Here is a 69443-nt window from a genome sequence, read left to right as displayed (position 1 = left end):
AGCGCCCCCTGCAGGCCGCGCTGAGGGAGCGGCCGAGCCCCGGGGCCCGGAGGGGACAGCGCGACACTCGCACGGCCCTGGCCGGGCACGGCCGGCACCGCGCCGGAGGTAACCCCGGGAGGCTTCACGGCGACAGAGCCCTGCTGTCACCCTCTGCCCGTCGGTGGCGCTGAGCGCCGTGTGCCGCACTCGGGTGTCGCACATGGGAGTGAGGAATGGTTTGGGTTGGAAGGGACCTTGAAGATCAGCTGGTTCCCCCCTGCCATGGCAGGGACACCTTCCACCATCCCAGGCTGCTCCAAGCCCTGTCCAGCCTGGCCTCGGACACTTCAGGGATCCAGGGGCAGCCACAGCTGCTCTGGGTACCCTGTGCCAGGGCCTTCCACCCTCCCAGGGAATGATTCCTTCCCAATAACCAAACCTGAATTTCCTCTCTTTCAGTGTGAAGCCATTCCCCCTTGTCCTGTCACTCCAGTTCCTGATCCCGAGTCCCTCTCCTGCTTCCCTGCAGCCCCTTCAGACACTGGAAGGTGCTGTGGGGTCTGCACACAGCCTTCTCCAGGCTCACATCCCTAATTTTCTGCTCCTGTCCCTATAGAGAAGGTTTCCCAATCCCTTTTTCAGCTTCCTGGCCCTCAGTGGCTGTCTCCGGAGCCCGCTCAGACACCTGACAGGAGGCTGGAGCCAGCTTCACTTCTCCCAGCTAACCAGAACAGAGGCAGCAGCCTCAGCTTGCACCAAGACAGGTTTTAGACTGGATATTAGGAAGGATTTCTTCACTGAAAGGTCAGGGAGAGGCTGCTCAGGGCAGCAGTGGAATCACCATCCCTGGAAGTGTTCAAAAACCACATAGATGTGGTATTTACAGTTTAGCAGTGCTGAGTTAATGGTTGGACTCAATGATCTTGGAGGTCTTTTCCAGCCCTAGGGATTCTGTGATTCTGTGATTCTGAAATGCTGGGAGGGCAGGGCAGGACCACAGCCACCATCCCCTACAGCAGGAGCCTGAGCACTCCTGTTGGAGACACAGGATACTTTGGGATGACTTCAGCCTGATTTGTTTATAAATTTAGAATTTGCCTCCAGAGCTCGCAACTTGGCATTTTTCACGAGACCTAAATATATTCCTTGAAGGCGTGAACTATTTCCATAATAAAGCCTTTTAGAATTGACTTGTGAAAACTCATTTAAAGCTGCATTTTGGCAGAGTGAGGGGAAGTGCTGACTGCAGTGGTAGAGCTTGTTCACAGTACAGAGGGAAGAGCTGAGAGGAAAGGAGTAGAGAAGGGCAGCTAAATCTTCCTTCTACTAATATCACCTTACAGGGCCCATTAAAGTTCCTGTTTCCAAGAGTTACACCACTTTTTCATGCTTAGGTTGGGATTTCCTCTATCACATTTCTAGATCAGGCCAAACTTCTACAGTAAATTTTACCCAAGATTTTTTTTTCTGGGTTTAAGAATAAAGTTGTGCTACAGATACAACTTAACCTTGAGCAACTTTTGCTTGGGTGTGTTACAAATTTTTGGCAGGTAGTTTTTTGACATTCTCAGAATATGTGGGGAAAAAAAAATCAATCACATCAGAAGGTTTGAAGGAGAATTCACGAAATTCAGGAAAGATTTCTTAAGCAGATCCATGAGAGATCTCTGATCCATGAGAGGTGTGTTTAGTTCAAGGCTGAACAAGATTTCCACTGAAATTACAACTGCAGGCTGCTGCAGACCAGACCAGGGAGAGATACCTACAAAGAAAGCTGGCAGGCTGCATCCCACAGATAAGGGAAAATGTAGGATTTAGGCTCTGTAGGTCTGAGGAAGCGCATAAAAAACCCATTCACTAAATATTATTGATTCAGTTACTACAATATAATGTTTAAATATTGCAGGAACACCAGAAATCAACCATCCATGCCCAGCTGGGACAGGATCCGTGCAGAGATACAGTAAATTATACACCCTGCAAAGTCCTTTCCTCACGTCCCTGTCCTGGTTTGGCCCAGGATGATCATTAGGAAGTTCAAGATGTGGGGGCTGTAAGAAAATCCAAGATCACACACTTTGCAGGTGCTGCCAGGAGCCAGGTCTCACCACAGACCCTGAGCCAAAGCCCCAGAGGCTCCTCGGAGCATTTGGTGTCCAGCATCAACGAGGCTGCAAGGAGCCCTGGAGCCCTGAGGCAGCGACTGCAAGGGAAGGATGCTCAGGGCTGTTTCCAGCTGGGCTTTGGATTAATTCTTGTGGGTGGATGTTGCTGTTGGACACAAAGAGTGTGGATTCAATGCCACAGGCAGAGAGGATGATCAGGAGGGTTTTATTTCTGAACTTTTCAGCTTTTTTATAGGGTGTTACGATACAGGTTCAACATGATTGGTAAGGGGGACACCACCTCTCTTGTCCCAGTGGTGGAACAAGAGAAAAACACACTCAGCACAGCTGTACAGAATTGTTTTGAGAAAAATGAAGTTATTTACAAAACTGGTCCTTGAGAGAAATGTTCTCAAGAGATTTCCCCTTGGGAACAGATCAGCCACTGACAGGCTGGGAACTCTCTCAAACTCAGAAAATCAGGTCCACAGGTGGAGACACAAACACACTGGGAAACCTGTTCCAGTGTTTAGTCATCCTTACAGTAAAATAGATTTTCTTGTGTTTAAACGAAATTTCCTGTGTTTCAGTTTGGGCCCTTTGTCCCTTTTCCTGTCACTGGGCACAGCTGAGAAGAGGCTTCTCCAGCCTGAGCAATCCCAACTCCATCAGCCTCTCCCAGAGGGGCAGATGTTCCACCCAAGACAGTGCAATTACAGCAGTTTTTCCCCCAAATTCCAGTATATTACATTATAGGATAAGAAGTGATTTGACCATCCACAAAAATTAACAGATCTATACTTACCTCCCACTGAACATATGGGTTTGAACTACTCTAGCTCCTCTGTCAGCAAAATGGCTGTTTTTAATGGAGGCAATAGGAAATATCATGAAATATTGCAAAGGAAACATTGCATTGCAACTCCATGAAAATGGCATTGGGGTTTTCCACCTTATCTGGTAATTACCAACTTGAGGGCTGTGTTGAAAAGCAAAGTGATGTCTTTCATAGCCTTCAAATGCATCCTGTGATCTAAAAACCAAATAATTTTCATCCACATCAACACTGGCAATGAATATCCTGCTTAGCCAAAATATTACATTAATGACACCTAAGCTGATGCTCTGACTTCAGACAGGTCTTAAGCAACACTTCACAAACACAGTGATGTGAAATCTCCAGAGTCACCTGTGCAAACCCATGGGAACTGGGGTTGCATCATGAAAAAATAAGGTTGCAGATAAGGCTACCTGCTTGTTCCACACCTCTACTCAGTTCAACTCAGAGAGTTTAATATATTAACTTTTTTGGGGTATGCCTGAACACTCTTCATGGTAACAAACCTGAGGGGTAAGGAGGGGAACCCTCTTCCTTCTTGTGCATTGCTCCCACTGTAGAACACCTTTCCTGTGGCTGCAAATCTCTCGGTACTAACCAGAGCTCAGCTCTGCTGGAGATATTCCATGTGACCCAGAGAACCCAGCTCAGCACGGCCAGCACTCCAGCACTGGCACCAGGAACCACTTTCCCCCCAAAAGCCTTCTAGTTCTGAGTGCCAGCAGCAAGAACCTGTGAAAAATGAGCAGATGCTGCTTTTACCTTTTGCCTCTTCAGGGTGGAAGCACATTTTAAGCAACGTTTTTCAGTGGCACCATCTGAGAATTTTGGCAGTGATGGAGAGAGATGAGCAGAGAGATATCCAAAGCCTCCCTTGGAATTACATCCAGTAACTTCCATTTCCTCCACAAGACTGAACCAACCCTGTGACTACTTGGGGTCAGTGTGGTCCATTTCAGTTTGAAAATACCTTTTTGCGAAGTCCCTCTTTCACAAACAAACAAACAAAGAGACTACCAGGACTAAATTTACTTTGCAGAATGCTTCATGGAAAAAATAGATGTCTGAAGTTGCCAGCAAGATCCCAAAAGTGAACATTCTGCAGGGACAACATTAAAGCAAGCCCAAGTGAGTATGAGAAATCAGAGTAACACACAGATTTTCTTACAGAGCCAATTCAGAGCCTGACATTTCCGCCCACACAGCACAGCTCAGTGACAGGCAATAAGACACAGCAGCAATATGAGCAACATGAGACTCCAGAGGAATAAACAATATATTTCTTCTGTCAACAAAAATATATGCCTCTCTTTATTCCTTTCATAAGTCTCACACAATTATTAATGCACTGGGTTTGTGTGGCAGGGTGGCTGCAGGGGTGGCTTCCGTGAGAAGCTGCTGGAAGTTTCCCCCATGTCCTACAGAGCCGCTCCAAGGGGGTCACACCTCTGGAAAACGGATTTAAGAATGGGGGTAAAACTGCACAGCTGCAGGCAGGAGAGAGGAGTGAGAATATGTGAGAGGAACAGCTCTGCAGACAGCCAGGATGGGGGAGAAGGAGGGGAAGGAGATGTTCCAGGTGCCAGAGCTGAGATTCCTCTGAAGCCCAAGGTGAAGTCTAAGTAAAGCTGAGCATAGGAAGAAAGGAGGGTAACAGGTCTTGAGTATAAACATTTCACGGTATTGCAAATTCTGCAGCTTGTAAACAAAACATCAGTCACAGCACAGTTCAGCCTCTCCCCACTTCAAGCCTGAACACATAAATCAACTTCTCTTCAATGTTAATGAATATTATTCTACTCACTTGCTCCTTGATCTATGAAACACTTATTGTCTCACTTCATAAAATACATTTCCTGCACACCAAGCATTTTTCTCTGTAACGTTCCTGCTCATTAGTATAAGAACAGTATTTTATCTGTTTTCATGTATTGAAAATCTGGGACCAGGCTTTCAATGAAAGCACTGGAAAATGTGTGAACGGGAAGTAGGGGTTACTAAAAAGAGAAACAACAAAAACTGAGGGTTTTATTTTAGGACAAAGTTTCAGGAAGTCACAACAGTCATGACAGGGCAATGCTAGGAGTAACATCATCCACCTCAGACAGTTCTACCATAATATCATGTTTGTTTCTCAAACATTCACCTGAGTTCCTGTCAAAATTAGTCCAATACAGCAGTGAAAACCAGTACAGTGTTCTTTTCCTTGGGAGATAACAGACAACTTAGCACCATACCCAAAATTGTTTACCCTTTCCATAGCTGAGGGAATTTTAATACAAGGAGGTGTAAAAAGTGACCATGTCTCTTCTAAGCTGGGTTTAACTACTCGCAGTCACTGCTGGGAGGAGTTCATCCATTCCAGAGTTCCTGTCACACACAGTAGGAACCAGAAAACAATCATACAGCAGAACAGGGAAAAAACTAAAAGCCGTGTTAGTTTATTATTCACTTCAAAATACAGGAGATTACAAAGATTCTGGAAGAGAGGGAACATTTGTCAGTGTCATCCTGAGCCTTCCTGCACAGCTCTTTCAATCTGCCTCTGTTCCCCCTCAAACAGAACTGCCAGGAGTGCAATAAATCTCTCACATTCCCAGCTTGGAGGGATCCTGTCATGACCTCTGGGAGATGACACAAATCAGATTTGTTCACAGCCCAACCCAGCAACATCCACAGCTCAGCTGAGCCCCTTGGGTGAGACACAAATGTGGAGTCCAAATTTAGAGAAAGAAGAAGAGATCCTCTCTTAATCTGCTCCACATATTGAGCACAAGAAATGTGATAAAAGAGGTGCCACAGTCACTGGGAGGTCAAAGCACTCAGCATCTTCCTGGATCAAGGCATATTCATTTTTTCCTTAGGGGCCTGCATAACTTTTCTCCCAACAAAATGAAACTGCAGCTACCCACATTAATTTTCCCTAGGCTGAAGCTTTCAAATGTGAATTTTTCAGCCTCAGATCAGAGGGTCCTGATGCTGTCACTAACGAGTGAGAAACTTCCTGTGAATATTTATTAAAAATCCACCGTGGCTTAATATACTTCAATAAAACTTGCTCTTTTCCTCCTAAAGTAAAATTCCTCTTAAACCATAAGTTCTCCTGCTCCTTCAGTTTGCTGGAAAGTCCATGATGTTAAACCCATCCATGGCTGCTTTGGTTTTTATGCAAATTCCAGCCATCAGAGTTATATAAAGGCTTATGCAATGAAAAGAAATATAATACACCAACCTGCCCATGTCACTGAGAGTTATTTACAAGAGCTATAATCCAAAGTTCTGGTTTGCTTTATATTTAAGGGCCTACTGCACAGGCAAAATGTCATATATGCCCAAAATTTGCTTTCAGTCACTTTCCCCTCCCAAAGAAAACTACAATTCAGCTGCCTGCTGAAGGCTATTCCTTAGTCAGAGTCCATGCAAAATTGTATTAGAAGCTTTGAAGTTAAAACATGAACATTGACTACCAGGGAGGGCCCTAAAGACAAAGACATTTACTGGATGTAAATGTTCAGTGAAGACAAAGGTCACCTTCTACTTTCCCAAAACCAAACCATGTTGGAAACTCCACATCCTGCTTTCAAGTTTTGCTTCAGAGCTGAAATCTTTTCATGGAAGGAATCAGCAGTGAAATATTATTAACCTTGGTGATTGATTATGTTGTAATGGCCAAGTTATGATAACCTCAGAGGCCATGGGACTGCAGAGCCTCAGCTGGTGGGACACAGGAATCTGATTCATCCCAGCTCCAGAGCAGATGGGGCACGAGCAGAGGAGCTGCTGGGCAAGCCAAGTCCTCACCCTGCAGGAAATGAGGTTTTATCTCAATTGGTGGCTTTGGACCAAATCAAGCAGGAAACAAACCCTTTTGAAAATGCCCACAAACTGGAAATTCCCAGAAAGATCACTTCAGAAACATCAAAAAACTTCCAGAACAGCATTCCCAAGTTCCCAAGGCTGCAGCTGATCAGTGACATCGTCTCTGGCAGCAGCAGCAGCAGCATCTGCACACAGCAGCTCCACACAGTAGCTGTGGGAGCTGCCGAAGCTCCCTGGCTCCTGTGCAGAGGATGCTGAGGACACCCTGGGAATGCTGCCCAGAGCCACAGCTCCACTGCAGGGACTGCAGGAGCTCCAGCAGCCCGGCCTCAGCCAAGCTCTCAGTGCTTCCAGACACAGAAATCACTGTGCAGTTCAGGCTCCCAGCACTTCTCTGCTTTCAGCTTTAGAAGGGGTAGCCAAGGCCACCAGCTGGAGTTTGGAGCCCCCAAGCCCTGGACAGAGAGCTCCAAGGCAGAGTTACCTGGGTTGAGCTGCTCCAGGAACCAGGCAAGAACTCTTCAAATGGGGTAACTTCAACCTAAACATGTCAGGATGTGCCATTTCCAGCTCAACTTTGATCAATTAATCTCCAGCTAGCATGGAACAGTGATACAAACCCCAAAGGCTTTACTCTCCACTGCTTACCTTCATCCAAAGTCATTTGTATTTATGACAGGGAAAAGAGTTTATCCAGACCAGCTTTTGGATCATGAGATAAGCATCTGACAGCATTATTTACAGATACAAGAAATTCAGCAGCAGTGCCTTTGGCTACTCTCTGTGCCCTGGCTGCTCCCTTCCACCTCTGTACCACAAGGAGCCTCCTCAGATCTCCTGGCAACTGTTCACAGCTGAGATGAAGAAATGTCAAACTTTGAGAATAAGCTGGAGTTTGTGTTCAGTATAGAAAAGTAAATTATCTACTGAGGGCAAGGCAAAGACAAAGTGTGACCTCTGTATTTGCACATCTGCTTCAGTTCACACTCCAAGGGAGATTTGTTATTAAATCTTCAGGTAACTGATCCACATTTTGAAGAATGTGAAGGAAAAGCTGCCCAGGAGCCACAGCAGGAGAGTGAGACACTTGCTCTTGGTTCTGCAGTGAAGATTAAGGTCTTCAGAGAAGCATCAGTTCTTTTCTGCATTTCTACTCTGTCATCCAGTGCCCTGAAGGTCCCTTATTAACTTCTCACTCCTTTTAACAGAGGGTTTCAATGAAGTTTTTCATGTTTCTCCAACCTTTTTTCTCCTTGCTGAGCACATTACTTACTTGGAACACGTGAGATATTTTAATGCAACACTGCAATTACATTTCTTTTGCATTTTACACTTAAATGGTCACATGAATTAAAAAAGGAATGCACACAGGTCTGAGTGGATGGGGATGGTGCTCTGGTTTGCAGAGCTTGAGCTGGGGTCTTCTCCAGGCCTTTTTTTCAGCAGTTTCACTGCTCTGGTGACCCTTGTTCCCAACTGTACCTTTGAAATCTGGTCACTACAGCAGAAAGCCAAACTTCATTACCCACAAAGTCAAAAATTGAACCTGAATAAGAATTTTTTCCCCACTGCAACAGCTGTTCTGGCCCAGAGTGATTTGAAAAATGTAAAAGCCTTTCAAAGTACTGCCAAATGAAAGTTCTTGATTAGTAGATCCCAACCAATTAATTATCCCATCATTACCACACAGATCCTTTAGACTGAAGGAGGTACATAGGGATGATTTAGGGCCATACTTACCTTTTATAATTCATTTTAAAACAGTCTCACAGACAGAGGTCTGTATTTATCCAAAGAATCTTAATGTGTTGGCTTAACTTAATGAAGAGATTTAGGTTAATGCACCTCATCTATCCTGTTAAAGTAGCAATTATGCATCTGGAAGAAAAGTGTTTCCAGGGCCCCTGAAGTCCGTGCCAGTAAAGCACCAACTGCAGCTGCAGTTTACGAGAAAAGAAGAACAACAACTCTACAATTTACAAATCAGGTTTATTGACTAAATATTCCCAATGCAGACATTTCATTGATAGAACTGTGGAGACAGGGAGATCATCTCATTTAGTAAAAAAAAAACCTCAACCACCCCAAAATCTCACATGTGTCTCTAAACACGTGTTTTGAAAATACCAAAGAACTGTGACATTTTTGCTCTGCCAGAAAAATGATCACATCTTGATTGAATACTTTTCCTTCCCATTTCCTTTTCCAAGCTGAAATGTCAACTATTTTAAGTAAAATCCGAATATTACCCAACCACAAAGCAGAAGAGAACCTTGATGCCGCAGCTGTCCCTGAAAAGGCACATTCCAGTTCCACACTTGCAGTTTTACCAGGAAGAAAACAGAGATGAAACCTTTCCAAGTGCTTTGCTGTCTAATGACACAATCACCAGCATGTTATTAAAGCTCAACACCCTGACACTGCAGTCATTATATCTGCAAACACCAAGACATTATGGCAGGAGAAAACAATCCTTTTATTGAAAGCAAAGACGTCTCTTTGTGACAGGTGAATGTTTTACTCCTGAGATGAACCCCGTATACATAACTATTTCTATGCAGTTTTCATGTTCCATTTACACAATTTGCTGGCTAAAATGGCTTTAACAGTCAATCAAGGGTTCAAGTATTAAGCTGCAGAACAGAAGAAAATTATATTGTGTTATTGAAGTCAGGTAGATAAACAACAACTCCCGATTGTGATGATACCATTATGAACCTCAGGATGAACAGGAGAGAGAAAACATTCACTTGGTTTCATATTCTAAATACTTGCTGAGATTCATGTATAAATGGATGAAAAAACAGAGAGGGTTATTGTGTAATATTTTAATATCATAAAGCCAAATTTATTCAAACCAGGAAAAAAGGAAAGTGGGCTTTATGTCTTGTGTGGAGTACTGCCTTACTGAATTTGTGTTTATTATTCTGACAAGCTACAAAAATAAAAGATATAAATACAGAGACAACAGTAAATGTGTATCTCTTCTTTTGCAAGCAAACTGTCACAATATTATGCTCATTAAAAAGCTTTCTAAAACTAATAGCTCAGTGAAACACCAGACTTAATGGTTTGAGATAAATATCTTGCAACAGAGCTGTTTAAGCCACTGTAAAAACAAACCTCTTAAACAGCAGAAGCACAAACACCAAGTAAACAACAGAGAACCTGTGTTCCCTGAAGTCACTTTGCAGCTTTGCACTGACTCCAGGAAGAACTAGATCAAAATAAAAGCTTTCACTTTGTTTATATTTCCTTTGGGGCTGAATCTTCCTTTCTTTTCTTGCTAAACCCAGCCAAAGATGGACTCATCCTAGAGAAAAAAAAAGTGATAAAATTGAATTGCTCCATTCCCATTAATATAAAGAAAAAAGTCTCTGTATCAAGTGGGACAAATAAAGACTGTTCAGATTATTCAGATTGTACTTTAGACCATCAGGGAAGGATTTAGCTCAAGCAGAAGGCAAAATCCACCTCCCTTTGCCTTGGCAAAGCACAGAGCCCTCCCTGTGAGGATGGAGCTGCTCTGGTCCCCAAATCACTGAAATCTTGAAAAAAATTGAGCTCAGTGTCAGTAATACTTTAGAATATAACTGGCACTTATTAAAATAACATTAAACAAGATCAGTGCATGATTTTAATATTATTAATTTGCTTATTTTAAGGTTTTTTGGCCTTTAATGGACTGTCTACATACCCTGTCCAGGTATGCCCCATTCTGTGACCTCTGGATCGTGTCAGAGCCTGCAGGAGAACATCAGGTGGAGGAAAATCATCATTTGCAGTCACATGGAATCTAATCTTAATTGCAACATTCCAAGGAGTAAATAGGCAGCATTAAAATTCAAGTAGACTTTTGTTCTCTAAAAAAAATCTCTATTTATAGAGGTAATAAAATGCAGCATTAATTTTCCAAATTTATTAATCTAGGGAAAAAAAAAAAAAAAAGAAGATAAAAATAAACCCAGTTTATTCAGAGTTGTTGATCCCTATCTAAATATCTTCTAGAATTATTCCATTTGCTTCTTGATTAATGAAAAATTCAGATCAATAGGAGACTTATTTCCTAGATTTGATGTTGGGCAAAATCTGCTAATTAGAAAGAAGGTATTAGAGTTGATGGTTTTCACTAAAATACAGCTTAATAGGAGATTCTCAGTTAAAGCTCTTGAGAAAGGGGTAAAATTACAATTAAGGCTAGAGTAAGCAGGGAGGAGGAGGGATTGCTTGGCTGGTGAGGTTTTTCAAGTCACTGGAAATTATATATAAAGAGAATTATCTTTCTCTAAAAGAAATGAAAAGGGCTGAAAAGGGAACAAGCCCTGTCCATAAATCCAAGGTGAAAAGCACATGGTGATCCATAACAAACAGAAAATCAGCCATTATGGGAAGATGGCAAATCCACCCAGGAAACCCTATATAAGCAGGATTTGGGGCTTTTTTCTTACAATAACTTGAAATTTAATAATCTATTAAAGATTTCTCCTTCTTTTTTCTTCTTCTTTCTCTTGAGATCAAGCAAACATAAATCCAGGGAGATTTTTATTTTTAAAATTCACTGTCCTACACATCCATGGATGTGTGTGTCTTACACATATATATAACATGTATATCTTAATGTATATCCAACATATGCATGAATAGCTTTGCACAAACACTTCTGCAGTGATCTCAGTTGTGGGAGAAAGCACATGGAACAGCTTCCATGGGAGGAGAGATTTATTAGATTGGAACTTCTTAGCACAGAAATATGACAGAGACCAATGGAATCTTGAATATGAATATGAATAGCACATAATGAATAATTAATGTCATGTCATAACTCCAGAATTAATCAGGAATCGGGTTTCAAACCAACAGATTACACACAATGCAGAATATTTGCACAATAATTGTGGAGGAAGTTGTTGAAGCGTATTTCAGTGGAATTTCTTCTCCTGTTCAGGAACATCCACTGGAGTAGAAATCTCTCTTCTGAACCAGAATTGAACTGCTTTTGTTCTCATGAAGAAGATTTTTTAGGGAGTACTTTCTTGTCATGTGTGTGGAAATCTAATCCAGCATTTTACAAAATAAGGCACTGGCAGGAGTGGTCCTACATTTGAGATACACCCCAACATGTGGAAAACTTCCATCAGCACCAATGCAAGGGAAGAAAAAGTGCTGTGGGTGAAAGTGGCATTTTTTAACTTGCCTGGTAGCTCTTCATGGATTAGTGTATTCTTTTTCCTAATAATTCATCCAACTGTGAGGCCAGAAATTCCAATTCCATTTGTAAGCATACACTGTATTATCTTAAATTGTGCAGCAGCTACAATGCCTCTAATTGAAATTGGCTGAATGCAGAGCACCAGTTTTAATTCCCAAGTCATTTTCCAGTAATGAAAGAGCTGCATTCAGGGCACAGAGTGAGAACATGTTCGATGGTTTTGTTAAATTGTGTTACAGCAACCTTTGGGGAGCATGTAATTTATTTATTGTATGTATGAAATCAACCACTATTTTCCTACTTGAAAAAATAAATTATTATTCATACTACTGCCTTGGACCCATCTGTGAATAAGTTTAATTACATATTTCACATGTTCAGAAAAACTTGCAGATGTTTTATGTGCATGTCTTTAATGTCAGGCTGTAGCAAACACTTCCACCATCCTTCCATCAAATTAACACATACAAGACCCTCCATGAAACAAAAGGGTTTTTTCCTAAAATCTGGTGGTGCCTAGAGCATGGAATGAATTCCATTTGTGAGCTGTAAAACCTACTACCTAAAACAAACAGCCAAATTGCCTTTAAACCTTGGGATCTTCACTTGTATTAACAATTTGTTTTCTCTAGTAAAATGAAACCTTATCAATTCATTTCCTACCTTCTCCATCAACCCGGCTGCAGGTCATCAGTCGACTTCTGAACCTTTCATTTTCCTCAAGCATTCTTGAAATCACTTTCCATACCTTGTGCCAGACTTTGGACTGAAAGATAAAATGTGAAGCATATTAAAAGTTTGCATTAAAACATCTATAAGGCAGAACTTTGAATTCCCTACAATTACTATGAAATCCAGCTGGGGTTTTTTTGTTGAAGACTAGGGAAGAAGGGAAGAAGGGAGAGATATATATGCGGGATATATGGAAGAATCACCTCTATTTAAAAGTCAGAAACATAAATTCCTCCATGATTTTTCACATGAGATCTCCACCTCCTTTCTTGCCTAGAATTATTGTGTTTATCCAGGACTAGAGAAGTGCCCTTCCAGATAAGCAAAGCTCATGAAAACGTGTGCAGAGCCACTATTCTCTCTTCAAAGTCATCCAAAACAGGGGGAGAAAAATAAATTGTGTAGTTTTCCAAGAGCAAAAAGTTTCCCATGTGGTCCCTCAGCAGCAGCATAACTGAGGCCCCAAATTCAGATTCCAGAATAGCAATGCTCTTGCCTATTTAGTATTAAATCCACATTAATTTGTTTTATAGATGTTGAAAAGCTTTACTTTAGAGGCACAAAACTCTGTCCATAGTGGGCACATTCCAAAATTGTTCATCAAAAAGGTGAAATTGGAATTGTGGACAAAAGCATTCAGGCAGGGGTGGCCTAACAAATAGAAATGGCTGTTGACACACTGATGTTTGGACTTTTGCTGGACCCCATCTGAGAAGCTTGTTTAAATCTAAAGATAATTCCTTTCTCGAGGACATTTACTGCTAAAACGTTCTATATATTCCTCATTGTTTTTGAAGACTATTCAGTGCACAGGAGAGCCATAATCCAGGATGTTATTAACTGTTCCTCTACAGTTGGTAGCATTTTGCTGTTTTTAAATCAAGTATCTATGACATGACTCTGTTCTAGTCTAGCTGATTACTTGTACTTCACACATTACAGAATCTCATAATGAGTTACTGCTTAACAAATGTCCCCCTGAAAATTTCAAGCATTTGTTGAACTACTGAGGAGGAACAGAAACACATTTGTGAAGCAGAAGGTAATTCTGCATTGCTCCAAGGATGGCATTAATAGCTTGGGTTCCTGCCTTCGCTTATTTGTAACCTGTGGGATTTCTTTGTTTAAAACATGAGAGGAAGAGGAGCTGCAGAGCTTTTTCCTGCTGGGTTTCACCCCCAAGGTGTTCTGCACCCTGGCCCCAATCCAGCAAAGCATTTCAGTACAGGCTTTAAGTCAACAGCATACTCTCATTTTTCAAGGTAAGCACACACTTAAGTGCTTTATTGAATAAGAGCCAGAATTTTAAAGCCTCCAGAGAGGGAAGATAATACCATTTTTTCTTTTCTGTAAGTAAGGTTTTCAGTAACAGGCTAGCAATTCCATCTTTTAATCTCCCTCATGCTTTCACACACAGAGAACAAGCAGCTTTCTCAAATGCCAAGGCAGCTAATTGAGCTGCCACACTTTATACCTTTTTCTTCTTTCGTTTAATGACTTTATCAACGTTTCTTGAAGGGACAGGAAAGTCAAAAACGTCAGCCTTAGCCTCTTGAGGGTCACCTAGAAGGAGTTTAGAAAGCATTTTTTGAGTATTTACAATATGTTCCTAAGGAAGATGCTGATCACTGGCACAGGGTGCCCAGAGGAGCTGTGGCTGCCCCTGGATCCCTGGAAGTGTTCAAGAGAGGCTGGATGGAGTTCTGAACAGCCTGGTCTAGTGGAAAGTGCTCCTAGAAGGGAGTGGAACTGGATAACCCTTAAGGTCCCTCTGAACCCAAACCACTCTATAATTCCAGAGGGATCCTTATTTCTGGTCACCTTACAGGGTATCAATCCTTACACCCTGCAGCTTGTCCCCTTCTTCTTTACTCCAATACAACCATGGGGCAAATGAGTGTCTCTCAAATGCCACAAAACAGATTTCAAAACTACACAGCACCCACACATTAGACAACAGACTTTTGGGAGCTTTTAATTCCCTCTCTTTCCGAGAACTGGACACAGCAATCGAGGTGTGACCTCATCAGTGTCCAGAACTGGGGTAGAATCACCCCCCCGTGTTTTGCTGGCCATGCTATTCCTGGTACAGACAATCAAGACAATACTTGAGCCACCTCCAGCCCTCAGAGAGCCCGAAACACAGGGGCTGTCCCTGGGTCTCACGTACCGCTGCTGCTGCGGCTGCCGGCTCTGCCCTCGCCGCTCCCCGCTCGCCCCTCGGGGCTGGGCCCGGCCCGCGGCTCCGGGGCGGCCCTCGGGGCCCCAGCCCGGCCCGGGGAGCTCTGCCCGGGGCTCTGCCAGCGGCCCCGGCCCAGGTGGATCACGGCGCTGCTGCGGTGCGAACCGAAGCTGCTCACGTACACGAACTGCACGGGCGGGCGGGCGCGGCGAGCGCGCTCCCTCTGCGGCGGGGCCGCGGGCATGAGGGGAAGCGGGGCTGGGCGCTGTGAGGGTCGCCGGGGATTGAGGCTTAGTGAGGAGAAACGAGGGTCGGTGTGGGGAACCGGGCTGAGGGGAACCGGGGGCTGAGAGGAACCGCAGCTGCGGGGGCGGCGAGGGGAGCTGGGGACCGAGGGGCCGGTGAGGGGAGCCGGGGCTGAAGGGCGGGGAGGGGAATCGCGGGTCAGTGAGGGGGGTAGCTCGGTGAAAGGAGCCCAGGGTTGTGAGACCAGCCTGGACTGAGGGGAGCCGGGGATTGAGGGGAGCCAGGGGTCGGTGAAGGGAGCTGGGGACTGAGAGGCTGGATGTCCCCGTCCCTGGGCCAGTGCTAGAGTTTAGCACACATTGTGCTGCCCGAAGCCACGTATTGATAAATTTCATGCAAGTTATTGATCTGTTTGTACCAGTGGTAAGTGGACTCTGGGCTGAAGGTTGTTTGATGTCTTGTTTGTCTCTGCAGCAGGGGAACTGCTGGCATCCCTTTGGTGCGGGTGCTGCTGCAGTGCCTGCACTGATAGAAGGATTTCCTCTCCAAACGGTGCACCCGCTCCAGCCACACACTGAGCAATAATGAAACATCAAATACCTGTTTTGTCCTTCAGGCAGCGACAGATATGTGACACAGGATGCCTGGCGGGGTCAGTCTGGTACACGCAGCTCCTCATGGGTTTGTTGGATATGGATAGTGACAACTGGAATTCTCAAACCACTCAAGAGCTCAGGTCATAGAATCATGGAATGGTTTGGGTTGGAAGAGACCTTAAACACCATCCAGTTCCATTCCCTACCACGTGCAGGGACATCTATCCCAGGCTGCTCCCAGCCCGGTCCAACCTGGCCTTGGGCACTTCAGGGATCCAGGAGCAGCCACAGCAGCCCTGGTCACCTGTGCTCACAGAGAAGGATTTCAAATCCCACTGATGTTTTCTTTGTCACTAAAATACTGCTCCAGATTACTTCCCAGAGTTCAGTTTGTGCAAGGTTGGAAATTAGAAATAATAAATTCTATGGAAATACCGATTTTTCCTAATTGTTTCAGCAGCACTGGCAGCATGAATGGTGTTGCCTTCGGGAATTGGATCCAAAGAGACCATGAAGCAAACTGTGGTCATTCCAGAGAAGGGAATGGAGCTGGGGAAGGGGCTCAGCCTGGAGAAAAGGGGGATCAGGGGGGACCTTCTGGCTCCTGCCAGGAGGGGACAGCCAGGTGGGCTACCATGACAAGAGGGAACAGCCCCAGGCTGGGCCAGGGGAGGCTCAGGGTGGACAGCAGCAGGAATTTCCCCATGGAAATGGGGAATTCAGCAGGAATTTCCCCATGGAAAGGGAGCTCAGGCACTGGAGCTGCCCAGGGAGGGTTGGATCCCCATCCCTGGAGGTGGCACTCGGTGCTCTGGGCTGGGCTCGGTGGTGCCGGAGCCGTTTTCCCCTCAGCGCTTCCCGGGCCGGCGCAGTGCGGGCGGGCCCCGGCAGGTGGCGGCCGCTCCCGCCGAACCGGCGCTGCCCCGGCGCGGCCTGCCGAGCATCCGCGGATTGCCGCTATTGTACACACTGCCGGCAAAAGGCATGTCCCCTGTGCAGCCGCGAGCGAGGAAAAACAGCTCGCACAGACACAGCCTGTGACAGTTCGCCAGAGTAATTTGTTGTTTCCCAGTTATAAAAGGGCATCTCCTGCAGACTCCAAAGGGTGCGGACGAAAAAGGAGGTTGCAGGTGTGACACAATCTCTGAGCCTTGAGATCAACTGTGACCTCCCATATCAGGGAAAGGTTCTTCCCCCAGAGGGTTCTGGCACTGCCCAGGCTCCCCAGGGAATGGTCCCGGCCCCGAGGCTGCCAGAGCTCCAGGAGATCTTGGACAGCACTCCAGGGATGGAGCTGGGATTGTTGGGGGTCTGGGCAGGGCCAGGAGCTGGATCAATGACCTTTGTGGTTCTCTTCCACTCAGGATACTGTGGTTCTACAGTTCTCAATTCCACTCCTTCACAAACCCAAACTCCCTCCTCCTCTGTCAAAAGCTGCACTACCAACTGTACCAGTGAGGCTGCAGCCAGTGAGTTCAGTTTGGGGTACTAAACCCAAAAGCTTCATCAAAAAGGTCCTGGCCTACAAACTTCCCCAGGTCCATCCATCCCAAAGCCCTGGTAAAGAAATCCCTTCTTTAGCTGCAATGCTGCCCACACCACCACCCCCCAGTGAATCCTCACACACAAACCTAAAGAGCCCCGTGTTCATTCCATGACTGTCTCTGCATTGTGCAGAACACTCACTGCTGTATCTGCCAGGGCAGGAGCTGCCTGTGCCAGCTGGCAGCTGCTTCCTTCCTCCGGCCTCCTCGGGGCACCACGGCTGCCAAGGCAGTGGTTTCTCAGCACCTGTACTCACAGAAATGCTTCCACCCTGCTAATACAAACACACAGACCTCGTGGGGCACATTTTGTCCGCTTTTCCCAACAGCACATTTGCCAGTGCTTTGATCTCAAATGCAAATTCAGCTCAGATCCTTTTTAGGATCTGCTGCTACTCAGAAAAATCAATGCCACCTAAAATCTCTCTGCAGATCTGTCAAGTTCAGCTATTTTAGCTGCAGGCTGCTCTTCACCCACCTTTCCACATGTGTGAACTGACTACCAGCTGGCCACTATCTCTGTATGAATCACTCTGAGCAAACATCTCAGCTTTTCACCACAGCTGCAACTGTCTGGTTAAAACCAGCCCAGATTCCAGATTTCAGCCTGCACCTCATCGTGTGCTTGCTCTGTGCTCCAATGGCAGCTCCTCCATCTCACGACTTGAGATGGTTCCTGAATTCCATTGTTTCAGTTTTGCTTTGGCCAAGGATGTGTCATCATCCATGAGCTCTGACAGCCCTTTTAAAATGAGGCAGTTTCTGGTGCCTACAGCCGGTGCCAAGGAGAAGGAAGGAAGGAAGGAGCCATTGGGACATTGCTGCACGCATGGTTGGTGATTCCCTGCAAAAAACCACCCTTCTGCTGCTGGTGGAGATTTGGGTTTCTCTGAGTGTTCTTTGCAGTGGAACATACTCACATGATTCCACAGAATTCATGGAAACACAGAATGGGTTGGGTGGGACCTTTAAAGATCATCTCATTCTGCACCTGCCATGGCAGGGACACCTTCCACTGTCCCAGGCTGCTCCAAGCCCCATCCAACCTGGCCTGGGACACTTACAGGGATCCAGAGGGCAGCCTGTGCCAAGGCCTCCCCATCCTCACAGGGAGAAAATTATTACATGCATCTCACCTAAGCTTACCCTAAAATTCAACATACCCCAAGCAAGGCCATTGCTCATTAACTGTAACATTATCTTGATCAACTAGAAAGGGTGAACACATCTGAAGTAAGACTGTGACACTGTGAACAGGGAAAAGTGTGCTCATTCTGACAACAGCTGCACTCAAACCTTGTTAATTATACCCTCAGCAGTAGCACAAACAATTATTCTATCACCTTCATTTTCACAGAATATTTAATAAGTCACTGGAATGAGGGATTTCGTTAGTATGTGCTTACTGCACAAAAGACACTGGGGACCATTTATTAGTGTAACTAGGAATCATTACAAAAACAAAAGTCACGACTTCTGCTAAGTCAAAGCAATGAATTTGCCTTCAGCTTCTTCTTAGTTGTAAAATTTCATCATTTAGCCTGGCTAAATGGGGTAGCAGAGAGAGAAAATGGAACAGCACCTTCATTTCACAGCAGTGAACCTGCACAGCTCCCACTGCTTTACAAACCACACACATGGGAATCCCTTCCTCCACACCACTCATAAGGAGAAGCCAATTCTCCCATCTCTTCATGCTGTGCATAAAAATATTGAGCAGACTATAAACTGTGTTACATAAAAGCCTGAGCCTCCCCTAGAGAGATTCCCAAATCAGTGAGAAGATCCATAGGCTTTACAGCAAAACCCACGTCAAGGAGATCAAACCCTCTGGCTTAGCAGAACTTTGTGTTACAGCATTTCAACAGATTGCCAACTGGAAATAAAACTATGGGGAAAACTCAAGGAGACAAAATGAGCCCGAGATTACACCAGAATGACACAGCATGATTTCCAGGAAAGGCTGGTAGTCAAGTGGATGAAGCAGAAGGCAGGTGAGGATTTCACTTGCTCTGATTTCATTTTCCAAATGAAAAATGAACTAAATGTTCAAGTTACTGGTATTTGTTTCCAAATCGGAGACAGGGAAACTTTACCAAGCTTTAGGCTGCAGAGACTATGATATTAAAGATTAAAAGTCTCCTGTTCAGGGGAATGTGCAGTTAGATCCTGAGAGAACACACAGCTGAGGAAGTTCAGCCCTTCCTGCCATTACCCTCCAGATACTGAAAGAATCCTGGTCCATGCAGATTTAAAATGCAAAAATCCCCAAATCATCCCCAAATTCAGCATTAATGTAGATAACCCAAGATCAAGCACAGAAAGCTCACGATTTCTTACTTCTCCTCTGAGATCCAACAGGATCCCAGGCCTGGCTGCAGGAGTGCCCATCCCTCGAGGTGTCCCAGGAGGGGCTGGAGGTGGCACTCAGTGCTCTGGGCTGGGGACAAGATGGGCATTGGGCACAGCTTGGACCCCATGGATTCTGAGGTCTTTTCTGACCCAAAAGGTTCTGGGATTCTCAGCAGCAAGGCCACCCTATAATGGCACTGAGCATCCCCTCCTCCCTCCCCCAGAGACAGCAGTGACTGCTGCCAGGGGAGGAGCAGAGCAGGGCTCTGTCTCCATGGATTGCTCCCTCTGCAGAGAAAATGGCAGCAGTCACTGCTTTGTTCTGCCCTCACATTCCTCCACAGACACCCCCTGTGACAGCAACGCTTGAGCAAATTCCCTTTCCACTGACTGAAGAGCTGGGCTGGTTTTGCCAGTGTGTACAGAGCATCTGTCCATGCACAGCTGGCCCACTGCAGCAGAGCTGGGGGCTACTGCTGCTGCTTCCAGGAGAATGCCTCAGAAACTTAAGGGATCCCATTTAAACTCAGAAACACTCGGCATGAACGTGCTCCCAACCCAGCCCAGCACTCGGCGTCAGCTTAAAGCCACAAGCACTGCCTTGCAAAGTGACACTTGGCCAAACTGACAACTTAATGCACAGCAAGGCCTGAACAATCCCTGGGCAAACTGATCCTGCTCTGTGAGTCAGCAGCGATGTCAGATGGTGATTTACACTGAGCAAACATTTTTTTTCAAGGCTTGCATTGGAGAAGACTGGCAGAGGTGTTTTTTTTAATGCATTGCTCTCCTTCCGTGGATTTCAGATCTTGTCTGAGTTACTGAGGCACACAGTCTGTGTCCACTGCATTTACCCCATCACTGCCATTTAAAACCAATGTTCTTCACTCCCATGAAAAGCAAAGCAACTCATAGTTTTGGAATAAAAAAAATATTCCATGGCTAAGAGGAATAAAACTATATCACTTTTAAACATTAAGAATAATACAAACCCAAAAATGTGTCCTCACAGTCTTCCTTGACCTGTGCAGCGCCCAGAGGAGTTAATCTCAACTTTCATGACTCACCAAAATTAAATTTCAGGAGGAAGAATGCAATCAAACACTGACTTAATACATCTCTATATTTTATGTATAGCAGGAGGACTGAGAATTTTGGACCAGCAAATTTAGTGGAGGAACGTTAACGGAACACGGTCTCCCACGCTCCATAAACAAAGTGACTGAGGCAGCTTCCCTTAGGGAGAGATGCATTCAAATAAATCAGCATTTAGTATTAAATTGTCTCTCTGACAAGCCCTACAAGAAGTCAGGAAATTATAGTTCCTGTGCCATGAAAACAGGTGATATCTGATGGCATCAATCAGAGCATGGGGATGCAGGAAGACTTCAGTGATGTATTCAGAGCACTGATTCACCCCCTTCAGTTCCTCTGAGTGCACAGACAGCTGCGAGGATATTCTTATCCCACAGGCTGTTTTTCACTCTGACAAACTGAATCAGCTCATTTCACACAGGGAAAAGGATGGCAGCGCTTCTCCTCATCTCCCCTTTCCGAGGCTATGACTCGTCCCAGATTCCCTGGAGCCGCACGGAGCGTTTTGGAAGAGTCAGGACTGAGCAGAAAGTGTCCCAAAACAACCTGGCAGCTCAGAGCCCATCCCGGAGATCAGCTCAGCCTTGAAATCAGGGGGAGATTGCTTCCACCTCCTGCACCCGCCTGGAATGTGGCAGCTCCTTCAGGGCAAGTGGTACCCGAGAGAGCTCCGGGGAGTGTGATGGGGTCAGCTCCTGGTGGAAGGAAAAAGCTGGGATTCACACACGGTGGGAATTCGGGAATTCCACCCTGCAGGGCTTACCTCCATCTTCTGGAGGTAAAAAGCCTGCAGCTTTTACTTACAGCTTCAGTGCAAAGTGAAACCCAAAATGGATTTGTTGTGTCATCTGCCCAAGAAACCAGCAATTCAGAATCAGCCCATCACTCCCAATAGTGATTATTTGGAGTTTTGAATGATCCAGACCTTTCCCCTTATTGATTTCAATGTTTTAGGGTCTGCCTAGTAAAAAAACTTAAACATTCACCAAGTATTCTGTAATCTTCAGAACAGGAGAATTTTAGAATGAATATACACAGTCATCCCCAACTGTAAATCAGATGTTGGATCCTGAGAAACTCTCGTGAGTTTGCAGGACTTTGGAGTCGGGCAGGGAGTGCCCTGTTTGTGAAGGACATTGCTGATTCCACCACCACATCATCCAAAGCCTTAAACCTTCCATACTCCAGGACCAGATTTCAAGTCTGTCACACTTGTGAAAAAACATGAACATGTAAGAAAGCACATGTTGTCTAAAAGACCATTTGCATTTGAAAACAATGTCAAGAACTGTGGCTGTTTCCTAACAATCCCGGTGCAGGGAACAGAGGGATAAAGTTTCCCAGCCAAGTCACAAGCTGGAACTGGTCAAGGGTGTCTGGCTGGAATTCCTGACTCACTGGGCAGGCAATGCACCTCCAGCCACTCCTGACCCCAGGCATCCCAGCTTTCTGTTCTAACAGTCATGGCAAGGGAATTGGGAATATCTGCATGGTACCACCAGCAAAGCTTTGCATTCCTGTTAAAAACCAATTTCCAAAGGCAGGAGCTGCTCCACTGCAGCAGATGAAGGCAAAAGCAAGTGGAGTGATCAGCACTGGCAGAACTAATCCCATCAGAGCTGCAGGATCTGCGGAGCACCAACACAAAGGAATGACACTCACCATCCACTGAGCATTTGCACCACAATTCCTTCAGTGATGGCACTCGAGATTAGCGGCACAACTGGAGATTCCTTAAGCACCTGTAGAACAGCCCTTGAGGAGCACATCTGTAAGGTAGCAACACTTCACACGACTTTCCAGATATTACATAGATATTATGTAGATATTTTACGTTAAAGGCTGAAACAAGCAATTGTCTAAAATCTCAGATGCCTTCCCTCTGTTACTGTCACACCACAAGGGTGAGACAATTAAAAAGGATTCCTTGTCTGTCCCTGCCTCGCTGGGCTCTGCCCTGGCTCCGCTCTGGTTCTCTCTGTGTTCCACTGCTCCGTGGTCTCTGACAGGCTGAAGGAGCTGGGATTGTTCAGCCTGGAAAAGAGAAGGATTTGGGTTGACCCAGCTGTGGCCTTCCAGTAGCTGAAGGAAAGATGGAGAAAGACCCTTTTCCAAGGGATGAAGTGTCAGGACGCAGGGAATGGCTTCACACTGACAAAAAGCAGGGAGAAATGGGATACTGGCAAGAAATTCCTCCCTGTGAGGGTGGGCAGGCCCTGGCACAGGTGCCCAGAGAAGCTGTGGCTGCTCCTGGATCCCTGGAAGTGTCCAAGGCCAGGTTGGACAGGGCTTGGAGCAGCCTGGGATGGTGGAAGGTGTCCCTGCCATGGCAGGGAATGGCTCTGGATGATTTTTAAGGTCCCTTCCAGCCCAAACCGTTGTGGGCTTACCTGTGCCTCGGTGGTTCTCTCCTCACCTGCTCCATCTTCATCTCCCCAGGGAACTTCTGCTGCATCTGTGACCAGAACAGGGCAGCAGAACTTCCCCTAATGCCCTTTTCACCCCACAGTGCCCAACAAAATCCCCTCCCCAAGCCTCAGGAGCTTCGGCCACAAAGGTACGAGTTCCTACAGGAAGCTCAAAGTAAAAAGGTTAAGGAGAAACATTGAGTTAAAAGTTTTATTCATTCAACATCTCACATTACAAATATTTAAAAATTATATGCATACTGGTATAAATAGTCATTTGCAAACTATTTAATAACATTAATTTTCACTAGCACTTCAACAAATGAACTCTTTAAAAAAAGTAACTTGTGTTATATAACTTAGAGTAGAACATACAAAAATATGAACTTAAACGTGAAAATGACTTTAATAAAAAATGAATTACCCTTATTTAAAATGCTATAATAAATACTACAACCTCCCCATACACAGTAAAAACTATATGGAAATTCAGCCAAGTAGTACAATTAACTGACATACTTAAATAACTTTTCCTTCTGATAATATGAGCAATACATTGGGGGAAAAACATATTAGGGATTAGTAAAAACTAGACACCCACTTGCTAAAAGTTTCACTTCCAAAAAATATAACAAAAAAATCTGATGAAAATTATAAAAACTAATTATACTTTAAAATTTAAAAATATAAAAAATAAAACAGTTGAATACAATATTGTCCCAATTCTTACAACGCTATCACAGTAGCTTTAAAATAAGATAATAAAATAAAGCAAATGACCAAAACGTTTTATTCCATTTTTTTTTTAAAAATAATCTCAAATTTACATTAGTAGAAAGATTGATTTCTGATTCTTTTCTTTAGAAACACCAGCAAGAAAGAGGATTTACTAGAACAGTAGAAAATGACATTTTTAAATGTCTGCAATTAAAAACAAAGAATTACACTGCAAAGATCTTCCAGAAGTCTGAAATAGGTATTGCACATAACTTGAAGTTAACTTGCCACAATTCATCACATTCAAGTTTTAAATCACCTTTGAACAGAAGGTTTGAACTCTTCAAAAACACAAGGGGTGAATTATCAAGTCTTTCCAACAGCATCCTTATAAAACGCTAAATTCAGTCACTGCAAGGTTGAAATTTGCATTCTGCAGAGGTCTGTGTATGGAGAAGTAGAGACTATACCAAAAAAGCACGGGGCAGTGGGGTTCCTTTACATATAAAATAATCAGAAACACTTTATTTTACATTGCAAAAATAACCATGGAATTACTCTGTCACTCCCCCGGGCACGCCGCTGCTCATTAATGACACCCCCCCACCGGTAGCTAATTACACGTTAATGAGCCTGGGGCTACACGGTAACCCCAAAGAGCCCCGTGCAATCAGGAGGCTTGGCCAGCACTGCTGAAGCACAGAGTAATGGAGAGAATTGTTTATGCCCTGTAAATCGAAGTGTAACCAAAGGATCTGTAAACACGCTTGTCACACAATCACAAGTGAATATTAGTAGAATAACGATTTCTTACATTAGTCATGCATACTAACATTACATGCCTGCCACCTAGCAGGCTCTCTTTTATTCTTTAAATATAATTTAAAAGAGCAGACACGGTTCTGCATCAAACACCTAACATCGATTCTTTATTAATAATAAAAATGGCTAAACATTCACCAAAAACGTCTGCATTTGTGTATAATTTTTAAAAACTCAGTAAGAAGCGGTAGACAATTTTGATGGTTCTTGAACTTTTAAATTTCTACACTATATTTATGCATTTAAATTTCATGGGTCTAAAGACAAGTGTCATTTGTCACTTTCATGCTTTTTTCTTCTTTAATTCTCAACTTTACATATACTATTTCTTAAATTATATGTACACCAAATACCTGGTGCTGGGCTAAGATGTTTAAGCAACATGCTTTCTTTTCTCTGCAGATTCTAAAATAGCATTGCCAGTGCACAACATCCATAATTCAAAATGTATGCAGAGCACTGAAATGTATAAAAAGCAGAATATAAGAAAATAAAATTTATTAAAATTATTTATATTAAAAAATGAAGTATATGAAGATCTCTCAGTAATAAAAGTACAAAAAGCTACTCTTTGCAATATGAAAAATTGAGGTATTGCATAAAGAGATATCCCGTCAGTGAAAAGTGTGCCTAAAAATGCTCACTGTTGGAAAAACAAGATATACAAAAGTAGTGCATAACAAATATACATTATGTGCATGACAAAATAAGTTAGCTACAAAAACACTGTACCGAAATTCAGCAGGTCATGTACAAAGGGAAAAAATTATTATTCAAAGCTAGTTCTCAAACAGTGTTATTTTCTTGTAATGGAAACCCACCTCACCTGTTTGCTGGGTAGGATCGGCACAATAGCACACCCCAAGCCACCTACAAGCATTAAAAAAATGAAAGGAACATTCCAACTAGAATTATGTACTTCAGAGAAAAAAAAGGTCCCTGACAATCTACACAAGAGCACTCTGCATTTGCATTACTGTTGTCAATATTTTCAGGGATTTCAGTAAAAGCAGCTCCCTTGCTATACTTGACTAATAGACAGCAAATGTCTCCATTTTGACCTTTGGAACTTGGTAAGGTATCAGTTCATTAAAGCCTGTATTGAACAGAAAAACTGCTTCTCATAAAGATAATGGGGGCAGGGGGAAAGGGATGAGGGGGGCTTTGAAGGGAGCAGATGTTTTTTCCAAGCAGTGCCAGGGCAAATCTTTGGTTTGGGAGACTCTCGGGTGGTCCCAGGCCCCTGAGGCCGGGCAGAGATTGCCACAGAATCACTTTGTTTGCACACTGCTACATCCTTGGTGGAGAAGTTGGCCAGGGCATTTAGTTCAAAAGTACTAAAAATAAATTTTCAGAACTACTCCTTCATTCATCTGTTTCAAACTAAACCCTCTGCACCCACAGCGTTCGGTTCGCGTGTCCCGGGCTGATGCTTCTCAAGGTAGGACTGAGTTCCAATAAAGCCGGCGTTAATTAGCGATGTTGGCACTTCCACCTGCGTGTCTTTATCTCCCCACAATTAGTTCTGAAGAGCTGGGATCTGAGCTGGGATTCTTTCTACAGGAAGAGTTAAGAAAGGCATCTGCACACTTGCACCATTCCACGCACAGAATTCAGCCAAGGGTGCAAAGCGGGATTTGCAAACTCCTTGGGTTCATGCCTTCTGTTACAGCTAAATTTGAGGGGATCGAAAACTGACTTTACAGCCAAGATGGGAAACCAATAAGCAGCCAATTTGAGTTTGTGTGCCACAATGGAATATCAAAACTCCAGTAAAAATCAGTGATATCCTTGAGGTATCTTTAGGTTTTCTATTTTTTCACGTCAAAATGGAGAGCAAAGGCTGGCCCCTGATGAATGTTAGTATATTAGGATATAGAGTTATATATAGCCATCAAAAATAAAATCTATATATTTATCCTTCAGGAGAGGAAATGCCAGTTCACTAGTTGTCATTACTCTAGCTTTGGTAGGATATCTAGGGCTGTAACCAGACAATTGAGTTCTCTTAAAGAAAAAAAAAAGTGCACTCCCCCCTCAGTAGTAACTTTACTCAACTTTTACATTCAGGAATTCTTAAAATGTAATCATTTTGATGAAAATATAGTAAGCTCTGCCTATCTCGTTAGTAATTTGGATGTGGGTGGTAGCCAGAGGCACGGTCAGATACACACCGAGCTAAAATTTCAGCCTCAAAACCCTTAAAAGAGTTAAAAAAATCCAAGAAAAACAAAAAAAGATCATTATTATAGTGCTGCTTCAACTTTGCTCATGCATTTCTGTTGCTTTAAACATGCTCTTTCCTGTTGGTAGGTAAATGCTAACTTCATCTGTTGCTGGAAAAATCCAAACTCCAAACAAAAAAAAAATAAAAAAAAAAAATAAAAAGAGAGGCAAAAACAGGCTTCCCTGGGGGAAAAGTGTCAGAACAGACTGATAGTGTTATTGTTACACGGTTATTTAATAAAAGTATTATTATGTTCTTTATTAACAATAATTTAATTAAAAAACCAAAATACTCTATTGTTTCAATTCTCTTCTCTTAATATTTTTCTCTCCTCTAAGAAAACGTTGCAGGAAATTAAGTGTTCTCTCGGTAGTAAAGACAAGAGAATGCGACTCGCTTGCAACATGTTATCGATACGAAAAGGAGTTCCCAATACAGTTTTCAATGACAAGATTCTATAAAATACCCATTATAGGTCATTCTTTCATTAGACTATTGTTAAATTACAGACTACTACAAAAGGACATGCTGTGAGTGAGGGGAGGGGTGGGGAGGGCAGTCGGGGAGAACAGAAGAGTGCACTTAATTGGAGGCCTGCAAATGAGCGATCCTTTAGTTCCAGCGGAATGAAATATGTCTCGGGCGGTCCCCTCCCTCCTTCACCAGGGGCTTGTGGAATTCCCTGCCGGCACGGGAATGGATAGCAGCCCAGCAATATTCACAGTAATACTGCAGACACGTCACGTTAGCGCAGAAGAACGGGGCGAACTTCCCGCCGCAGCGGGCGCCCTGACACTCGTCACACAGCTGATCGTCCAGGACATATGGCTTAACTTCCACCTGCAGCCACAGAACGAGACAGGGGGTCATTCTTCAGGGCAAATTCTTAACTCCACACCTGTGTTTTAGCAGGGCAGACAGCAGTTATGCAGGAGGGAATGCTGCACCCAAGATTTCCCCACCATGATACCATGATCGTGGCCACCGAACACCCAAAATTCCAGGCATTTCAACACTTCTAGCCCCTCCTTGATCCTTAGGAAAAAGCCCAGAAATCAGTGCTGACCATCAGTCTCACTCCTGCTGCCACTGATTTATAGAAAAGCTCTAACAACCTACTGACTGACACCAAAACCTTGGATAATATGGGAGTTGTTTTTGATGCCAAATTAAGCTCCGTCCCTTTCAGGCAGGAATGGGAACTGTTTATACAACACTGAAAATGCTGATTAAATGTGGCCTGCAAATTTCAGTGTAGGAATTTCCAACGTTAAGACAAGTCCTTTATTCTCTAAATAAACACTTCATTTCTGTATTTTTTCCATGGCTTAGTCCTCTCAGCAAAAGGAAATCCACCTGATCTTGTTGGGATCAAGTGAGAGGCTTACCATGGGACTGATGCCCTCCTACGCTGCTGGCATTAAGGGCCAGGTAATGGGCAGGAATTCAGAACAGCAGAAATAAATATAAGTACAAGTTCTTGCTCCAGAAAGGTTTGTGCACCTTCTCTGAAGCTCATTTAATGTGATGTTTTCACCAACATTTTCAAACACCCAGGCTGTGACTGGTATCTCTGCATCTGGCCCAGGGCTGCTCCTCTCTGCACCTCACAGGCCTCGGACACACCTCAGGCAAAGAAGGACATTGACAAGTTCCTGGGTTTTTAAACCCACCCAATTTTATCACAGTCCAGATGGCACTGCAGTAGCTTGATGTCATTTTTGCTTACAGGACACATAAACTGCTCAGACACGGCACAGCAGCCTTTTTAATGACCTGGTTTTCTCCTCTTTCAGTGCTCCACTTGCATTTCCCAAAACCCCGCCCTGCCAACTCAGTCAATTTGTAGAAGAGCAGAAAAGCAGGCAAATATTCCTAACACCACATTCCCCATGCCCTGAGCTGCTGTGCAGTGGGAGGTTGGAGGCTTTTTGAGGACTGCTGCCTTCTCCAAGCACTAAAAGGACAAAGATGCCACACAGGCCCCACTCGTGTGGTGGCTCTGATCCCTCTGCTCAGCCTTCAGAGGTCAAACTGCAGCTCAGGTGTCCTTGGAACATTTTTTCTGAGTGTGACACGGCTGTAACTGCTGCCTGGGCTGGGCACAGAGGATTTCCCAGCTCTTGGACACAGCAGCTCCATCAGGCCCACTGAGGGTGGGAGGCTCAGCCACTGAACCCTTCCTGTTCATTATCTCAGGGCACACCCTTCAGCAGCACCTCCTTGCCTAATTTAACAGGAAATCCCATCTTGTTGCTGGTTTTTTTAAGTATTTTTCTTTTCACAGAAAAACAGTCTGGAAATTGTTAATAAATAGAACCTCGATAAAAACCAGTGCTGCTGGATTTTTACCTCCCTCATGCACCCAGTCTCTCCTAGAATGAATCCTCTCTGAGTATTTATCTCCCCACACAAAACTTATAGAAAAAATGAGGAAATAAGGAGTGGGAGGAGAGAAGGAAGGGGAAATAGATTGCAAAAGTTTTTTTCAGAGTTCACAAGTACTTACTTAAATTTGTAGTCCCACCAGCTTCAATGGACCTATTCACCCAAGTGTCTGCTTATGCAAGCACAAGTTGCACAAGGGCAGCCCAAATTATTTGTTCAAAGCTGTACAGAACTTATTTCAGAGCCAAGATTAGAACAAAGACATTCCAATTCACAGGCCCACAGTCAAATTGTTGTTACAATTCTTCTGCTTTATAGCCGAAGCAGAAGTGAAATGATAATGGGCTAATCAGCCAAGTTTGGAGGTTTTCCACTGTATTAACTATAAAATTAAGATCAGCAGTGACAGTCATGTAGGAAAAATCCAGAGACAAAGGATGAATTACAAGAGGAGCTGTGAGCATCTGAGTTTCTCAAAACTGTGGTCTGAAGATCACTGTAACTGGCAGTTACATTTTAGAGAGATGAAGAGGGAAGAAAGCTAAGTGCTGATCCATTTGACATATTCCTCTAATTTAAAATAAGAAGGAGCACAATAACAAAGGGATGAAATAACCAAGCACAGCCTTTGCACAGGCTGTGGAGGGTGACTGCGAGGCTGCAGGGCACAGTAACAAGTTTACAAGGCACTACCAGGATGCTCTTGGACACCCAGCACACACTGGGGTGGTTCTGCCTGCTCCAAAATCTGCAGAGCAGGAGTAAGAGCTGCCCCATCCTTGGCAGGCAGGTCCCTCCCTGCATCTCACAAACACTACGAATCCTTGCAGTGGGTGCATCTGAGGAGCGCAGTATTCTTGGAAAAGGCCAAGGCAGCTGCCACACTTCCCACTACACTCAGCAACTCGAGAAAATCTTTTTCACAGTCACCTCCCACGTGCCAGCAGCAGCAGCTCCCCACCGCTCCGGCTTTACTCCGTGCTGCATCTGAGAGGCCCTAAACTGGGATTGAGCTGGTGTGACATTCCCAAGGAGCCCAGTGAGGCAGGGAGGGGCGCAGGCCTTACCCGTTTATCAATCTCCCCGTGCTGCAGCTGGACGAAGCGGGCGCTGATAGCAGCAATGTAGCTCTGTTGGTTGGAAAACGCCACCCGCCCGGCTCCCTTGGGGTACTTGAGCTCGGGGTCGGTGTCGATGCCGGCGTAGCAAACCCCTCCGTAGAGCCGGTCCATGATCATCGCCAGCTCCACTGCAGCACAAAGCAAAACCAAACAGCTCTAGGCTCGCTTGTTTCTCTCAAAGCACCACCTCAGGCCGCTCGGTGTCCCCCACTGCGGCACCACGCTCGATATTCCCTCGCTGCCAGGCTCGCTTCCCCCAGTGCTCCCCAAACCAGGCTGCACATCCAACATGCCCAGTGCTGCAGTGTGTACCTGCTCGTAAAGGCCGAGGAACACCACCAACAAAAATGGTTTTTCTTGGGTCAAGAGGCTGGGAACCATCCATAACAAAATCACTATCACTAAGGTTCCAAGGCCGGATCTGAACCTAAGGACAAAAAGCCTGGGTTTTTTAACCATTCACAATTCAAAGTGTCTCAGTAATATAAATTACAACAGTGTCCTACAGAGAAGAAAACTTCTTAAACAGCTATACTTTCTAAACTCTACTTGTTCAGCAATCCTTTCTCCAAATGAACTGGTAACAAGTTCTCTTAAGACAGACCGTTTGAGGATGCTAAATTTCATCACTTGCTTATTACCTAAGTTTCTGGGGAAAAAGCCCTCACCCTCTGCTGACACATTTACTTAATCATGACTGAGCTGTGCTGTACAACCCCCCTGGTCACACAGATCTGCACTGCTCCTCTTGTCCCAGCCTTATCTCAGTGCAGCAGACTCAGACCTGCCTGTTTAGTTACTGTGCTGCTCTGTATTTGGTTACAGCTGGCCAAAACTTGAAGCACAGGACTAGAGCAGAATTCTCCCCAGCTATTGACAGACTTGCATCAGCCCCCCAGCCATTTGTATATTAATAATTTACAGTTCAGTGCCATGGTATGCTTTTTAGGATTTATCTGTTACAGACAACACTCAGACAATATGAATTCTACATGTTCATCATTAGCAAGAATAAAATACCTGTCTGGAAATACATTTATTTCTAATAAAAATAGGCATTGTAACTAGACTATAAAACTTCCTTATGTCTAGTTCAAAAGCAGTAAGTTGGTCTTTTCCTTATTTGACACCTTAAAGAAATTTTAACATTAACATTCTGAGGACAGAAAAAACTGTGTGTGAAGAGCCCAGTTTGTGATTATCACCCAGGAATTGTGCAGGCCCTGACAATTCCACCTACCGGTTTGTCTTTGATAGTGGGGCTGGAAACACAGAGATAGAGCTTTCCATCTTCTTCAATGCATGCATCAATCAGTGCCTGCACAGAGCTTTCATCTTGGAACAGCAAAAATGCATATCCTGGCCAAGGGAAAACACAAACATCACTGCTGTCTGTTTGTCTATAGGATCAGAACTTGACTCAGAATTAGGTTTGACATCATGCTGCCACACAGGAAGGGAAAAGATTTAAGGTGCTCTCAGCACACATTTCCAAGCCACAAGTGCTCTGGTTGTTCATCCCAGCTGCTGTGGAAGGCATTTAGTGCCTTTAAAAAGCTCTTATTACATGTACAACAACAGGGGGGAAGAGGGAAAATGGAATAAAGTAAAAACAGGAAGTTAAGGAGGAATTCTTTTAGTGAATAACAACTGCAAAGCCATATTCAAAACCAGCTGAGAACAATCCCAAGGATTAAATTCTTTTTTCCCCGTAAACATTGTGCCACTGTCAGACCAATCTTATGTTTTCTCACAAAAACATATTCTAAAATGCTGATTTTATTGGTTTACAGACATTTACCTTTAGGAGGAAAATAAGATTTGCTCTCTGCCTTGTGTGGCCAGTCTACAATCAAAGGTCCAAAGCGCCGAAAACTTGCAGTGATCTCATCTGGAACAGGAGAGAAGGGAAAAGGCATTAGCTTAAAATAAACTGAACTTCAGGCATTTGAAAGACACTGATTTCAGGTAGCTTCATCCATAAATAAACATTCTGTGACCCTCCAGGTCCAGCAGCTCACAGCAGCGCTCAGTAGCTGATGGGGAATCTTAGTGACAAGTCAGAACACTCCTTATAAAACAAGACAAGCCAAAGCTCAAACTTTTCTTTCTACTGATAATTATAAATAAAAGCTCATAACCCACTAATTCAGAGAAGCTGAGCCATTCCATCTTTACAGTTATAATAATCCAGCTTCACCTACTCTCATGGATGACGTGAAATTTAAGTTGCCATGTCCCAGCAGTGCATTACAAACTCTGACACAGAAAAAGTGGGGAGTAAAACAATTCTGTGATTAAGTAAAAAAATCTTTTCAACTTTATAGTTGCATTTCTTCTAACCATTATCCCAGCAGGCTCATACCCATAGAACACAGAGCTCTGGTGAAACGAAGCTTCTCAGCACCTATAAGTGACTTTTTAATTTTATTTTAACAACTGCAGTGTTCTGCCTTGTGATGGACCCACCACAAACCCCTGGTGCCTCAGGAAGCCCTGCACAGATCCTGTCTGGGTTCTCACCACACACAGGTCAGAAGTTACCACAGGACAAAAATCATTGCTGAGGAAGGAAACAACCTCAGCTACACAGGAGGAACCAGAGTTAGGTCTTGGTACCCTACACAGACCTTATAAAACTATGAGCAGCTTTTCCTGCTGCTGACTTCTGGGGCCTGTAAAATGATTGCAATGAATTTATGAGTTTCCACAGGTGACATTGGCTTGTTTAATTTTGCACTTCTGTACTTTTTATCCTGATGAAGTCAGTTTAAATCGTGGCAAGGCGAGGCAGAACAGCACCACGGCCTAAACTCAGAAAGATCCATTTCCATATCAAAGCTTGGAAAACACCCATCCCATGAGCTGGCAGCCAGAAGGTTTCCCAGCCCAGCAGCTGCTCTGGGTGAGGTTTTGTACCTTCATCGATGTCCGGAGGCAGCCCCCCAACAAAGACTTTTCGGGAATAGCGTTCCACGCGCTCCCCGTTCTGGTGGGAGAAGCAGTGAGGAGACCCCAACCCGCTGTGCAGGCTCTGATCCCCACGCCCATCATCCAGAAACCCATCCTCCATCGGGAACAGCGAAGACTGACCTGAAGAGGGGGTTGGAAAAAAAGAAAAACAGGGAAAAAAAACCATACTAACAGAACAAAGCGCACACTGTTGGAATAATTGGGGAAAATGCACCAGTTGCTGCATCAGCAGAACTGGGAGTGCTTTGCACTCTGAATGAGCAGTTATGTTCTCGATTTCATTGCACCCTTTTAGTTTTCAGTATCACCCAGCAGCTCAAATGCTTCATTTCAGAGGAAAGGTCCCTCCTCTGAATGGTAACAAACCAGGATTTCTAACGGGTGCTCAAGCTGACTGCTTTCCATAACATTTTGTGTTTCCAATGAGGTTTTTTTTTAAAGTACAAGAAGGGAAGGGAACAGCCAATTTGGTTTCTGGGGTTTTCACAATATCAAGCCTTATATTCAGTTTTCCAATGAACAGCTTCTTCCAGGGAATAGATACAATTTCAAGATGAAAATGGGAAAATAAGAAATCTACCAATTAAATATAATACACGTATAAATTACCTGATATGAAAACATATCATAAACCACCCACTAATAAATAACAAAAATAACCTGAGGAAAACAGGAAAACCCACTGTCATTTACTGCAAACACTGAAAATTTTGTCCCCCCTAAAACTTTTCTTCAGTGTTACAACAGAGTTTTGTTAATGGTCTCACCCTAAGACAAAATGTTGTAAAATGAGAACTGTTCCCCTCACAGTCCAGCATCTTTCTATGATAATCCTTTATCATAGAGTTCCTTAATATTTCTTTTAAATAAGATTCTTTGTTATAAATGCCACTGTATAATATCATAAACAGAGCACAGGAGCTGTTCTCTGCCATGAATTCCCTGTTAAGTTCCAATATTCAACAGCTACACAACAAACTATTCATTTAAGGAATAAATATATATAGGGAGAGTAAGTAATGAGGCATGCTACAAGTTTTAGGATACATTTCCTTTTGTCTAGGATGTGATACACTGTGTCTGCTTTTTCAGGATTCATCCCAATCTACCACAGAAAGGTACTGCTGAGGTTAATTTCTCCTGGTTTTGCTTCCTGCCCTTGAAAGAAATTGATTTTAAAAAAGAAAACATCTTGAAAACAGAAAATCTGACCAAGATACAGACATTTTCCATGAAAAAAATCAAACAGCTAAGAAGCTGAAAGAAAAAAAAAAAAAAAAGAAGTAAAATCCACGGTCCATAGAATTTACAGGAATAAAAAATGGAAGGCTCGGTCAGGTTGCCTTATTTGAAATTTCAAGAATCTTTTACACACCTTTAATAAAAATAACAGCCAAGTATAATCAGGCCTCTTTCTGTAGCTGGGCAAACCTCATTCCTACTATGATAAAAATATTGTAGTATTGACTTTAGCCTTGTTTTTCCCTAAGGAACTGGTGCACATGTGATTTGTTTCACCTCTTAAGACCCCAATCCTGCAGGTACTGTTGGGAGGGAGCAATTTCCAAACCTAACCCCCCATTCCAGGTTCCTCAGCTGCTCTTGGAGAACTCCACACACACATTGAACCCAGCAGGTCAGACACTCACTGTCTTTATGCTCCATCAGCACCCAAAATTCCCCAAATAAACTCCTCCAGCATTGGCATTCATAACACACACACACACACACAAACACACAAACACAGCCCCCCAAGGTCACAAACCATCCAGGTGATGTCCACTGTGATCATTTCAGCCTCAGGTACTCCCTAATCCAGTTAAAATGCTGATTTATGGCATGCAGACTATGCAAATGTATGTGAAACTGCTCCCTTATAAGCTTAAAGTTTGGACTTTGCCCTCTAGTAAAAACTTAATGTTATTTCTCCCATGAGACATTGTCAACATTAGAAAATTAAAGAGGAATATTGTTACCTCGCCTTCTCCCATATGTCCTTGCTGCATGTTAAATGAGAAAGAAAACAGTCTTTCAATCATTGTTATAAGGACCAAAAGACCTAGTTTTATTGCCTTTATACTGACTCAGTGACTCTCAAGCCTTTGCAGATCCAGGTCATTTAAAATAAGTGTTCACAAGCTGTCCCTCCCCACCCCCCGTGGCCTCCTCAGCCCAGCTCTGTTACTTACTGATAAACCACGGCGACAGGAGGCTGACCAAGTGGATATGGATAATCAAAGAGACTTTTGGAAGCAATTTTAGCCCCAAATTTGCACATTTATTCACTTATTTGAGCTATTCCTGGGTGTGTGCCTATAAGCAAATGGATCTTTTCCTCATGCACCAGGCTCTCTCTGCCTTGCCAAGCTCCAGAATATTCCAACACTGCTCTCCACCCGAGCTGGAGGAGAAGCCCTGACACAAGGAAAGTGCAAGATTGGTGTGACACTTTCTGTTTTGAAATCAAACCCATGAAATCCTTGGTTCAATTCTGACTGGCAAATAACCAGCTGAAAAGCAGGAAAATCAAGGAGAAAACTGGGCCACTAAAGTTGCCTTCTAGACTCAGCAGTGTGTCCAACAGGATGGATTCTCTCACACCAACCCAAGACACTGTGCTGGAATAATTCAAGTTGAGTAACTCATTCCTACTTTTCATGTTTCAGAACAAATCAATTCTACCCCTAAAAACAACAGCATTTTCTGTGCTGGCTTGCAAGAACCCATTGTCAGAGCACGGCCAAACTTTCTAATCAAACTTGCACATTCTTTCTCTTTTAATCTCATTAAAATCTCTTTCTGAAAGCACGCCAACTGTTTTCAAAACTTGGATTCTTCCTGGCAAGTGCTGTGAGAAACTCTGAGCACATCATGTGCTTGATTTTGCTTCCCCATTGAAAATTGAGGCCAGCAATTAGTTTAAGCATTTCAATATTTGTAAACCACAACAATACAGGAGTCATTTCCTCTTTCCAAATAAAAACTGTATCAATCCAATTTACTTCATGATTATTTAACATCCATAAGATCATTTCACTCCTCTGGTAGAGACTCAGAATTAACACCAAGAACACAAAACAAAACCCTTGTCTTGACTGGAGCAGATTCTTGAGGCAAAGGTTTTATGGGAGAATCTGAAGGGCTGAAGGCCTTTACAATTATAGTTTTCCCATGGTAATTTTGAATTTAGAAATGCAGGAGGCTGATGCAGTCCTCAAAGGAGAAATGTAAGGAAATCACAAAGCATCAGCAATCTTGCTGTGTCCCTGACTGAGCCCAGCAGCCTTTGCACGTTTTGGAGCACATCAAGCACTTTAAAGCCAGCTCTGCCTATAAAGCCATAAAAATCCTGCTTGTGGTTTCTGACTGAGTGACAAAACCACGCAGCCTCCTTCTCTCTGTGCACTCACTGCTGGCACCAACACCCAGACACGACTGCACTGTGGATGTGACACCACGGCTCAGGCCAGGGGACTCCTCTCAGCTTCCCCACCTGAGCACTCAAGACAAGAGGACTTTTCTCCTTTACCAGGACAAAAAACACCCCAAAAAGGCTCAGCCACCGGCTAGGAATTATTTCCAATGCCAAATGCTACGTTTGGAGAACCAAATACTAAGATTTTTTTCCTCTTCCTCTTCTTAATTTACCTCTTGTTTTCAGCGTTTGCTTCACGTCTAAGCCGCAAAATACCAACATCTGACATTTCAAAACATTTCTCAGGAGCCACAGTTTATAAACTCACCCAGCACAGCACAGATACAAACTTTCTCTGCTCCCTGAATGCAGGGTTCATCACACGCCATTAATTTCACACAATGTGAAACTCTGTGAAATACAAACAGCACTGAGGCAAGGAATGCTCTCTTGGCAGGCCAGGAAGGCAGCTGAGTCCCCCCTTGTGGCTTTCCGAATTTCAGATTAAGAGGAGGCTTTGCTGCAGGAGTACCCAGCTAAACTGCTGCACAAATTAACCTTAAACTGCCACCGACCACAGGAAAAGGTTCCATTTGTAGATCACAACATTTGTCCATCCTTTGCTGAGAAATGAGACAACTGCAGCCTCGGTTTGGATTCCTCAAAGTTGTTTTTCTCATCCCTGTTTCTTCAGTGGTCCAGATAATTGCATCAAGGGCCTAAGATTTATTTATTTTGTGAGATATCTGTGCGAGAATTTTGCTACAAAACCTAAAAAATATGAAGTGTTCATGCAACTGGTTCAACTGCTCATTAATAACCAATGCAGAGATGTTTTTTCAATAAGATCAGCCTGAAACTTAAAATGCTATTAGCAGCTGCTTCAATTATTTTGTCCCCTCAGTTGTCCCTTTATTACTGTGTCTCAAATAAAGCCGCAGAGAAAGTCAATGATCTTTTGCAAAAATCTGCTGCTTTTAGTTTCATTTTAAGGAACATCAGGAATAAACAACCCACTCAAATTTTTGTGTCTTATCATTTGAGACACTTACTGGGCTCCTGGCTCCTTCCCTTTCTCCTTTCTTTTTGAAAAATTCGTATATTTTGTGTCTATACCTCCAATTAAACATGCTGAGCTCTCTTCCCTCCATAGGAAACACCACAAAGCCTGTCAGCATCTTGGGCATAACCCCAAAAACACATCCTGCTGAAAAACCTTGAAAAATCCAGGGATCCTAAATCACTCAAACCCCAAACCTGCTCTGAGTTTGTGCTGCACAAATTGTGCCCTGGTTGAGCACCTGGTTCTTGCTGATTCCAGGTGCATTTTGTATTTACACCATCAGCAGCTGTTCATTAAATACTATATAAATGGAGAAAAGAGTCAGAGGCTAGATTTTTTTTTAAGGGGTATAATAAGGTCTTCTCTATTGTTACTAACATTGGTGAGCAGTTGTTTATGTTGGAAAGTAAATATGACCACTATCTGAGAGTTTCAGGCTTTCACTGAAGCTGGGAAGGTGATTTGTGGCCAAGCTGTCCTTTGTTTCCCTTAGGACTCACACAGAAACAGGAGTATCAAAATTCCACAGGGTTATTTCTAAAAGTGAGCTGGATATCCTTGAACCTACCAGAGAAAACATTTTGACTTGCCTGAATTTTACTTTTAAATTATAGAAAAATAACTGAAGCACAATCTACTTTAGCCATTACAGCAGCAGAGCTTTATTCCCACATTTTCTTTACACTCAACTCTACTTTGCAATTATATCAAGATTGACACCGCTGTGCACAAGGCCATTAAAAACATGAACTCTAATATTTTACTACCTTTTCCCCCCACTACTCCCTGAGGGCAGGCACGGTTGGTTCTAACTCCAGAGTGAGATTTTATCATCGCTTTGCGTTTCACAACTTTGAGTTTCATGGATCACATGTTTCTGCCACAGGTAAGAGGACATTTCACAAGAGGTTCTGTAAGGTCACCTCGAGCCCTGTTTCACCAGGGAACAAATTAAACATCAGCTTAACCAAACCAAGGGAAGAAAAGGGAAAATTCTAAACAACATCTCTATTTAATATATATTGGGTTAAATTATCTCTATTAAATGTAGAGACCTAAGCAGGGATTTTGCGGAGAGCTATATATACTTTGTTAAATTAGAACATACAAAACCTTATCTATCTGCATGTATTACACATATAAATATTTCTTTCTATTTAATAGAGCCTTACAATTTAATTCTTAGATGACATTTTCAGCATGAAAGCAGGTAATGCCATGAAAGTTGTTGGGGTGATAGGACAAGGGGGAATGGCCTCAAACTCACAGAGAGAAGGTTTAGATTAGATTTTGGAAAGGAATTCTTCCCTGTGAGGGTGGAGAGGCCCTGACACAGAGAAGCTGTGGCTGTTCCTGGATCCCTGGAAGTGCCCAAGGCCAGCTTGGACAGGGCTTGGAGCAGCCTGGGATAGTGGAAGGTGTCCCTGTTGATGGCAGGGGGATGAAACTAAATCACCTTTAAAGTCCCTTCCAACCCAAGGCACTCTGTGACTCTGTGGTTCTGAGGCAAGCAAAAAAAAAGTCCTGTTTTTATGCATTCCTTGATTTCAGTTCTAAGCCATGAAAGGATCCCTCACCAGTTCCATGAGTGTCAGCATGAGATATTTGCATGTGTGCAAAAACGTTGCCCAGTTCAGGCACTTAATCTCGTTCCAGGCAAATTATTCCAAGCACATGATGTGGAATTATTCCATGCTGGCTGTGGAACAACAGCCCATACATGGCAGTGGCAGCAGCCCAGGACACCTGATCCAGGAGAAATTCTGTCAATACAGAATAAACTGGACAAAATGGTACCAAATTTGTACTGACAGTGCATCTATTCCTTGTCAGAACTTCACATTTTACAGCCCAGCCGTCTCTGACACTGTCAAATGAGATCCCTGTCCTAAAAATTGTTTTCCAAACCAAGCCACTAAAAGGGAATATGAGAGATTCCCTTTTTTCAAAGGATTTCAAATGCTACCAAACTTCAAAGAGTGAAAACTATTCCAATAATATTTTATTAATCTTAAAACAGTCTTAGAAAAATTAAGCAGCTCTATATGTACATCTGAAGAATGTATATTTGACACACTTTTAGCAATGTTAAAGTCAGCATGAAACGAGCAAAGAAGCCTAAATTTCAGTGCACAAAACCAAGGATTAGCACCTTTTGAATTACCAATTCTGCAAAATTAAGCAGCAGAGTTGCCAAAACTTGTATTTTTCCTCCTAATTTACTTTTAAAGAAACACAATGTAAAAAGAGATTAAAAAAAAACCCAACAAGTAAGAAATACAGCTCTACCTTATGTCCAAAATGTCCAAACAAACGCTGAAAAACAGGAGTATTTTTGTAGATGCAAATATTATGCTTTATTTCAAGTAAAGCCAGATGCCTGAAGACAAGTATTTACCATTCCTTCTGTCAAGAACAGGAACAAAATGAAGTTTCTGTTATTCCATAGCACTCAAGTACAGGTCTGAGTAGAATCTTTAATTTTCAGTTCCAGGTCACCATTACAAAACAACTGACAGACAAAAAAGTAAAGAGGTTTCTTTCCTTCAAAAACCCTGTGGAGAATCATCCTGCAAAATCCTTTGGTAAGTAACACTGTTTTTACCTGTGATTATGCTGAATTAATTGGGTTCACATGGTAGAAAGGTAGAACCTGAATGAGTGGCAGAAAGCAGATTCTCAGCATAATAACTGCGAACAGGGAGTGTTGACAACTTTATACATCAAATAACCAGGGCTGGAGGAGAGGCTGAGAACACTGGAAGGGAAAGCGACTGTTTCCAAGGCTTGTGGAATGAGCTGCAAGTTTAGAGGGCTTTAAACTGCCTAAAGAAAATCTCACTGGAGAGATGGGGCAGTCACAGCCAGGAAAGAATTCTCCTTGGGAGGAAGCCCCCCAGACTGTTCTCCCTGTCTGGAGACTTTCCAAACCCCCCTGGGTGTGTCCCTGTGTCACCTGCTCCAGGTGACCCTGCCTTGGCAGTGGTTGGACTGGATCATCTCCAGAGGTCCCTTCCAAGCCTGCCTATTCTGGGATTCCCTGATTCCCAGACAGGGACAGGAAGGAGAATCCTGCTTCCAACTCTGCCACTACAGCCCAGCTTCAAATCCACCTCCATCAGGAGCTCAAGATAATTCAAGATAATTCAAGATTGGGCAGCTGAGCCAAAAAGCCCTGGACATTCTTCCAGAAATTACTGAATCCCTGAATCATTCAGGTTGGAAAAGCTCTCCAAGGCCATTGAGTCCAAACTGTGACTGATCCCAATTTTGTCACCCAGCCCAGAGCACTGAGTGCCACGTCCAGGCCTTCCTTGGACACCTCCAGGGATGGGAACTCCACAGCTCAAGCCTAAGGGTGAAGGGGAAATGGGATAAAGCAGGTTAACTCTGGAAACCCCGAGTTCAGCTTGTGTGAGGGCTTTAAAAACCAGCAGCAGCATCACTGCTTGCTTCTGATGCTCTGTCAGCCCAACGGGGCCTCTGGTCCAAAGGAACCTCCAGAAAGGATTTTCCTACATTTCCAAACCACTTAACTACTCCTGAAATGTGACAAACCCAATTCAGTCTCCTTCATCTCAAAAACACAGAAGCTTCAAAGGTGACTTTGAAGTTTCTTTGCTATCAAACAGCAGAACACAGAGAAATCTCCTAAACCAACCCACTACAAATCCTAGGCACAGCTACAGCTTTGTCTACCAGGGGTCAATATTTGTTCCTTAATTCCAATTATATTCCAGGGGGATACTGCAAATCCATTTAAGTGGGAGCTTTAAATATTGTATGTATTTGATTCCAACTCTTCTCCAGGCTCCCCCGACAGGGTGTGAGATAAGAAACCAAAAACAGGGGAGCAAATGATGGAGCACAACCATCAGCTGGAGACTGGATGTTAGTTGGAATTATACTGTGTATCAGGAAAGCAGGCGCCCTGCTGCTCATGGCACTGAGCTTTATTTTATATTCATGTATGACTGCTGGAGAATAGACACCAAGTTATAAAAACATCCCATCTTTTGCCTCAATACATCTTCCAGTTTGTGATATGGAATAATTGGCAGCATTTATCTTTTGAACACTTCAAGTATTACTGTATTCACTTGAAAAATATGAAATGAAAGGCAGAGTTTGCAGCTGGGAGAAGGAAAAGCATTACAGGAATCAGCTTCTCAACCACAAAACTACTTCAAACATGGAAACTTCATTAATGACAGACTTTCTGACAGGAGGAAAGAGAGGAATGGGCTGTCATAGGCTAAATATTGCTAGATAAAATTTATTTTGTAAGTGACAAGAAGAATTTATTGAACCTAGTAGAGAATTTATGGAACAACTTATGAGAAGGTGTAAAACCTTCCCAAATCTTTGCTGCCACGGTTTGTATCACTGTGCTCCTGGACTCTTTATATGCAGCATTTCACCCCAAGAGCTCTGGTATCTGTCCAATCCATCACCAATTCCTGCACCAGGAATTCTGTCCAGGCTTTTTCCTGGATTACCTGCCTGTGACTTGCAAAAGCTGGATTTACACTGCAAGACCTAAACCTGCAGCTCCTTAAGTACAATAATAGGTTCAAAGCAACTTATTTTTGTCTGTGGAAGGAATGATCACAAGACAGCCTGGAATGCAACACGAGGGCTTTGGTTCCTTTTTTAACCATCCTCTTAATTCACTCCCAAACAAGAAGGGAACAGGAACACAAGCAAGTCAACAGCAACCCATGAGGAAAGGCTGAGAAAAGTGGGATTGTTCAGCCTGGAGAAGAGAAGGATTTGGGGTGACCTAACTGTGCCTGAAGGAGCCAACAAGAAACATGAGAGGGACAATTTCCAAGGGAGGGAGTGCCAGGATAAGGGGGAATGGACTCCCACTGCCAGAGGGCAGGGAGAGATGGGATATTGGGAAGAAATTCTTCCCTGGGAGGGTGGGCAGGCCCTGGCACAGGGTGTCCAGAGAAGCTGTGGCTGTTTCTGGATCCCTGCAAGTGCCCAAGGCTAGATTGGACAGGGCTTGGAGCTCCCTGGGACAGTGGAAGGTGTCCTGGCCATGGCAGGGGTGGCACTGGATGAGCTTCAAGGTCCTCCCAACCCAACCCAACCCAACCCATTCCACAGTTCTGTGATGAAGCACACTGAAGTCTGGGCAGTGGAACATTTCCCCATTTCTCATTTTTCCAGTGAAGAGCACAGGTAGGACACTCATTTTCTCAGTAACTTGATGAAACTGTACTACACACTTCCCCACACCCAAATGGGAAGAGAAAATGAAAACATTATTTTAAAAGAATCATCATTTCCCATGCCTGGATTTGAAAGTGCTGCACAGGACCAGGCACCAGCAGTATTTATACAAGTACATATTTATATAAGTATCCCCACGTTCCATGTATAACATTTATCTATTTCTCACACCCAATCTGAGTGCTGAGCTGGGATTCCTGCTAATGGGATTTCTGAGTAAAGCTGAAATACCATTCCCTGCACCTCATTTGACATGTGCCTATCTGGAGGCAGCACGTCACTGCTCCACTCACCTGACAGCCCAACCATCAACACTGGAGTGGAAAAAACCTGCCCTCCCAGCTGACCAATCTGCATTCCAACACACAAAGCATTAAGCCAAGGATGGAGAAATCTACTTTAAAATGTGTTTTTAAATTTGCCTCAGCAATAGTTGTTATCGTTTTAGCTAATGCTGGATTAAAAGAAGTGGATACTCGATACACAAATTCTATATGCATCGTGGTTCCTTCTTGAAATATCTTAAATAATTGATGCAAAATTCAGATTTTAGTCACTCCTGGGTATAAGCAATGACTGCCTATGACTAAAGAAATTATGACTTTCTTAGGACCCAAATTTTCCCTTTTACACTCACTCCTCAGTGTTCATCTCCTTATTTTTGCAAAAAACTCATCCCTTTTCTCATTACACCCATTTCTTCTTTAACTCCTTTTTAAGAAAAGCACTTCAGGTTTTTCTTTCTGCTTCTTTCATGCCATTTCAAGGCTCACAAACATGATGGCAGAGATCATGCAAAATGAAGCTAACAAAAGACTCAAACGATTCAACATCAAGGCAAAAAGTGAACAAAGTGAGCAAAAAGTAAAAAGACAGGTAGCTTGAGCAGTTTGGGAAGGGAGGCAGGAGAGTTCAGTGTCTTCTAAAACAAGGAACAGACACCACTCATGAAATACAGCTCCAAATTAAAGGCAGCTTTGAAGATGATCCAGAATGGTCAGAGATTATCAAAGCAAGAATTCAGAAAAGAAAAAAAAAATAACCCTAAACAAAATGCACTTGGTGGACAGTGACATTAAACAAAGCAGAAGATTAAACACACTTCTAAAAAAAAAAAGGATGGAATTAATTTCATGAAGCCACAAATACAAAAAAGAAAGCAAGAAAACCTTAGAAAGGTTTTAATCAGATTAGCAAGGCTGCTGTCACGGCATTCAGAACGATTTTGTTGGCTGTACCACTTCTGAAGATCAAATCACCGAGTTAGACATGAAAATATTCAGCACTATTTCAATGTTTTGCTGTGTTTTAAAAAGCTCTGACTGCCACATCATTTCCAGCACATGGATTCCAAGGAAATATCTTGTCTGAGAAGTATGAGAGGCATTTAATTTTCCACGCAGGCTCTGGAGATGGGACAGCATGGCAAGGGGCCTGGGAGAAATGAGTGGACAGAAAAACAGGTCTGCTCCAGTGAATTTCACAGGAATCCTGACACTGATTCCCAAATTGGACTAAAATCAGAAAACCCTGGGATTTTTGCACTGCTCTGAGGTGGCAGAAAATGGAATTTCCTGGTCTCAAAGGGTGGTTACATCAATACCCTGTGCTTTGGTGCTTAATGGCTCTGTTTTGGACAGAGCACACATCAAGGTTCCCCACCTCAAAATCCTGCAGGGGTGAAGCAAAACCAGAGCTCTCCCAGCATGGGCTGTAGTTCAGTGCTATTAGACCCAGTTCTGCAATATTTTGACACAGCAAAACAATTGATTTTCCTCTTAATTAACAGGCACTCAGGTCTGCAAATCCCATTAGCCTTTCCTGGCATAGGAGGTAAAATTCAGGAAGATCCTGGGAATGAAACATTCACCCAATAACTCATCAACAGTTTCCAAAGAAAATGAAGGCAAACCTGAACTGTCTGCAGCCTGAAAGGAAGGGTTTGTTCATTTTATTTGAACTTGGATCCATTAAAAAATTGCAAATGAGTAACCCTTAGGCTCTGGCCAAGGAGATCAATCCCAAAGTCAGCTGCAACCACCACTGCAGATGTGAAAAACCTCAAAATCTATTACTTTACATTTTAAAAGAGGTCAGATTTTGTCTTGTGCATATATAAAGGATCCTAAACTTCCCTAAAGAGAATTGGGACTGACTCTCAGCAGGTTCTCAGTAATATTCTGGATCACACAGAAACCCAAATGTCCCATTCTACTCCATTAATAAGAACATGCTGCATAATCCATATGGCTCAAAAAGAAACAACCAGTTCAGATTCTTCTTATCCAGTATTCAAAAAAAAAGTTCTCAAAATTGTCTGGATTCCTTTCATTAAAGAACATTTTATAAGGTTTACATATTTTCTTCAATTTTGACATGCTTTTTTTATATTAAGGGGCTGATGATTGCTTTAAGAATACAGCTTGGTCTCTCCACTTGCTCAGAAAAGTCCTGAATGGTGCAACTTCCCAGCATTCTGGCTCTTCAAAATTAAAATGTAGGGCTGCTGTTCAACCCTCCCAGGGTCTGACCTTACTCCACTCCTAAAGCCTCCCCTTTTGTGCAAAAGTGTGTTTAGTTTTCCAGACTGTGTCACAGTCACAGGATTCCTGCAGACACTGAGCTGCTCACACCTGGATTTTACAGGAGTGCTTTGCAGTCCTGGCCTGCTGCTTTCATCCATCCCACCTTGCAACATTTCCAGGCAATAACCTGATATTCTGAACTGAAATATTGGATATTTTAGTAGCAAACCAGTCATAAAGCATTTAAAGACATTTCAGTGTCACTTAACAAGGAAATATTTAGTCAATCTACTACTATTACAGTAATGCTCAAATTGCCATCTGGAAGACCCAAATTCAAAAATCAGGCTCTGGATCCCAGGCTCAGCTCAGGGAGGCCGAGTTCATTGTAAAGAAGATGCAATTAAGTCTCCAGGGAAAGGCTTCTGCAGGCTGACATTGGCTGTGCAGCACGCAGCACACTCACTGGGCTGGATAAAAATAACATATTGAAATGGCAGCTGCTCAGCAAAGGAAGAGGATTTGAGCAGGGATAAAAATATACCTTAAAAGAAGGGGAGAAAATGGTAAAATGCCTACTCAAAGCATTAAAAGGTAATACTGAGTGCACTGAATCACTGTAAGATTCACCTCTTAACCTCACGCAGAAAATATTATTTATTTCATACAGCAAGACAACCTAAGAACATAATTATTACTGATCTAAACAAATCCAAAGCTAGCACAGCTTAATCACCTCAGACACGAAGAACACACTGTGAATGGATTTTGTTACATTTGGAAGAATTCCTGCTTTTGATTTTATCACAGAATTCCCAGCCTGCTGCTCTGAACATATCATTTAAAGATGGAAATGATGTCCCAGAGACAGCAGGATCCAAACTGTGGCTGATGTCTATTATCATGCCCACACTCTCAGTTGTTTTGATGGGATATTTTACACAGTACCTCTTTCTCTGGCAGTCCATGGCAATATGAAGGAGGTGCTGTTAGTGTCACACACTCAGCTCATGCTGAGGCAGGATTAAACCTCTCACAAGATAGCAGTGAGACCTATTAGATCATCTGAATTATTTCCATGCCGTTCTGAGCTTGCTCTCCACAGTATGTTTTATTACTGTCTTGCCCAGGCTATTTTTATAGTCTCAAACCCAGAAGCTTTTCCTTTCTGAGAGTATCCAACTTTAGTTCAAAGCACTGCTTGCACTGATTAACCCATTTAAAATGCAAACCGAAAAACTTCTTATGGAGCTGCTGATTTAAATGCAGGTGTTTGAAACAGCAAACAAGATTTGAGCTGACAGCCATAATTTGTCCTATTTAAAGATTTCTATATCCGAGGTTTAAATAAAGATGGGGCAAGAAAAGAAAAAACATGAGACAGGATCTGTGTTAGCAGATGGAAAATAAACACAAAGGGCTCGTGATCACCAGCCCCACTCCAGGCCTGATGGGGAATGTTTTGTCCCAGCAGTTTACAGTTTTTTTCCAGCTGTATCAGTTGGTTTAACTAAAGGTATTTCCTCTCCTTGCAGACCCCACCCTACTCAGGGATGATCTCTGCAGTGTTACCACGGCCCGGCGGATACTGGGTTGAATAAAGATCCATTCCTTAAATACACGACAGGAACTAAGTCAGTGAGTGCTGTGCCAGAGCAGCCAAATTCAGGCACTGCACACTTCACTGGAAGCAAAGTTCATGTTCTTGCTCAGGAGATCCTTGAAAAATGAGGCTTCACAACAAAGCATTTCGTGTAGAGTCACTTAAATGTCTCATCTGAGCTTTGAGGCTTTTTTCTGTACAGTTATATAACTGTTAACTGTGAAACAGTGTAATTCACAAGGAACCTAAGCAATTATTCCCAGCCCAGGACATGATTGATATCCCTGTGTTTCAATCAGTGTGAGACAAGGCACACAGAACTTCAGAGCAGCCACAGATGACTCTGCAGAGGGGATTAACACTCAGGCTAAAGCAGGAATTAATGCGTGTCAGAACTATTTGTATTCTTTGCTGACATACTTATTCCATCACTCTTAAAACATGCTAAGCACTCAAAAAGGAATAGTTCAACTGCAAAGAACCTTTTCAAAGCATTTAAACTAAACATCAAGCTACCTTCAGAAGTACTCTTGCTTAGCAGCTGACCATAAATACATATGAAGCTGTCTTTGTTAAATTCTGATTTAAAGGGAGATTTTATTTGTCCCATGGCCGTGTCACCCTGGGGCAGATTTCAGAGCTGTAACCTGGTTTGGGAGTGCCTGGCAGATGGATAGAAGGTTTTGGGGCAAATCCCAGGTGCTCAGTCAAGGAAGAGCACTTCATTCTTGGTTCTATATACAATGCTGGGGGCATGGGATGTTGCCAGACAGAAAATAAACCAAATAAAAGCTGTTAGTACTTGTTACTAATAAAAGCCTGGTCCCCACTGCATAAGGGGAGGAAGATATTTTGGGGTTTTAATTCATTTGGCATCACTTTTATCCACATCAAGCTCTCCCTGTCTTTTCAACAGGCAAGTATTTCATGGTGTTTCTCACCACACTGAATTTCTGCACAGCACTGGGGACGGGAAACTCGAGCTGCATTTCCAGACCACAGAGAAGGCAACAAACACAAGTTCTTGCCAGTTTATCAAAGGTTGGTCTTCTGAGCAAGAATCACTATTAAAACAAGTCAGATTTCATTACCACCACAAGCCTTGATATCAAAAGGAATTTACTTGCAGAAACCACAAGAGCAGGTTTGTTTTTTTTTTAGTGGTCTCATGACTGGTAACAAAAGTGAGTGGTTAGATAAGAAGCGTGTGTGAGAATTTGACTACTCCACTCATACAAGTAACCACTGAACTGAAATGGATTACTCATCCTACAGGACATGAAACTACAGCTCTGAGTTTGTGACCATAAGCAGTTTCTATTCAGACAAAATTATGTGCAGACAATATTTTGAATACTTTGTAAGCTGAGGTATTTCCAAAGCAAGATTACCTTTGCCAAAAAAACAAAAGGAAGAAAAAGAGATAAATCCCAAATACAAGTCACTTCAACCTCTCTTTTCCTTTCCCAACGGTTCCAAAAAGGTAAAAAAAGACAAAATACTCTGTTTTTCTCAAAAGGACATGGATAAACCTCATTCCTTCCCAAGACAGAAAAAACTATGACTTCATTAAGAAAACCCTATTAAGCAAAAAGTTACTTCTTGCTGAGCTGCACAAGATTCCTGAAGTTGTTCCAAACCCCTGGCAAGTGACACAACAGGTCAGCCTGTGTTTGTGTTCTGCTCTGGACAAGGACAGACACCCTCAAGTGCTCCTGTGCTGTAACAGCTTCACTCACACAACTGAAAAAAACCATCAGGTGCACAAGGGAAATTCGCTTTTCCTATTCAAAACTGGAGTCTTTTATTTTCAATAAGCCCCTCTCCCCAATTATTTACTGCAGGAAATAATCTCTGTCTAAATTTACCTTTCAGTGAATCATTTTCAGCCCTCATTATGTCAATTAAGGAGTTCTCCAGTGAGTGCATGTCAAAAGTCCTCGTGCGATCCTGCAAGCAAACACAAACAGAGCCACTGTTAAACACCAGCACCTCAAACACAAAAACTTCAATTTTCTTCTGCATAACCACAGCAGAATTAAGCAAAACCTACATACTGCCAAAGGATAGAAGAGTATTAAAAATTTCCTCTGATAATGGAATATTAAAAATTATTATTACATATGATCTGTAATAACCTAATCATAACCACTGAAGTCTAACACCAACTATTTCTCCTTCCTATAAACCAAAGCCATTATTTAACACATGCACAGGTCAGACCTTCTCAACCAAACAAGAAATTCCATACCATACAAATCTGATGTTAGAGGAGCAAAGCACAAAGTAAAATACCCTGGCAGTGCTTTAATTTAATTGGCAAATTCAGAAGAACTGAAATTTCTTATAATCTCTCAAAACTTTACAGTGTCATAAAAGATCCCAAAACGAGTAAAAATCATTCCAATTCCCAATATTATTCAGACATCCCTGCTTTCTGTGTATTTGTACATTACAACTTGGATAGAATTTTATACAATTACATTAATCCAGCCTGATTTTAATTCTTTTTCTGTCCAAGAAGCTCTCTACCATCAGCACTAAAGATTTTATTTCATTCCTGTTCTAAGGAATCCCCTCTGAACTGAGCTCAAGCAGTGGAAAGTCTCTGTTCAAACAAGAGAAACGTGAGCAATTTAGGACATTTTTGCTCTTGACTCCTTCTCCACAACTCTTGTTATTCCAGCACTGAGTGTGTTTTTTGTCCCTAACACTGGCTGTGAAGCTGAAATTTCTCCAAAGCACACAGATCCAGCTTGGAATATTTTTAAAGGCAGTGGTGAGTTATAAAGTGCTTTATTTCAGTGATTGTGTGTTGCAAGGGCCATTCCTGATTTCACTGATCTCTCATACTGCACTTCAAATACCTCAGACTATTCCAAGAGCAGGAACTCACCAGCTCCTGATCCATTTCCAAGTTGTAAATTACATTCTGATCACTAAAAAATACCATTTTTCAATCGAATTTCCTGGTATTTTTCCTCTCTTCAGAACAGTTTATTACTGAGACAGAACAGGCCACGTATTCCAACCCGGATGTGCTGTGTCTCAAATAGCATTAAAAAGGCCAGAGTTTGGAACCAGTTCCTTTATTAAGTCTAGCAAATATCAAATTTGCTATAAAAAGCACAGCACTGCCCTGTCTCCCTACAGGATTGATTTCCTTAGTCATTTCTACTACAAGATAATTGAGGCACCTTAGAGAAAATATCAGGAGCATTTAAATTCTTAAAAAAATTGTGCTCTTCTTTCACATATTTCCTAGAGTTTCCTTCTTTTCCTAGCAGATTTAATTTATAGGTTTGGTTTAAACACTGCTACATCTTACCTGTTTCAAACTCTAGTTACATTAGAATCCCTTAGCAGGAGTGAGTACAAGCCCTCAGGTTTTGGATCCATCAGGATCCAACAGTTGAATAATTCAGGAATGGATATTAAAAGGCAACTTCTGCATTTCCAGTCTTCACAAAATGACCAAAATAGCCTAAAACACAGGTGGGAGCATTTGCTGGAAACCTGATGTCCCTCAGCAGCTTCTCCTTCCTGAATTCTTGTGTTAACCTCAAGCCCACCCCATGAACAGCTACAAAACTCTTATTTCACAAAGTGCAGATCCTCAGTAATTCCAAATCTTTGTGGAATTGTGGCACTTCACATTTCAGTTGTATGAGAGACACAAAGGAAGTGACCCAGGCCAAGCAATTCCCAGTTTATTGTGCTGAGCACCTGTGCCTGAAGCAACTCTTTTCTCTCTAAAATATCTGTGTTATGTTGGCTCGAGCTGTAGGAACAAAGGCTTTGCTGCAATGCTAATTTTTAATATTGAGAACAGAGAATTTAAACATTTGAAGGGAAAAAAGTGAATTGAAGTGGTTGGCTTTTAGGGAAGTGCATTCTCCAATGGAAGCTTTTGGTGCTGAGGAATTTATTTTCCTTTTCAAGTGAACCACAAGCTTTTTCAGGGTGATGTCCATAAACTGCAGATCCCACTGCAAACTCTTTAAAACACAACCCTGCACAATGACACAAAAGATTATGGTGATATTCCCACCTCCAGCTATCAGCAGTCCCATAAAAAGGAGGAATACCTAAAACTTGGGATATGTAAGGAAGACTCTGTACATCTACCCTGTGAAAAGATGTCAGGCCTAAATAAAGACCAGCCAAGATGCCAAGCTGGGTCACAGGTTTGCACAGTGCTTATTATTAAAAAGAAAATTGCATTAGTTAAGTTGAGTATTTGCCCTGACAGAACTAGAGAAAGTCACCACTGGTAGTTTTGAGAATTTTTTATACAAATTAAAGTAATTTTTATAGTGAAACTCCTTTGAAAACAGCAAGACAGATTTCATCAGTCTTATTTGCCAAGACATTTTACCAGAACCAGATCTGAAATATATCCATTTATTATGCACCTAAAGAAAAAATAAAGGCTGATGAAGGTCAGTGGGAATGGCCAAATCCCTGAGGAAATGCATAACTCTGCATTTCACCACAGAACATCAAAAATAGCTCCAGTAATCAAGATATTGATCACAAATCAGTAACTAAATGTGGGGTTTTCTCAGATACATATTACTTAAGCACATAAACCACACTGAACTTAGGAAAAAAATGTTTTCTTTAAAAGATTTAATGTAGAGAGAGTTAATAACAATATGATGATGGTTTTAATGAAGCAATTCACAAAGTTACAGTGCTTTGGAGCTGGATTGCTACTGTACACTTATTTATTTATAAAGAAAATATACAGGGGTAATGATTACCCTGGACTAAAGCAGAGTATGTACAATTCAGTAACAAAATGTGGCAACCATAGCCTGATATTATTTAGTGTGTTCCAAAAGAACTTGGCTTTACACAAGTTTGTTTAGGGAATCTAAAATGTTGCTTTATCAGAGGGCTCAAGGGCTACACGCTTTTATCCTTGGGAAACAGAACTGAAGCAGAAAAACATCAGGTAAACACAAGGACACAATAAAAAAATGAAAAAAAGAAAACCCAAACAAACAAGACACAAACCAAATTAAACAAACTAAAGCCACAAAAGAACAAAAAAGAAAGAATTAAACCTGCAGTCTTAGCACATGAGTGTGTTTAAAATTTCAGCCAACGTTTCAGAAGATATTCATTAAACACAATTTGGAATAAGCAGTGATGTTTTTGCACAATGTACAAGAGGTGACAGCCTGCAGATCTGGTGAAAAATGAGTTATTGAGTCTGGAAATGTCCTACAATAACCAACCAACCACTTCAGGACTCTACCCTGGCCATCTCTGCCTACAAAATAATTAAATTCTAATCCCTGTTCCAACTTTATTTTTCAAAGTCCAAAGACATTTCATGCCCAAAAGAAAGTCACTTGATACTTAACAAGTATGATACACACTGGGTCATCTTCCCATGCAAAAGAAATTCCACATGAATCTTTCCTGCACAGGAAGATCATACTTTGAATTGAAAAATCCCATACATTAATTCTCCTGCATATCAGAAAAATGCACATTTAATTTAACTATTAATTCATTATAGATTCATTATATTTAATCTGCACCCACAGCATCACCTGAATAATTAAGATGCCAGAACCTGAAGCACTTCCCAGGATGGGCCTCCCAGTAAATCCCAATTTGTTAAATCCTAAATTGCACAAAAAAATCAAGGTACGAACACTTGCTGGTAATTAAGACTGGGTCTGGTCTCTTAAGATTGATCTGAAGTCCAAGGCATCAATAATAATGCAAAAGATGTCATTGCATTAAGCAATTTATTGATCAGCATTTATGGAGTAGGTGTAGTTGTAAAATTGGGGCTTGTTTTAGACATTGAAATCTTTGTCAAACCAGAACATTTGTGCAAATCAAAAACCTCTCAGCTACATTTGTACCTTAATTACAGCAGGAGAAGCCTGAAACTTTCTGAAACCCTGTTCCCATTTCCCACAGTTCCAATGCCACGTGTCTCAGGCACATGAGAGGCAGTATCACCATATTTATCATCATAAATACAAGTTCCACACTTCTCTTTCAACTGCAACACAAATTTGGACTGGATTATGCTTCTGGGGAAGCTTCTCCTCCTTCCCAGCACCCTGCAAATGCTCTACACCAGCTCCCAGTCCAGTATCCAGTGAATTAAAGGCTTTGAATAAACAGGTTTTTCCTGAAAGGATGTTGCTGTATTCTGCCCAGATCATCTTTTATAGCTTCACCAGGGAACAATAAGAAAGAGCTGGAAAAGCAAAGTGGCACAAAACACAAAGTTTAGTCCAACTTGAACTTTATAAGCATTAGAAATGACAAACCTTTACTGGAAATGTTTGTAACATGTGTGATTCTATTTCAGCTGCATATTAAGTTCACCATGTATCTTCCAGAATGATTTTCAGTATCTTCCAGAAATGATTTTCCACGATATCATGTATTCTCACTCTTTGCTGGGCTGCTAAGTATACAACTTCCAATGCAAAATGCTTAATAAGAGTACTCCTTTTAATCTTAGGAAAAAGACAAACATAACTCAAATAGCTTCTTAACAAAAGCTCTCTTTAAACAGAAACCCTGAGGTCAAAAACACACAGGAGGGCCAAAGCCCAAGTATTAACGTCAGTAGTAAGTTTAGAAAACAAGAACAGTGTTAACTTCCACAGCACTTAACTTGTGCATGTCATACCACATTAGAGTGCTGCTAATCCCACAGATCAGTAGCTGTGGGGAACAGCACACAAAACACTAATTACTGCACAGCTGATGGAGTTACAGAAAAATGGGGGAACAGGTTTAAAAACCCAACTTCAAGGATTTGCTCTCTTTTCAAAAGACACCTTGGAATTATTGGGAATAATTGCTGTTGCTAGAATAAAAAATTAAATTCTGCAAAATAAATAAGCTCTTTTTTGTGCAGCCAGCCATCGTGAGTTATGAAAAGGTTCCTCAAACCCAAATATTAAAACAAGAGGAACAGTAAAGAAATTTATTTGCAAGATCCCTTCGAGAGGAAAGTTTGGCAAATGCATTCAAGAGGCTATTTTTTTAATTCCAGTTCCCTGTGAATTTGTTTAATGCACTTATTAAATCAGGCCATTTCTATGGGCAAACAAATGCTGACGTAGAGGTCGGAATTCAAACACGTTTTGTAATCACGAATGTGTTTTCTCAAACATTCCATATCTGCCTGGGGGAAGAGCAAGGCTCCCTGGCACAGGCCCTGGCTGGATTTGGAAGGGGTTATATACCTGGAAACCAGCCACTGGGGAAGAAAGGAAAAAACATTTTGAACAAGTGGATACAATGAACTGCTCTCATGTACAAAATTCTTTGAAATGGGCAGTTATTTTCGAGCCTGATTCCGGGAAGAAACACAAATTCTTTTAAAGCATTTTTACAGAAAGCTGAGCACTATTGCTTCACTTGCTTGTGCCTTCAGAGAGCCATTTAAAAAACATCATCACGCACGGAAGATGAGATCTGGAAAGCTGGAAATGCCTATCAAAGCAAGATTTATGCATTGCATAACAGGCAGGATGTTCCACTCATGAGGAAGTGCAAGTACACAGCCAAAGGAAAGCCAAAACAATCTTGAAGGCAGCGCGGCCGTGAAATGCAATTACTGAGCACCGAGTTTGTCAGTGCTGCTGGGAGAGAAGGACAAGGAATTACTCTTAAAAATCACTAACTTGGTAAGGTGCCACAGTCACAGTCAAAGCATTTTCATATATTAATTCTCAGAAAAGGCTCTGTGAGCCAAAAGACTCTGTTTTTTGCTTTTTAATTTTAATTCAGGAACCATTTTTTCATTTGGAGACCATTTCCTTTTCAAACGAACACACAAAGAACAATGGCTTTTCTCTTTTCAAAAGATCTTTGAAGGGGGGAGCCTGCCCAGTGGCTAAAGCACAACATCAAAACTTAATTTCATTAACAGATCTGGTTAAGTCTTCTCTGACCTTGATGCCAGTTCCATCCCTGCAAGAGGTTCCTACGGACGTTGTCATTTGGGAATTGCAGGAGACAGGATTCCAAATGGAAAACACTTAGAGCAGAGAGCACAGGCTTTGCACACAGCTCTCAGTGCCAAGGCAAGGCATCATCAAATTGCAAGGTTATCAAACTGATCACCACAGTATTTTCCTTTCATCTGCACCATTTGGAGCACCCATTTCATCCCATGGGCAGGGATGTTGGAAGGGAGCACGTCAGTGGCTTATAGGGAAATTATGCAACGCCATCCTCTCCAAAAAGGAAAAGAGCTCTTAACTCCTGGTCACCCCAAGATTTCCATCAAAACACAGACAGAATCATGTGTGTCACCAAGCTCTGGAATAGACACGACCTTTGAGGAAAAGAAAAAAGAAAGTGATCCCCCAATATTTGCAATTGCTGGTTTACATTTTGCCTTCTAAAGAAACTCATTTTCACTAGATTGCAGCACCGCTTGTTAATGATTTAAGCAGCAAAACATAAATATTAAATGAAAGGGATTGTTGTATCAAATTACTCCATTATGTTGCTGCAGCAAAGACAGCTTTCAATTATTTCCTAAACAGGAATCTAAGAAGATTCCAGTAACAAAATAGCCTTGTCCAGTACATGATTGCATCAGCAAGGATACTTCAGGGGCAGAGAGAGATGCATCTATATATATATATGTGTATATATATGTAATATTATATATGTAATAAGCAAAATTCTGCTTTGAGTCAGAAATAGAATCAGCATAATCAAGAAAAAAATAAAACTACATCAAAGGTCAAATTTTACATCATTTGTTTCCAGTGATTCAAAAATTCACTGTGCTTTCAGGGCTCAGCTGAAGTGACCAAAGGAGCTAAAGATTTTATACAAAAGAAAAAAAAGTTGCAATAAGCGGTTGTCCAAGATGGCTTCAAAATTAATCAGCATCTTTCTAGGGCTGCAGTGCTGAAGTCCTGCTCTGCTGCCCTGCCCTTTTCCTCACAGAAGTGATAGTAGCAGACTGGAAAGCACTTCACTCCACACTTTCCTTTTCTTGGCATGAAGGAGTGTCAGACTTGGTCTTGACATGTACAGCCTCATCAGAGTGTTTATGTAAACAGACACCAACATGCTACACCGAAATGATCTCTTTACCATGATCAAACTACGTGTGTCTGCTATTCTGTGGCTGGAACACCATCCAGAAGTCAAGGTTGACTTTGCCAGTTTCCTGAAATTTCCTTGATGCCAATCCAAGCACATTGCTCTGCCTGTGTATATATTTGGGGCTTACACACAGCAGCAAGGACACCCTTGATCTCATTCTGTCACTCTCAACATCAGCTACGTGTCAGGGTACAGAGTGAATCAAACCGTGAGCCAAGGCTCGCTGCAGTGAGGCTGAAAAAAGACCAGCTCCAGCTGGGTCCCTTTTTTTAATGGTTCCACTGGATAAATTGGGTATGCTGGACACAGCTTCATTATATTCATTACAAATCCTGACATTAAAATCAATTATTACTCTGCATTCTAAATTTGGAAGGGCTCTACCTGATACTGAACCAGTCAGTAGCACTGCAGTGGAAAAGAAGGGCTCTGAAGGAAAGTTATCGCCAGCAGCTGCTGTGCTGTCAGCAGGGCCTGCACACCACCAAAAACCTGCAGTTTGCAAAGAACCCAACTATCCCCAAACCCACAAAGTCACCGTTAATTGTATTTCTGTCTCTTTACATCATGAGACACATTGCACAGTTTGTATCTTTGAAATTGTATTTAAGTAGGTCACCCCGGTTCTTGCAGCATGGCAAGAAATACTGCAATCACGTTGAGAATTTTACTTTTGCCCTCATTTGAAGAGCTTGAAAAACAACCCTGGAAATGTAAAAGAACTCTTGGGTCTTTTAATTCACCCTAAAGGAGTTTACAAAAGGCGCACACACACATAAAAGCTGGGTTTAACTGGTGGTCAGATGAAAAGAAGGGGACTTCTGATTTAATTCCTACTGCAAATTAGGTTCAACATTATACAGTTCTTTTCAAATTCATAACAAGTCAGCCCAGAAGGAGAGGCTGAGCTGCCAGACAACCTGCCTCCTGCCAGGAGAAGGCCACAGCAAAATACAGGAGACCACCAACTGATCTCATCCACATCTATTTTTAGTGCTGATTTAATGGCCTGTAACCAAAAGTTGCTGCCATTCCTGAGGAGAACAAACTGCACCGATTACCATTATTTGTAAAAAGCAAAGTTTCCCCCCAAAATGCTACAAAAATTATGTTGCACTGCAAGCCCATGTGATACTGTAAAACCAAACACAATGATTCTATACTTTTTTTTTCTCAGATGTGGTACATTGCTGCATACTTTAAAAGGCCTCAGATCTCTCATACTCCACCAGGCACTTTTTTTTTTTTCCTTTTTCTTCTTTGTTGAAATACTTGTCAGTGAATTTCTTCATTGGCTATTTCTGTCTGTGTGTATTAAGCTGAAGCAAAGTGGCCAATACAGATGGCTGGTGGGCAATAGATATTTATGACCATCACTGTTAAAAAAAACCCCATGAATCACAGCTTGGAGGATCATTCCCATTATGACATTTTGAGTTAGCCATATGGTTTTTTTCAGTTGCAAGCACAGAAATCCCACAACCAGGGCTATTTTAATGCTCTTTGGGGAGGGTTGGGTTTTTTTTTTCTTACGGATACAACAGAGTGCGCTCACCTGAAAAGGAAAAATGTTGTCAGCTCTGTTCAAGCTGTCATCCATCCAGGATTTGGGAGCGAAGGCCGAGCTGGGTCGTGCATACTTCTGCAGCTGGATATGATTACTTGCAAAATTCTTCTTTAAGGGCGAGATGGAGTTCAAGGGGGTGATGCCTCCGTTCAGTCCCCGGCGGTGGTCTCGGCCCTGGGACCCTCCCCAGCCGCCGTATCCGCCGCCGCCGGGGCTCCAGGAGGACGGGGTGGGCGATGGGCTTTGGTAGCTGCTCCACGGAGAAGGTGGCTTGTTAAGATTATTGGCCAAATGAGGCAACTGATTAAAAGCAGCATTTCTGTGTGTGAATGGAGGTGGGTGAGGACTTGCAGGAGACCTCCTCTGTTGCTGATGCTGATTGTGATGATGCTGGAAATGGGGGTGATGAGGATGGTGCTGAGAGAGGGGTCCGATCTGGGGGGAAAAGCTACCACCAAAGCCAGGGCTGACGTGATGTGGAAAATTCTGAAACAGCAGAGCACCATTATTAGCTGAGGCAGTAGGGACCCCTCCCTGGTGGAAAAAACTTGCATCTTCATTGATTATTGTAGAAGAAGAAGGAGCAATAGCTGCAGACCAGTTACTAAAACCAGTCAGAGAAGATGCGGTGGATGTCAAGGGCTGTGTCGAAGTACCGAGCCCCGAAGCCTCCTGGTAATCAAATCCTGTTAAAACCGGCGATTCTATTCTTATTTTCTCCTTTCCATTGCCGTTCTCTGAAGAATTATCGGCCTGGTTTTCTTCAGTTTTAGCTTTCTCGGGTTCGGAGAGCATGCCTGCTTCCTGACTTTGACCAGGGGAAAGCTGCTGTTTTTCTAGGGACTCTTGCTTTTCCTGTTGCTGAGTTTTAGATTTTTCTGACCCCAGAATCTCATCCTGAATATTATGGGCAGCTGGAGCAGGAAAGAGCCAAGCTGACCCAGCACTACTGCCATTGGCAGCTGTGTTATTATTTATAAAAGCAGCGGGGCTGGGGGTTGCATTTTGATGATGGTGTGGAGGCTGCAGATGTGGATGAAATCTGACTGGAAAAGCTGACTTATTTCCAGTGTTGTTTTGCACTAACACTCCGAACCCGTAATCCCCCATTTATTATATTTAGGGTTTGAATTCTCCCTGTAGGAACAAGTTGATGTTTAGTGTTTAGCTTGTCCTCTTGTGAGGCAAGATTAGCAAGTATTCTGGTTTTTGCTAGATATTCCAGTGTCTCCCTCCACGCTATTTATTTCAGATTTGGATAAAGATGTTTTGCTTTTTTTTTTTTTTTTTGCAAAAGATAGATCTCTTCAACTATTTCAATGTGTCAATTTGTGTCCGTTTCCTTCCTTTGGCCAGGAGGAAGGGAAAAATAAATCTTTGGTTCACAAAATAAGAGGTTTCCTTTTTCTAAAGGAAATGCACAGCAATGAGAGAATAAGCTTCTGGGAAATAAGGATAAAGAGATTCTAACTATCCTGTTTTTTTCCTCCTCAGCAGCCTTGACTCGCCCATAAATGAGTTAAGAGGGGAGGAAAAAAAAAAATACAACGACGTCTGGTCCCTCAACCCCTTGGCAGCAAAAAATAGATTTAAATCTGGAATAATTTAATACATCTCTATAATCTAATATATATTTGTGTCCTGTTCAAAAAGAGTCTTTGCTGTGGACAAGGGAAAAATTTACCTCAGGATCTCAGCATTCAGAAGGGTGAAACGGGGGAGTGAGTTGCAGAAGAGGCTTTATCCCGTGCTGCTGGGTTTAACCTATTATATTTAGCAATAATATACACCGTGTGTGTGCGTGTGTGGTTGTTTAAAGGGGTAAGATCTTATCTCAGGAAATCAGTATTCTCTGTGTGTTGGGTGGGGAGTGAGTTGTGCAGGAGAAGGGTGGATTCTTGATGCTGCTCCTTCTGGGCTGGGTTTCTGAGCTCACCAGACTCGCTTCTTATTTATGATCCAGTATTTGCGTGTCCTTCATATGAGTCCTGGCTGTCCGAGGAGGAAGGTTTTCATCTCAGAAATCAGCGTTCACCGTTCGGGAAAGGGAAGGGAGGGGACAGCGAGTTGTGCAGGAGGAAGGGGAAGGAGGTTTTTTCTCGCTCTCTGCTGCCGGGAGGGTGTTTTGTGGTGCGGGGCTCGCCTCCTTCCCCGGGAATCGCGGCTCCCGCAGCCCAGCGAGCCCCCGGAACGCGCTCCCTCCTCAGGCACTCGGCATCCAGCGGGGCCGGGCTGTGGGTGCCCCGCACGTCCCCCGCCCTCGCTCGAGCCGGGCAAGGCAGGAGGGGTTTTACCTCAGCAGCGCAGCAGCCTCCGGCAGGGAGGGGAAGGCGCGGCCGGCCGGGCTCCTCTCTCCCCCATGGAAGGTGTTTAAGCGGCTCTCCCGGGTCGCCCGGCGGGGTCGGGGCAGGCTCTGGCTCGGGGCGCAGCGCTCGGGGCTCCGGCGGCGGCTCGGGGCGCTCCCTGCCCTGCGGCGGCTCGGCTGGGCTGCGGCCGGGCCGTGCCCCTCATGTACCGGCCGCACCGGGGGGGTCTCCGCGGGCTCGATGCTGCGGGGAGCTGGAAGGACGAGGCGATCGACAGCTCTCGGTAGCCGGCGACGTGTCCCCGGCGCGCAGCCCCCGCTGCCGCCGCCTCGTTTTGCGTCTTTTTCCGTGTGTTTTTTCTGCCGCCTTCCCCGCCCCCCCCCCCCCGGCGGCCGCCGCAGCCGGTACCTCGCTGGTCCCCGCGCGGCCGCTGCCCAGCCCGTGCCGCCCGGACCGAGCGGCCGCACCAAATGACAACCAGCTGGCGGGGGCCGCGCGGCGCTTCCGGGGCGGCGGCGGCCGCGCCCCCGGCCCGCCCCCGGCACCGGCTCCGGCTCCGCCCGGCGCCGCGCCGCCATCTTTGGTGCGGGCAGGGACTCCCGGCCGGGGCGGCCACCTCGGGGCTGGGCGCGCACCGCCCGCGGCGCCGCCGCCATCTTAGGTGTGGGCGGGAGGTCAGGCGGATGCCGGCGGCGCCGCCATCTTGGAGTGAGGAGCGCGGCGCCCGCCATGTTTGTGCAGGGCAGGGCGTCACCTGTCACTGTCAGTGCCCGGTGTCACAGCCAGCCGCCGCGCTCGGCAGCGACATTAAACAGCTTCTCATTCCACCCCTGCCATGGCAGGGACACCTTCCGCTAGCCCAGGTTGCACCAAGCCCCGTCCAGCCTGGCCTTGGACACCACCAGGGATGGGGCCTCCCCACCCTCACAGGGCAACCTGTGCCGGGGCCTCCCCACCCTCACAGCAAAAAAATTCATCCATACATGCAACCTAAGTAGTCCAAGGGCAAGCATCAAACAGTCTGGCTACCGCAGATCTGGTTTATACACGACTTCATTTTGGGGATGGATGCTGTATTTTGCACACCAACAGATTACAACACGCAAATGAAAATAAAGTTTGAAAATTAATACCAAAATATAGTGACATTAAAAAAACTATACGTGGGTACACCATTAGAAAAATTAAGTTTAAAAGGAAAGATACAGAGACCTTTCCTCAAAAGTTTTCTCTTAGTAGAGGGCTGTCCTTGACTTGCTCCAAGACTCCTCAGACACATGATTTGATTTGGATGATACTTTTACCAAACCAAGTATTTCCCAACAATTTCATTAAATAAACTTTCTTCTTTGCAGTCACAGGCACCTTGTTTCTATGTGTGAAAACTGCCTTGTTTACATATGGTGAAAACATCATTGTGAAAATGTAATTACTGGGTTATAATTTCTCTTTCTGTTTACCGTTTGCAACTTCTGTGAGCCTGTTTGATACTGAGCATTATTTTACTTTGTATTTTTCTAGTCATAATGTTGTTGTCACGATCATACGGTTGAGGGTTAACAGGCACTTCTGTCCGGACGCCACAGATCTGGCTCCAGCAGCAGATTGCTGTTCCATGAATAGTTTGGGAAAGTCTGAGTAGATGGCCTTAATTTAATTTCAGGCACACCCTTGCAATGCATTAGGGTAGATGCAGATGGACTGGAGTGATACAAGCAGAATTTCTAAAATCTGACTTTAATACTGTAATCACTTTGCCTGACAAACATCATTTGCTGAATCCACGGGAGGCTCCTCAATGGCCGGTGCTGGGATGGTTCAGCTGCCCAGCAGGATTTGTGGCTATTTATTCAACCTCTTTGAGAAAAAAATGCCTGAGCGATATGCAGGGATCGCAGGCGTTAGTTACCAAGAAGAAGAAATCACTGAAGAAAGTCAGGATTGTCTATAAATAAGTGGATTTAACTATCTGTGAGAAAATTCTCACTTTGATGGCTGGATGATGTAAAGAGTCTCAAAGAATACAAAGGATGGCAGTGTCACAGAATCACAGATGGTTTGTGTTGAAAGAAGCCTTAAAGATCATCCAGTTCCAACCCCTTCCATGGCAGGGATATCTTCCACTAGACCACGTTGCTCCAATGTTTTAAATCACTCAAGACATAAGCACAAATCCCTGTAGAGTCAAATTAACCCCTTTATCACACTGATTTTGCCATAGCTTATGCCATGACCTAACTTTAGGACAAAATTTGAAACATAAGATTCAAATAATTAGAAAAACTTCACCACAACAGTAAATATTCAAGATTTTTGAAATGGGAAGGAAAGGGGAGAGCTCTCTCAGTAGCATTTGTTCACACACAATGGTGCAATTCATGCCCAGATTTGCTGCCACATCCACCAAATCGGTCCCTGCAGCTCAGTCCTGATGTACCCAACACTTTTCACCTGAAAGAGGTTTCTGTTTGAATGACACTTGAAGTACTTTAAGTCATCACGGTACCTTTTGCTAATCACCATCAGCATCTAATGGATTCATTTCTGGAAGCACTTTAGCTCCTCTGGGTTCCTTGGAGGAGAGGATTCCTCTGGCCACTCCAGCTGCCATCATTAGGCAGCTTTAGCTGACGGCTGCCAATGGCTCTGTGCTCTACCCAGGCTCCCCCCAGCATCAATCTCCAGGATCACAAACCCCTTAACAACCTCTTCACTGTGAGACTAAACTACAAGTGGGAACATATTGCTCTCCTCTGAGGATTAGATTTCTTAGCCTGCTTTTATTCTGCCAGTCTCACTGTGAATGTCACATAAAATAAGTGCTTGGCCGTGACTCAGGTCACAGGAAAAACTGAGCGTGGCTGAACTGGTGTAGAGAAATCCGTGTGCTTGCTTTTGCTCAGTTAGGAACAACCCCGAGGTCTGTGGTTTATTTGGCCTTTCAGTGCCCCACACCCTTTAAAACACAGCAAAGGGGAACAGCTTCAGTTTTATCAGGTGTGCTCAAAAGGCCGCGTGCCTCGCAAGAGGTGGAATTTCTACTGATAATTCAGTAGAATAAGCTCACAGATAAACTGAACCTGAAAGCAAGTGGGATCCCCAGGAAGCAGCTCTCCAGCTCAGTCACACAGCTCATCCTGGCAGAGCAGATGTGCCATTTGTGATATGCTCCCAGTGTTATCAAATCAAGGTCCCATTGAGCAAAGAAGTGAAAGGACTTGCAGAGCTGAGAAGGAACTCCTTGTGAAAATGCCTTGCCAGCAACCCTCTCTTTTTAAAATCAAAGCACTGCCAGCTCTCAGGCATCTGCTGGTTGCAGCTGTCACGGTGTCATCCGGAGGGAAAGGTGAGCCCTCGGTGACTCAACACCCGAACGTCAAACACTGACACTGCTCACGCTGCAGAAACATCAGATTGCTGCATCTATTTCACACTGTTGATGGGGAAACAGAGAATTCAAGTCTCATTTAAATCATCTTCTGCCTTAGAAGAAAAGGAGCAGAAAGAGGATAAGAATCTCTTTTCTAAGGGCAAAATTATCAGCTGTTTCTTATGTCTCAAAAAAGCGTAACTGATGTTTTCTTTAATGTCAAAAGACCTATTAGGATGTTCAGATCTCCAGTTTTACACTAAACATTGTTGCTGTATCTTGTCCACCCAACAGCATATTAACACAGTTTAGTAAATCAAATTTAAAGTCAAAATTAACCCTATGCTTACAGCACAGGGATTTTAGGAAGGGCGCAGTGGGATATATCAAAATTCAGAGGGATCATTTATGGGGTTGTTAGTCACTCAGATGTTCCTCCACGTTTCCTTTAGGTCTGATGTATCAAAGAAGACACAGGACTTGCTCACATTCAATGGTAATAAAAGCAGCCAACAGACCTGAAAAGCTGCATCAACATTTTATCCTAAACAATTGCTCCAGGAAGGCTGAGCTAAAAACCCCAGGCAAGCTGTCAGTAGCTAATATTAGCCTACACATACGGAAATTTTTTAATTCCAGAGCAATTTCCAAAGACTGCAGAAAATGTTCTCTAGACTGCAGAGAAAATCCAACAGTTCATTTTTGTGCTGATGCAGCTGCAACTGCTGTTTGCTAGATCCTATCTCAGCTTGGTCGTTGCAATATCAAAGTATGATTTTATAAACCTTTTAACTCTTGTGTAAAGCACATTATACATGCTAATGGCTTCATTTGACTAAGCTGGCTTCGTCATTTTGCTGCAGCTGGGTGAAGGTACTATATATTGATATACCCTCATATGTTAAGCAACCCTTTAATGGAATACATTGCCTTGGAGTCTTTATTTTTTATGAAAAAAATCCTTATCACTGCCCAGAGAACTATTTTGTGTGCAGTAATTATGTAATATTAATGAACAGTATTACATACAACTATTTTCTAGCCCTATTCTTTGTATGGCATGTACTTTAGAATGACCTGACACTGCAAAAAATGCCTCTAGCTTCCATGGCTCATGTAAAATACAATAAATACATAAATAATTGAGAAGAGGAAATAGGTAAGGTTGCAAAGGCTGTGGTGTTCTTACCACTGCACTTCTAAATCTGTCGATGTGACCTTTGCAAATGCACTTTTCTTCTTTCATTTAAGGATAACGCTTCCTTGAGCTGGACAAAAAAAAATTCCACACAGGCACAGGGTTTTAAATTTGAAAACTCACTTTGTAATCTTATTTCTGAAATTGTAGAAGGAAAGAAGCACCCAGGGGATGAGCCAGGACAGTCCAGGGACACCACCAGAGGCACCTGGAGAGCAGTGGCCAGCTGGTGAATTCCCTGGGACAGAAGCTGTTTATCCCATGGAGACTAAGCTTCCCAATCTCTTGGGGTTTGGAAGGTTTTTTCCCCCCCACTTCTCAAATAAATAACTGCTTATTTAATTCCTCTTAATAAAGGAGGAATACGGGGCTGTGTCAGGGGCCCATTAGTCAGGGCTTGCAAAGTACCCTGGTGCTGTTTTTTACTGCAACTCGGTGACACCTTCATTTCTCAAAGTAAGATTTCATAGCCTGCTCATTTACAAAGTGGGCTAGTGCCTTTGGGTATTTGGGAAGGGCAAAAAGACAAATTGAAAAAGCATCAAATCATTTAATTTCAAAGTGCATTAAGCGCACGCCTTCCAATTTTCTGACTAAAACGTTGGTTGGCTTTTTCCAAAGAGGTTTATATTCAGGGCACAGAAATAGTTTGTGGATTTTAGATTCCTGAAATACTTAACAATGTTATTCAGGGGGAAAAAAACACAGGCTTCTTGTCCTAAAAAACCCAGATTCACGTGCAAAGTGTTAATGAACCCAAGTGACAGCTTAAGAATAAAAATAGCATAACCAACCCTCTCTTCCGCCTGCAAATGGTAGCTAATCAAACATTTTCTAGAACAGAATTTCTGACTGGTTTGGGATATAATAATAAAATAAAAAACAAAACCAAAAAGAACAATATTAGGAGTCCAATTCAGAGAGACCAAAATGAAGTTGGCCTTGTTTTCCACCTGGGAGCCACAGTACCTCCAGCCCCTGGATCTCCTGGCTCCTTTTGGAGCATTGCTTGCTGGAATCTGTAGTCTCCAGGCTGCATCTCCATTATTAAACAGGAGAGCAGTGGTAATCTGCTCCATTTGAGGCAAATTAAGTGCAGCTCTTTGGCTCCTGGCACATTCCCAACGCGGCCCTGAGATGAGCATAATTCCACAAAATCCATAAGATTCAGGGCCCATGCCTGCCACTGTTCCCCCTTCCCTGGCCTTGCAGGTAATGGGAAGTCCTTTGGTGGGGTCCTTGAAGGGGAGAAAGATATTCTGGATGAGTTTAATGAATATTTGGTTTCTGTGTGGTGAGGGAACCAGTTCAAGAGAGACTTCCAGTTTTCCCTTGGAGTTCCTTACCTGATGGGTTTCATGTCACATTTCTGCTGGCGAGGGAAGGGGAGGATGTTGCATATTCAGTGTTCCCCTCCTCGTGCCTTGCAGGGGGAACAGGGTGTGTTTCTTCAGAATAGAATGAACTCGTGCTTTCCAATTTTTCCCCACGTTAAGAAATAGGTCCTGTCTCATTACTGGTGACAGCACATATTGGTAGGTCATAGAGCAAAGGGAGAGCCTTGCGTAGAACAGCTGGGGCCCAGAGCCAGAAATCTCATTAAAGTAAGCTGCTGCTATTTCCAGCCTGTAATAGAGCTTTGGAGCTTGATTATATTCAGTGAAAGCAGGTCATTACAAACACACTGCTTTTTGCATATTATCTAAATTGAAATAATAATATGTTCTCTCCTTTCATGTGCTATATTGATAAATCCCAACTTATGAATGAAACATGTTGATTAGTTAGTTAAAAATAATTAGTTCCGTATTATGCCTCCAAGTTTAAGGCTTGATTAGTGCAAACAAATAACTTTTCTTGATAATAAGTCATTTACAGAGTATTCTCTTAAGTGGAGCACACAGGCATAAAAATAATCTGCAGCAGTAAATTGTGTTATTTGTTCACTCTTTTCTCTTTGACTTCAAATGTAACAGTACTTTTAGAACTTGAGACACACAATATCTATAGGCAGATTCTGATCTCAACAGCAACTGCTGCAGTGCTACTCTGGCATTATTTGATGGAGGTGGCAGAGCTCCAGATAAGAATGTGACCCATAAATGTTCTTTGATTCAGCCTTCCTGGCCACGTAGCCCCAAAAGAAGAACAATTATTTTTTCCAGTGACTGAGAATAACTTGCATTTAAATATTCTGATATTTGCATCAGAAGTGAGCTAATGACTGGGTTTCCTGAGCAGTGGAAGTTCTTTTGAAGGAAAACAAAACCCTGCATGAACATTTTTTTTTAGTTGTCAGTTCGCTGCAGCCAGCACTATTTAACAATGTTCATAAAGCTTAAACCCCTTCCTGAATATGAACATTTTCCTGAACCAAGGCTTAGGGTCATCATAAAGTAATTTATTTTTTTAGCTCCCCATAGGGTTTGTCTCATATAGGCCAAAGATGGGTCCAAAACTGTGCACAGGAGACATCCCTTAAAGAAAGGCTATTCCTTGATAGGATTATGGGATAAATACTACAATAAAATTAGATAACATCGTGATAAAAAGCCTCAACTCTGTTGATACTGCTGTCTGTGCTGCTGCTCCCACCTACAGAGCCTCTCTGATGGAAAGTTATGGCTCTCAATTATCACTGTGAAAATCCAGCCCTATTTTGGGAGTGCTCATAACTTGGAGCAGTCATCGAGGTGTGGGAGTTTGACGGCGTTGTTGGAGAATAACAGCCTTCGTGTTGAGGCGCTGAGGCATGACGAGCCTGCCGGAGGCAAATAATACACCTCTGTAGAGCACTTCTGGAAAACTCTTCCCTTCCTGGTTGACAGGAAAACTTGCAAAGCCTGGGAAGAGGACTAGACCTGTGCTTTCAAGCTGCCAGGAAGGGAATTAACCCAATGGCAGCAGTTGTGGTCTCAGCAGATGACACTGAAGATCACCAGTTTTCTGACTCCACGTAATCACCAGACAGCCACGAGATGGAAAAGGCTAAATCTCCACTCTTTTGTGAGAGAACTGAGGTGACTTACTGGTTAAAAACTCCTCAATCCTCCCCAGTCCTCTCAGAGGGCACTTACTGAGAAATGGTAATGGTTTACAGTCTCAGAGTGCTTTTAGAGCACTCAGTGTCAGAAAAAATGGCATTAACCCACTCCCCTCCCCATATTCTGGACCTGTTTCTCAATGCTAATCAGGAGTAATTTCACTGAAGTGAAGGGAGTCACACAAGACCTGTGTGAAAGTGGAATCAAATCCATGTATCATACATTTAAGATTCCTGGCAAAACATGCTCTATTTACTTGAGGAAATTAAAATATTTCAGAGTCTGGATGATTTAAGGGCTATGTTCTTACTTCCTGGAAATTAGAACAGTACCTCATGTAATCAATAAATGTATAAAACTGTCTGAAATGCAAACATTGCAGAGGTCAGGAGTGGAAAAAACACAGCTGAAATCACTTTACATGACATACTGGAAAAGCAACATTATTTTTACCAACAGCACAAGGAAGCCATTGCAAAAGGCATGAAACTGATTGAATGTCATGGCAAAGAGCATTCATTTGATAAAGTCAATTTTGCCACTTCCATGGCAACTAAAACACAAAATTAGACTGTTAAGGGAAGCACTTTGGTTCCAGCCTCCTTTGAACTTTACAAAATTTGGGGGAAAAAGCCTTTGGGTTGGGCCCATCTGTGTGGGAAACACCACACTGCATTCACACCACACCAGCAGAGTTATTTTCACATCAGATCACAAGCAGCAGGCAGGGTGGGCTGTACTCTCTCCTCCATGGCCTGGAATAGAAATTACTCAGTTCCACGTGAAGCCTTTCCAGTGTTTTCCACAAGAAGTGGCTCCATTAAGACCAACAAAAGTGCTGATTGTGCAAAAGAGATGCTGCAGATCCTCCAGGAGAGCTGTAGGACAGAAATGGGCTCTTAAACATGTGGAGAGTCACTCAGCTCCCACCCTCAAACCTGAAAGAGCTGCTTGAGGAGGTTTTGTGGAAGCACAGAATATCCTGAGCTGGAAGGGACCCACAGGATCATCCAGGGCAGCTCCTGGCCCTGCACAGACCCCCAACAATCCCAGCTCCATCCCTGGAGCTCTGTCCAAGCTCTCCTGGAGCTCTGGCAGCCTCGGGGCCGGGACCATTCCCTGGGGAGCCTGGGCAGTGCCAGAACCCTCTGGGGGAAGAACCTTTCCCAAAATCCAACCCAAACCTCCCCTGACCCAGCTCCAGCCCTTCCCTGGTCCTGTCCCTGTCACAGAGCAGAGATCAGAGCTGCCCCTGCTTTGCCTCCTCAGGAAGAAGTTGCAGATTTGATGAAACCTGGAGGTAAATAAGAAATGGAAGGAACTATCCTGGACTTTCAAAGCACAAAGAAGAAGCATGTGCTTTTCTGGCTCGTAGATCTCACAGATCACTGTATCAGCTCCTGGGCTACTGCAGGAGTAGGAGTTTGCTGGAAAGAGGAACAAACCCTCCTCTGTGCTGCCCCTTCCCCCTGTGTTACAATACACCAAGGCTTGTGATGCTTGGCCAAAGAGTGGTGAAACCCAGGAGTGACTCTGGACACTTGCTGGTGATCCTGAGTCACTGGCTCATGCTAAAGTCAGACCTGCAGTCAGACATGGGGTGTGCAATGGGGACTTTGCCATCAGTGCTTTATG

The 69443-nt window shown here is 43.2% G+C and overlaps 2 protein-coding genes and 2 long non-coding RNA genes across 5 annotated transcripts; all 4 read right to left on the bottom strand.

Annotated features, from left to right (window-relative positions):
* Window positions 1–8714: 8714 nt before the first annotated feature.
* C13H5orf47 (chromosome 13 C5orf47 homolog) lies at window positions 8715–15705 on the bottom strand. The gene is made up of 5 exons (XM_015641710.3): window positions 14856–15705; window positions 14160–14248; window positions 12617–12719; window positions 10442–10488; window positions 8715–10057 (listed from the first exon to the last, which is right to left on the bottom strand). Exons 1-5 carry the CDS (start codon window positions 15109–15111, stop codon window positions 10031–10033), a joined length of 522 nt encoding a protein of 173 aa, XP_015497196.1. The 5' UTR covers window positions 15112–15705; the 3' UTR covers window positions 8715–10030.
* A 4677-nt stretch (window positions 15706–20382) lies between these two features.
* LOC117245112 lies at window positions 20383–22904 on the bottom strand. The gene is made up of 2 exons (XR_004499345.1): window positions 22363–22904; window positions 20383–21395 (listed from the first exon to the last, which is right to left on the bottom strand). It is a non-coding gene; the product is annotated as an uncharacterized LOC117245112 (long non-coding RNA).
* Window positions 22905–23305: 401 nt separating this feature from the next.
* Window positions 23306–60641, bottom strand: CPEB4 (cytoplasmic polyadenylation element binding protein 4). Of its 2 annotated transcripts, XM_015641708.3 has the most exons (9): window positions 57879–60641; window positions 49072–49153; window positions 35333–35356; window positions 33303–33476; window positions 32185–32274; window positions 31624–31742; window positions 30696–30810; window positions 30330–30511; window positions 23306–27714 (listed from the first exon to the last, which is right to left on the bottom strand). In XM_015641708.3, the coding sequence occupies exons 1-9, from the start codon at window positions 58998–59000 to the stop codon at window positions 27487–27489; spliced, it is 2136 nt and encodes a 711-aa protein (XP_015497194.1). In that variant the 5' UTR covers window positions 59001–60641; the 3' UTR covers window positions 23306–27486. The 2 variants fall into 2 exon arrangements, with proteins under 2 accessions (XP_015497194.1, XP_015497195.1); XM_015641709.1 differs by lacking the exon at window positions 35333–35356 and having other exon boundaries at window positions 57879–59000.
* Window positions 51594–57872, bottom strand: LOC107210659. The gene is made up of 2 exons (XR_001523975.3): window positions 55150–57872; window positions 51594–53435 (listed from the first exon to the last, which is right to left on the bottom strand). It is a non-coding gene; the product is annotated as an uncharacterized LOC107210659 (long non-coding RNA).
* Window positions 60642–69443: the final 8802 nt, after the last annotated feature.

Source organism: Parus major, chromosome 13, assembly GCF_001522545.3.
Source record: "Parus major isolate Abel chromosome 13, Parus_major1.1, whole genome shotgun sequence".
Lineage (NCBI taxonomy): Eukaryota > Metazoa > Chordata > Aves > Passeriformes > Paridae > Parus > Parus major.
Note: the sequence above shows the minus strand (reverse complement) of the source record. Positions and strands in the feature narration are given on the sequence as shown.

What these genes read in the sequence shown, in the direction of transcription:
- C13H5orf47 (XM_015641710.3), bottom strand. Translation starts at nt 15,111, where the DNA reads ATGCCCGCGGCCCCGCCGCAGAGGGAGCGCGCTCGCCGCGCCCGCCCG. An exon ending in CGGCAGCCGCAGCAGCAGCG is followed by an intron (nt 14,249 to 14,855) that starts GTACGTGAGACC and finishes AACTCCTTCTAG; the next exon opens with GTGACCCTCAAGAGGCTAAG. An exon ending in TTAAACGAAAGAAGAAAAAG is followed by an intron (nt 12,720 to 14,159) that starts GTATAAAGTGTG and finishes TTTATCTTTCAG; the next exon opens with TCCAAAGTCTGGCACAAGGT.
- CPEB4 (XM_015641708.3), bottom strand. Translation starts at nt 59,000, where the DNA reads ATGGGGGATTACGGGTTCGGAGTGTTAGTGCAAAACAACACTGGAAAT. An exon ending in GCCTCCGGACATCGATGAAG is followed by an intron (nt 32,275 to 33,302) that starts GTACAAAACCTC and finishes CTCCTGTTCCAG; the next exon opens with ATGAGATCACTGCAAGTTTT. An exon ending in TCCTCGGCCTTTACGAGCAG is followed by an intron (nt 30,512 to 30,695) that starts GTACACACTGCA and finishes TTTGTGCTGCAG; the next exon opens with TGGAGCTGGCGATGATCATG.